The following is a 72089-nucleotide window of genomic DNA, read 5'->3' as shown; positions in this document are numbered from 1 at the left end:
TGCCTGGACTTGGCGGCGTAGCACGTCGTCTAGTCGTTTGGATCGTTTCTATGTGCCGAGCGCGCTAGCTTCTTACGTATCGCACTCTGATGTAGTAACATTACCATCATCGCCTGTTTATATATCAGACCACCGACCAGTGACGCTCGAGGCTCACTTTCCCTTTTCATCATCAGTGAAACCTTGGCTTCTTGACATCCGCATTCTGCACGACGCGCGTACACGCTCCAGTTTATCTATAATCTTGCGCGCCTCTCTTTTGGGATGTGGTCCGGAGGTGTGGGACGCGCTCAAGACGCAGTGGCGTTTACACTGCTCAGTAGCAGGGCGGGCCCTTAGACGCCGTACGTCCGAAGAACTAGCGGACACTGCCACAAAGCTGCGTATTGCTCTTCGGGTTGATCGAATAACTCCCTTGATGCGCGCATGGCAGCGAGAGTTAAGGGGTCGTTTTCAACGCCTCATTGCAGCTTCGTCATTGACGGCGGCTGCTTGGCGTTGCAGACGTAATCCTTGTGCTCATCCTGAGGTTCTACGATTTGCGAAAAGCTCGCTTCTCAACCCGTCGAGTCGACTAGGAACTCCGGCGGCCAGATTCTTACACACTGCCTTACCGCCGACACGTGATCAATCAGTTTTCCTAGCTCACTTTGCCAACATGGCTCGTACGACAATGTCATCACATAGCGGTACCACTGAGACAGCCACAATGTTAAGTAGGCTCCCTCAAATTTCATCTGAAGTAGCTGAACAACTGTGCACAAGTCCGTCAGCTGATGAAGTGAAAGAGGCACTGTCTTCCATGAAGCGTGGCTCGGCCCCCGGGCCGGATGGGTTGCCTGTTGAGTTTTATTTAACGTTTTGGGACGACATTGGTGCCCTTTTCACCTCTGTTATTTGCAGCTGCTTCGAGAATTTTGAATTTCCTGATAGCTTTCGCGATGGTCGAATTGTTTTAATACCTAAACATGGCCCATCGTCAGTTCGCCCAGAGGAGTGGCGACCAATAACGCTCCTCAACGTTGATTATAAAACTTTCGCAGCAGTTATCACTCGGCGTTTGAGAAGCCTGATGCCCTCCTTAATAGGTCATCATCAGGCATGCTCTATTCCTGGAAGAGAAATCCACAGTCTCTCCTTTGTTACGCGCGATATAGTTGCGTACACGTTAGCAAGATCAGCTCGGGGACTGTTGGTTTCACTTGACCAGGAAAAGGCATTCGATTGCCTCGAACATAGCTTTATATTTAGCGTAATGGCAGCATTTGGCTTCTCACAAATTTTCGTCGAGCTTCTCAGAAACGCATACCGAAATATACGCAGCACGTTATTTCTTGATGGTTTAGAGAGTGCGCCATTCCCGGTTACCCGTGGTGTTCGCCAGGGGTGTCCTCTATCCCCTGCGCTTTTTGTATTCAGCCTCGAACCATTCCTTCAATCGCTAATCGCTGATCTTTACGTTAGAGGCCTTCCTCTTCCAGGTAGTGGTACCGTGACAGTGACAGCATTTGCTGATGACATCACGTTGTATTTGAAGAATGAGGACAGTTTGTCCCGTAGCCTACAACTTTTTACTACGTATGGCACGATTTCAGGTGCTGCGTTAAATTTTTGCAAATGTCGATATTTATTCATTGGTTCACCAGAATCAAGTCTAAGTTCCTTTTTGGGTCTTCAAAAAAGTGACTCTATTCGCATTTTGGGGCTTGATTATACTTGCTACGGCATATCAGCCTCCTTGTGGAATTCAGTAGTCGAAGATGTAAAACGACACGTCCGGGAAGCACAAGAGTGTGATTTACCGATGCTCGAAAGAAGGTATTTAGCACAGACGGTGTTTTGCGGCCGTGCATGGTATATATCTCATGTCTTACAGCCCCCATTACAAATCACCAGGTCGTTGCAATCCCTCATTGGCTCTTTTTTCTGGTCGGGTGGAACAGAGCTGGTTTGCCGAGCAGCTCTTGGGCAACCGAGAAACTGCGGTGGATTCGCATTCCCATCCGTCTCTGTTCGCTGCCGGCTACTTGCCCTACGATTCTTACTTCAGTTGTTGCATGGTGATCAGTGCCCGCGCGTGATCTCGCCTACTATTTCTTAGGCACCAAGTTACGCTATTTACTACCAGATGCACGGCTTAATTCTGCACCGCAAACACTTCACGTACCTGCATTTTACTCAACGGCAGTAGCATTTTATCGACACGCGCAGCAGGTTTGTCCCGATGTGGACATTCTTGAAAGCCGCATTGTAGATACAACGTCGGCTATTCTGCTTCCTCTGGTTCCTTCAGCCCGTCTAGCACGATCGAGACATGTCTCGTGGAGCGCGATATCGGCCTTGTTTTTGCCTGGTCACCTCGGTGACTTCATGTGGCGTCTTGGATGGAGAGTACTCCCAACACGGGACAGACTGGAGAGGTGGGGCATAGTCCCATCTTCCACTTGTCCTAACTGCCCGTTACAGGAGTCTAACCAGCATATGCTGCAGCAATGTGTCATTGCAAATGTGTTTTGGAAGTCAGTTAACACTAGTTTTCGCGGCCTAGGTGTTAATTGCTTTGTAACATCTGGTCGCTGCCCGCGTAGTCACTTTGCACGCCTTCTAATATCTGCGGGAGCTTTTTGTTTATGGGGTAATAGGTGCGAAGCTGTTGCGGCAGATCATCGTCGTCGTGCTCTTTTTTCAATACTGGAACGCCTCTACTCTAAACTCATATCGTTTCTGTCGGAGGAATTGTTCTTCCTTGGGGAGGAAGAACTTCTGCGACAATGGTCGTGCCGCTTTCTGTCCGTAGTTGACAGACGCGTTCAATTAGTTTTCCACCTGGCCTGGTTCCTATAGCCAGGTCACCTGTCAATGTCTGATTGGTGCATGTAATCACTATGTGCTTACTATTTTTATGTGTTTGTGTGTGTTCAATATGGGTGTGAGCTCTCCTATATATGCACTTCATTCTAACGCTGTAAGTTATGTAACCTTTATGAATATTGATACCTGTTGTACATATTTTCTAACATCTTCACCAAGTCTTGTAAATTCTGTACATATATCATCATGTACATTGTCCATATTGTGATTAGTGCATTTACGTAGTATATGTACAGTTATTAGTACAACGGACTATGGACATCCTGCGGACTTGGACACTTTAGTTTCAATGTGTAGTGTATGTTGTGCTTTGTCTTTTGTTTGTTATTGTGCCTGTTATACAGACGCTTGTCTCTTAGGTTTGTTGCGTCCCATGAAAGAATAAACTTTTTCTAAACAGGAGCTTCACCCCTAAAAGAAAGGTGAAAAGCCAGTAGTGCTCTGAGGGGCGGTATTATATGCGTAGAAGACGAAGGGTAGAATGGAATCTCAATTTGCGTGATCGGTGGCGACGTACTTGGAGAGCATGTCGCCGAGCGTACGGTTGAAGCGTTCGGTGAGGCCATTCGTCTGCGGGTGGTAAGCAGCAGTTTTGCGGTGAACAACGTTGCACTCTTTGAGAATGGCTTCAAGGACTTCAGACACGAAGACACGGCCTCGGTCACTGAGCAGTTCCTTGGGTGGACCGTGTCGCAGAATGAATCGTTGGAGCAGAAAGGAGGCCACATCGCTCGCTGTAGCCGCGGGAAGAGCGGCCATTTCGGCGTATCGCGTGAGGTGGTCCACAGCAACAATGGCCCAGCGGTTACCAGTTGACGTTAGTGGAAGTGGCCCATACAAATCAATGCCAACGCGCCCAAACGGCCTGGCAGGGCAAGGTAGAGGTTGCAGACCTACCGGCGACAGTTGCGTTGAAGTTTTGCGGCGCTGACGTTCTATGCAGGAGTGAACGAATGCACGTAGCGGTACATGCCGCGCCAAAAGTACCGTTGGCGAATGCGGTGGTAAGTCTTCGATACCCCGGAGTGTGCACATTGCGCATCAGAATGAAAGAATTCGCATATGTCAGAGCGCAGACTGCGAGGTATGACTAGTAGCCACTGGCGGCTGTCACCGTTGTAATTGCGTCGGTGGAGGAGGTCGTCGCGAACGGCAAATTGGTGGGCTTGACGACGCAACGCGCAAGTGGATGGAGTGAATGGATCAGTCAGGAAGTCTATCAGTGAGGCAATCCATTGATCCTTGCGCTGTTCAGTAGCAATGGCATGAATGCTAATCGAAGAAATGGCAAGGTGAGACACTGAGTTACTGGCATTGTCGTCAGGCAAGGGAGAGCGTGACAGGGCGTTGGCGTCAGCATGTTACCTTCCATTGCGGTACAGCACGCGGATGTCATAGTCTTGCAGGCGAAGTGCCCACCGGGCGAGACGGCCTGAAGGATCTTTCAATGACGACAACCAGCATAGAGCGTGGTGGTCGGTGACGACATCAAATGGGCGACCATACAAATAAGGTCGGAACTTCGCAAGGGCCCAGACGATTGCCAAACATTCTTTCTCGGTGACTGTGTAATTAGTCTCGGCTTTGGTAAGCGTACGGCTAGCGTACGCCACGACATATTCCGGGAACCCTGGCTTGCGCTGCGCGAGGACAGCGCCGAGGCCGACACTACTGGCATCCGTGTGTACCTCTGCAGGGGCCGTAGGGTCGTAGTGGCGGAGTATGGGAGGCGACGTCAACAAACGACGAAGTGTTCTGAAAGCGTCGTCGCACAGTGATGACCACGAACGGAGAGGCCCGTTACTTTTGAGAAGCTTCGTCAGCGGCGATATGATAGTCGCGATGTTTCGAATGAAGCGTCGAAAGTAGGAACACAGTCCTACGAAACTGCGCAGTTCCTTGACGGATGTCGGCTTGGGGAACTCGGTCACGGCCCGAAGCTTGGCTGGATCAGGGAGAATTCCGTCCTTGGACACGACGTAGCCGAGTATTGTCAGCTGCCGAGCTGCAAATTGGCAATTTTTTAGGTTAAGTTGCAGACTGGCGTTGCTCAGACGCGTTAAAGCATGCCAAAGGCGTTGAAGATGCGTCGAGAAGTCAGGAGCGAAAACGACGACGTCATCGAGGTAGCACAGGCACGTATGTCAATTCAGGTCACGCAGAACTGTATCCATCATGCGCTCAAAGGTGGCGGGCGCATTGCACAGCCCAAATGGCATAACGTTGAACTCGTACAAGCCGTCGGGGGTGACAAAAGCGGTATTCAGTCGAGCGTCCTCAGCCATAGGTCATTGCCAGTACCCTGAGCGCAAATCGAGGGATGAAAAGAATTCTGCTCCTTGCAGGCTGTCAATCGCGTCATCTACCCGCGGTAGTGGATACACGTCCTTACGTGTGATCTTGTTGTGGCGTCGGTAGTCCACACAGAACCGCACAGAACCGTCCTTCTTCGTGACGAGAACGACAAGAGATGTCCAAGGGCTGCTAGAGGGGCGAATAACATCGCGGCGAAGCATGTCGTCGACTTGCTCGTTGATTACATGGCGTTCTGTGGGAGATACGCGATATGGACGTTGCCGCAGCGGTGGCTGTGCGCCTGTGTCGATGCGATGCGTAACAGTGGATGTGCGGCCGAGAGAAGGTTGAGCGACATCGAAAGAAGAGCGGAATTTTTCCAACAGGCCCAAAAGCTGGGAACGCTGGCCCTGCGTTAAGGTCGTCGGGTATGCAGGGACCGAATATATCATCGAATGATGAAGCAGATGTCGAAACAGCACCAAGCGTACAGGAACTTGAGCAGTGCATGTCATCGGGTTGATCCATAACTTGCGCGTCTTCGATGGGTTCCACGCTGCCGAGACATTCTCCTCGCACCAACATAACGCTGTACGGAGATGAGTTCACAACAAAAACAGTGGTGCTGCCGTGAGTGAGTTGCACGGTCGCGAAAGGAACCAGCAAGCTTTTTCTTATGAAAACACGATGAGATGGCGAGAGGAGCGCAGCGGTGTCAGAAAGGCTTGCGCAGTAGAGCGACACCGCAACGGACGAGTTTGCAGGCACTTGAGTGTCGTCTCTGACGAGTAACTTGCTTGCAGCGGATGGACTGTCGGCCGGCGTCAAAGAAGAGAATGGCGTGAGTTCTATTTCTGCTGGTGCGCAATGAATGACGGCGTCGTGGCGGGAGAGAAAATCCCATCCTAGGATGACGTTGTGAGAGCATGAAGAAATTATGATGAATTCGACCGCATACATCACGTCCTGAATCATAAGGCGGGCTGTACACATCGCCATAGGGTGAGTACTTTGGGCGCTGGCTGTACGGAGGGAGAGCCCACAAAGCGGCGTGGTCACTTTGCGCAGTAATCGGCTAAGTTTTTCGTCCATCACGGATACGGCGGCTCCAGTATCTACAAGGGCAGGTGCACGAACGCCATCCACATGCACGTCTATCACGTTCGTCGGGCTTTCCTGAGGGCTTCCGCAGTTCGACAGCGTCGCAGCCCTTGCCTCGTGGACTGCGACGACTAGTTTTTCTGGTCGCCCTCGAGTGGACGTGGCCGAATTGGCGACAGTGAGCGACGTCGTGGAGATGGTGAACGGTGGGTAGACGGAACGGGCCGGGACGACGGTGACATACGCGGCGGTTGGTCATAAGAGCGGCTTGACTGGCTGGGAAAGTTGGAGGCGACCTGCGGTTGCTGCACACGATTGCAATAGCGTGCTACATGACCGACGCAACCACAAGCAAAGCAGATGGGGCGATTGTCAACAGTGCGCCATTGGTTTGCGGGTCGCATTCATGTCGCAGAACGCAATTGGCGAGCCGGCTGCTGATATGAGTGCATGGTAGGCGGCACTCGGGGCACGTGGGTGACGCCGGCGTATGTAGGCGAGACAGTTTCTCCAACGGCCTGGGGCCTCGCGACGGTTTCAGTGTATTTTAGGGGAACAGTTGCAGGAATCGGTGGGGGCGGCCTGGCAACAACTTAGGCGTAGCTGAGTGGCACAGATGCAGGAGGCGGCTGGTGGTATTCAGGGATGACCTCCGCGATTTCCTGCTGAATAGCTCCGCGGAGCGGAGGTAGAAGTGTACTTGATGGCTGTTGAGCATGTTGTGGGGAAGCAAAAGCCAGTAGAGAGACCTGGCAGGCAACTTCCTCACGCACGAACGACTTGATTTCGGTGAGCAAGGTTGCGTGGTCAGGAACTGCTGACAAGGCCGAGAGGTCAGCATCACTTGGTGACGGTCGACGGGTCATCAAGCGCTGCCGCCGCAGCTCGTCGTAACTTTGGCATAACATGATGACTTCTGCCACAGTGCGGGGGTTCTTTGCCAGGAGCAAAGTGAAGGCATCGTCGGCGATGCCTTTTAGAACATGCGTGATTTTGTCAGCCTCTGACATGTTCAGGCCGACTTTCTTGCACTAGTCAAGGATGTCCTCGATATAATTTGGGAAGGACTCGCCGGTCTGCTGGGCTCGTTCACGTAAACGCTGTTCAGCTTGCAGCTTACGAACGGCCTGGCGGCCGAAAACGTCGACGACAGCGGTTTTAAAAGCGGACCATTTCGGGAAACCAGATGCGTGGTTGTTGTACCACATGCCGGCCACACCCGCGAGATAGAAAAACAGGTTGCCGAGTTTACCTGCCTCGTCCCAATGGTTGGACACGCTCACGCGTTCGTACATGGCCAGCATGTCCTCGACGTCGGTGCCATCCGCTCCGGTGAAGACACGAGGGTCGCGGATGCGGGGGGCACCGGGACATGGCATCGGCGTAAGAAGAAGCGTTTGCTGGGCGGCGTCTTGGTGCATGGTTGGAGGCACGGTACGGGATCGAAGCTCCAAGGGCGTCGAATGCAGACCGAAGGTGTTTGAAGGGCACAGCACTCTCAGCACTCTCCACCAAATTGTTAAGCGGTTTATTGGCGGACACTCAGCGATGATTCACGACAGCGACAGTAAATGCGGGGATCGACTCTCTGCGCGAGCTGCTCTTCTTCTTATGAAAAGGACGACCCACTAGAAGGCGCTGAAGAGGACGACCCACTGTTCAAAGGCTTTACCACACAGCACATGCTTTTTCAAAGATAAGAATAGGCTCTCTCGATATCGCATTCACCGAGCTTCTGCTGCTGTTGAAGGGCGGCGTGTTCGACAAAGCCCATGGGAGCCAGACACTGTTGTCTTCCAGGACCATCTGAATCACTGACGGTCAAGCAGATTAACCTACAGTGGAGCCAGCCGAAACCGCCTTAAGACGCCTCGGTAGACGGACAACTTGTAAGGTAGTCACACCAAGCACTGCGTGACATTGGCAGCCACGGCAGCATCGAGACAACACCTAAATTAGCACTAGCTTTTTTCGCAGGTTAGTATCGTTGAATTTTTTTATTTCCCTTCATTTGCATTCTTCTTGATGCTGCTGCAGCTACCAAAAAGTCATGGAGTCGGACTTTTTTACTTTGTGCAGTGACACTACTTTTACTTTTCATACCAGAAATTGTTCGGGAACTTCTTTGACAACGCTCAAAACAAAGGGGGAGGCGTATTGCTAAGCTTTGTGTGGTGCGTCTTGTAGGAGACTGAAACCTCTACGGCAACAACCAAGTGAAAGTGATTATTCTGACCAGCAAGACATTTGCATAATGCTCAAGAACATAAGTTCTAAGCCTGACCAATTGTTGCCAGTGAAGGAAGTAGTGGAGGCCATAAAGGATTCCTTGCAATTTCCGTGAGAGCAGTATGATGAACAGCGAAAAAAAAACGATAAACACGAGCGGGAAACAACAGAACTCACACGCCGCATTGAAATACTCGAGCAAAACCAAAACGATGTCAATAAGCTCCAAGCTGATTTCGATACCTGCGAATGGAAAAGCCGTCACCTTAATCTGGAATTTTATGGCATTAAACGGACAGAAAAAGAAAACTAGATTGACTAGCTAAACGAACTCGCCGCGCAGCTTGAGCTTCCAAAGCTATCGGCTAACAACGTGGTCGTGATTCACCGCCTACCGTCTCAAAAAGATGAAATCCCCGTATTATCAGTCACTTTGCCAAGCAGACTCATAGGAATCGGTTGAGGTTGAACGGAAAGAAACTGAGTGACAGGAATGATGTGGTCCTAATTAAGGAAAATATGATCAAACGAACACCTGATCTTTTGTTTGAAACAAAAAACTGCGCCAAGGGGGCAATGTACAAGTACGGGTGGCCTAACATCGGTCGGGTACCTGTTCGCAAAGTGGACGGTAAACAGGTGGTGGTGATTCCCACCGCAGATGATCCGCATAAACTAGGCTAAGAGCCCTGTAATTTGCTATTGCTATGGCAGACACAAACGTTGACAGCTACGTGTTGCCCCAAGTATGTGAGCAATACATCGGGAAACGGTTCCAAAATCATTTTACCTAAATATCCTGACTGTTATAAATAAGAAGCGTGATCTTTGCTTCTTAAATCCCACTTTTCACTTGATGAAATAATAATAACAGAAACCTGGCGTACGAATGATGTTGATGTTTCACGCATTCCATTCTATAATACAATTCCTTTAAATTGTTCCTATTCACGCGGGAGCGGTGTATACATCTTCATTAAGGAAGCATTTACTCGTGAATTACTATCTGAACTTTTTGTCACTACAAATGACTTTGAAATGACGTCAAATAAAGTGCAAAACAGGGTATTATCTGTCTGCTACCATCCTTCAAGTGATGCTATGGCTCTATTTCTTAGTTATCTTGAATGAATGGCAGAGTTCGTAAACGGAAATCACTTTGATGTTGTGTTTAGTGCTGACGTTAGGGTGTTCGAATGAAAAATGACTTTCTAAAGGAAAAGCTAGATTTTCCACTTACAGCAAACGGCCTAGTTAATGTACTTATTTACCAACTGGAATAACTGAAACTTCCTTATCATTAATTGATATCTTTTTAACAAATCTAATTTATGCAAATGTGAAAGCAGGTGTTTTCACGTATGGTATAAATAATCACCAACCTATACTTTTTTTCTCGCAACATATAGATACGTACTGAGAGGCAGAAATTGAAAGATTTTGTCCAGAAAATAGGAGTAGAAAGTTCATCTAGATTTCGTAGTCAAATAGGACATATTTCTTGGGAAGAAGTGTTAAGGTGTTGTGACGCAAATAGAGCCCATGAAATCTTTCTTTTTATTTATAAACCCATACATGCAACTAATTTTCCAGCCACTTGCATCAAGCAAGGGCGCAATATTTGAAAGCCCTGAATAAGCTCCGAGCTTTGTTCTAGAAACGAGGGGGAAAACAACGTATACCAATGATTTCTTCAAACTAAAGACTATGAGCTATTTCGCCAATTCAAATCATGCCGTAATTGCTTGCATAAAAATATACAAAAAGCTAGGCGTAGCTACTTTGTAAACTTTTTCAGCTCCTCAGCTGAATGCTGTGAGCTTATGTGGGAAAGACCAAAATTTGTCTTAAGAGTAAATGCCACTCCTGAAAGAATTACGAAATTAGAGATAAATGGTCAACAGCTCTCCGCTACTGTGCTTGCAAACGCTTTTTATAAGCATTTTGTTCGCTTCGTGAACATTCCTGTTGGGCAATACAATGTAAATGGCCTTCCTGACATTGCGAACACAGTTTTTATCCCTATAAATAAGCTTGAAGTAATTTATATAACTCGTCACCTAAATACCAGTAACGCGAAATGTATAGACCGCTTCCTGATTAAACCTATGAAGCATGTATTTGAACTATTAGCTTCTCCTCTTACTTACATTTACAGCTTTTGTCTGAATCAAGCTGTCTTTCCCTGCGGAATGCAAGCTGCGAGTGTGACGTGTTAGGTAAAAAATGTAATGAAATAGACATGAGTAACTAACGCCTTAGAGCTTTGCTTCTGGTATTTTCAAAATTACTTTAAAATATGTCATGAACTAATTCACTGAATTTGGAGGAGAACATACCTTCATAATACCGTTTCAATTTGGTTTCCGCAAAAGGTCTCAGTACTGAACGAGCGTTATTGGCTCAAAAACACCTAAAATTTACAGCACCTAATGAAAGTAAATTAGTCCTAGGAATTTTTGTCGACTTCACTAAAGCATTTGATATTATAAATCATACCCCTTTATTTGAGAAACTGTCACGCTATGGCTACCATGGCAAAGCGGCACGCCTCAAAAAATCTTATCTACAAAATTTCCTCCAGCTAGTCGACATAAATGTGGATCTCTCTAGTTCCTTCGTCGTGTCTTCAGGTGTGCCACAGGACGTATCTTAGGCCCAGCACTTTTTAATCTGTATAATAATAACAATGCTGTTACGGATGAGACGCGACGCCGTATCGACGAGGCTGTGGATGAGATGTACTTAAAACCAATAGAAATGGCGTGACAGGTTCACCAGCGATCAAGCGGAGACCACCATTCGTCCTCTTCGTCAGGCACACACGCGCATCGTCCCACAAAACGTGAACATGCATGTAGCATAATCCCCGGCGGCAGAAGCGCCGTCTCGGCGCATTTAGATGTCAACGTCGACGGGAGAGTGGTATGGCTTCAAGCGTGTCCCAGGTACGATATCGGTGGTCTTTGAGGCAGTTGAAGGCGATGGGGCAGCAGGGGCAATTTAATATGTCACAGGAGTAATTTCACGAAAGACTCCATATAGACCTGTGTAGCGGGAAAGAAGTTTTTCTGACAAGCCGATTTGACCCGTTGGGGACCACAGCAGCACCAATAAACTGGGAAAGAATTGCACGTCGTGGTGCCATTGATCGTAAAAACGCCGCTGGTTCTCTTGAGAGGCCAGGAAGCGAGTGCGGGCGATTTCGCGTGCGTGTGCAGCCTGAGTGATAGCGTAAAGGGCATATTCGCTTGTCGGTGTCGCGGCAGACGGAATGACTGTATCTAAGGGTAATGCAGGTTCTCGGCCGAACAACAGAAAAAATGGGGAGTAAGCGGCAGTGTCATGGCGAGAAGAATTATAGGCAAATGAGGCGTACGGCAACGCGAGACTCCAGTTGGTATGGTTGGTAGAAACATACTTAACGAGCATGTCTAGCAGAGTTTGATTTAGACGCTTCGTGAGTTCATTGGTTTGTGGGTGGTATCGCGTAGTCAGCTTGTGTTTCGTTTAACAGGACTGCAAGATGTCGGCTATCACGTATGACAAAAAGGTGCGGCCACGGTCTGTAAGCAGCTGCCGTGGGGCTCTGTGTTGCAAAATCACGTCCTTGAGGAGGAAGTCAACGACATCTGTGGCGCAACTTGTTGGAAGAGCTCGTGTGATGGCATAGCGCGTGGCTTAATCGGTGGCCACGGCTATCCACATGTTACCCGCGGAAGACAAGGGGAAAACGCCAGGTAGGTCCAATCCAACGCGGAAGAACAGTTCTGATGGAATGTCAAGTGGTTGAAGGCATCCGGCGGGAAGTGTCGATGGTGTTTTGCGGCGGTGGCATTTCTCACAAGCCGCAACGTATGTTCTGACTGAGCGTGCAAGCCCTGGCCAAAAGAAGCGTCGGCGTATTCGGTCGTAAGCGCGAGACACACCAAGGTGACCAGCGGTCGGAAGGTCATGAAGATCATGCAGAATTTCCTAGCGAAGGTGTTTCAGAATGACAAGCAGCAGGGCCGATACATCCGGCTCAAAACTTTGGCGGTATAATACACCATCCTGGAGCAAGAATGAGCGATGGGACTGATTGGAAGATGGTGATTCGAGGCGCTCAATGATAGCACGCAAGGACGCATCATAGCACTGCTCGTCACCGATGCATGTTTTTGCAAAATGAAACAGACGCAAGGCTCGGTGTCGGTGTCAGGCATAGAGCTCGACTATGCAACCGGGTAGTGGGACAGGCAGTCTGCGTCCTGATGTATGCGTCCGGACTTGTACGTCCCTGTATAGGTATACTCTTTCAGTCGCAGAGCCCAGCGCCCGAGCCGGCCAGTAGGATCCTTCAGTGACGAAAGCCAACATATCGCATGGTGGTCCGTTAATACAGAGGAACTCGTGCCATATAAATATGGGCGGAACTTCATGACTGCCCAAACAAGAGCAAGATATTCACGCTCTATTATTGAATAGTTGCACTCGGCAGCTGTGAGAAGGCAGCTAGCGTATGCGATGACTCGGTCGTATTCCCACTGGCGTTGAGCTGGGACGGCTCCAATCCCGTGACCACTCGCATTGGTTCTGACTTCTGTCTGAGTATACGGGTCAAAGTAGGCCAATATAGGTGGAGTCGTGAGGAGGAGTATGTGTTGAGAAAAAGCGGCTGCTTGAGCGGAACCCTACGTAAAAGTCGCGTCTTTCTTCAGAAGGTCGGTGAGTGGTCGAGCGATCTTTGCGAAATCTTTGACGAACCTTCTAAAATAGGAACAAGGTCCCACAAAGCTGCGGATGTCCTTGACAGACTGCGGTACTGGAAAGCTCGTTACAGCATGAATTTTATCTTATTCAGGCTGCACCTGATCCGTCCACAAGGTGGCCCAACACCGTAATCTGCTGGTGGTTGAAGTGACATTTTGATGAATTTAGTTGAAGGCCAGCAGTGCGGAAGATGTCTAGAACCACTGACAAACGCTGGACGCGTGCCTCAACTGTAGATGAATATACAAGGACATTATCTATGTGACACAGGCATGTTGACCACTGGAACCTTTGCAATAGCGAGTCCATCATACGCTCAAACATGGCTGTGGCATTGCATAGCCCAAACGGCATCACATTCAATTGGTATGGGACGTAGGGAGTTACAAACGCAGTCTTTTCTTGATCTTACTCGTCCACCGCAATTTCCCGATAGCCAGAGCGTAGATCAATTGAAAAAAACTATCGCGTGCCGTGGAGACAATCGAAGGAGTCATCAATTCGGGGCAAAAAATAAGTCCTTTTTTGTGATTCCATTAAGATGGCGATAATCAACGCAGAAGCGCCACGTGTCATCTTTCTTTTTAGCGATCACAACAGAAGATGTCCAAGTGTTTGAGGAGGGTTTAATTAATTATGCCTTTGGCTAGCATCTTGTTGACTTCTTATAGAATTACCTTACGCTCCGTGGCAGACACCCGGTATGGTCGGCGATAAATGGTAGGAAAATCAGCTGTCTTATGGGGGTGCTTCAATAGAGACGTCTGACCGAGTGGACTTCTGTCGATGTAAAATATGTCGCGGTAGGAAGCTGGAAGGCAGAATAGGGCGTCGGACTGCTCAGATTTGAGTTTCGCGTCGATCATGGGGCGCAAGGCCGCATCGAGGAATGTGGCATCTTGCGGGTGACATAGAAGATCGGAGCATGCGTCTGCCGCAAAAGCGTTGACGTGGGCATTTATTAAGGGTCGAAGCGTGGCGACTGATATTCCGTGTGGTAGTACTTGCTGTGTGAAACCGAAATTGATAATGGGCAATCATGTTCGGTTAGAGGCTATGGTTACAACAGAGTGTGGCACAGTGATGTCGCTCAACAGGAGAACATCAGGAACAAGCTTGACGACATAATCATCGTCAAAAACGACTGAAATTGTTGCCAATTCAATGAATTTGACGATTTTTGGCGGTATCCGACTAAAGTCTGTGGTACAGAGGCTTTTCGGCAGCTCGGGGTGAGAATCTGGAAAGAGTAAGCTTTAAACAGAGAGTGCCGGCGGAACAGTCAATAAGCGCAGAATGCGTCGATAAGAAGTCCATCCCAAGATGAGGTCATGAGGGCATTTGTCGAGCACGGTAAATAAAACAGAAACATGGCTGCCGGTAAGGCTTATACGTGCGGTACACATTCGAATGACGGTCACAGTTCCATCATCGGTGACAGGGACGGCTTGTGTTTCGGCAGGCGTGAGTACTTTTTTGAGGCGGTGAGAGAGATGAGCACTCAATATTGGCAACTGCGCTCCAGTTTCAACTAAAGCCGTCAAAGAAAGACCGTACACACGCACTGCTTCTGGCAAGATCTTATTAGTAGGGAGCGTCAGGGGAGGATTCGGGTCACTCGCACTTCATGCATTACTGCCTCCGGGAGCTGCATAATCTAGTTTTCCATCCGGGAAGATCCATAGTTAGTCGGTGATGGATAACGGCGGGGTTGGAGCGACGGAGAACGGTGGTCTTGCGGTGACGGTGAACGAGCGGTAGAGCGGCTGTTAGGTGCGTCGGAAGCAGAACACTCACGGCTGGGCAAATACCAATGGGGGTCCGCGTATGGCCGAGGAGTAGAAGAAAACTGGCTTCAAAGGTGGGGCGTCAAAGTGCTCCGACAGAAGGGGGAGACATGGCCAACTCGGTGACAGCGGAAGCAAATTGACTTGTCGTCTGCCGTTTTCCATTCCGCTGGATTGCAGGATCGTGGAAGAAAATATGAGTCATGGCGTAGTGCATTTATTGTCATCAGTCTGAAGGTGGGTCGGGAGAACGAGCAGCCCACAAGAAAACCGAGGTTTACAATTTCTTGCCTCACGACGGCTTGAATAACAGAGACCATCGGAGGCGTTTGTGTGGCGCCATGGTCGAATGGAAGTTAAGAAAATGGCGCCAGACTTGACTCCTCAAGCTCGCATCGAACTATACGTGTCATGTTCTCCTGCATAGAATATGCAGCAGTGAGATCGGTGTAGGTAGATGTAACAGCCGTGTTTGGTAGCCGCGTAAATTGAGGCAGGGCACGGCAGCCTTTGGCCCCTTCGAAGCGGCGGCATTATTTATTATTCGCTTGGATGGTCGTGATGTTAGTGTACACGAGCAAGTTGAGGGGGTCGTCTGCGTTGCCCTTGAGTATGTGACCCACCTTGTCACTCTCTGTCATTTACTCGTCCAATTTCCGGCACAACACAAGCACGTTCTTTATGTACAAGACATACGACTGAGTTGAGGACTGCACACGAGTGGCGAATTCTTTTCGCGCTTCATTTGGCGACCGGACGGGTCCCCAAAGATGTCGCGTTGTCACTCCTTGACAATATCCCAGCTGGTGATCTTGATCTCATGGGCGTCGAACCAAACACGTGGGGTGCCGTCCGAGTAAAAGATTACGTTGGCGACAATCATGGTAAGGTCCCGTCAATGTGTCTTGCTAACACGCTCGTACATACTGAGCCAGTAGTCAACGTCAAGTCCAGGTTCTGCTAATATGCACCGGGATCATGCAGGTAGGGCATCGTCAGGTGTGTAGAGGCTGGAGCTACAGATGGAGTCGCTGACGGGTTGTTTTCATTGGTAGCCATGGCCAGGGGCTGAACGGTGCAGGCACTGCAAGGCTTCGCGGTGAGGACGGGGAATGTTCCACCTCCACCGAATATGTTACGGACAAGACGCGACACCATATCGACGAGGCTGTTGACGAGATATATTTAAAACCAGTAGTAATAGCGTCACCGGTTCACCAGTGACCTAGTGAAGACCACCCTTAATTCTCTTCGTCAGGTACACATTCGCATTGTGCCACAAAATGTCAACATGCGTGTAGCTATATTAACATAATCTTTCAGGCAAATTATAAAATTTACATTAATGATACTAGCATATTTTAGGGGCGAATCTCCTTAAAGCGGCCCCCGGTCGTCCCTCATCGGAGTACGTAGCATGTCTTACGCTTTGACCTGCAAGGTGGTGCCGGTGGGAGATTTCTCCTGTGCGTTCTTGAACAATAAAAAATTCGCAGCGTGGGCGTTACCTAAAAGCTGAATCCTCTGGTCTCTCATTCTCCATTAGCAGCCATTGGCATATACATTCAGCACTACCTGACAGAAAACGGTCGCTACGTTTTACTCGCGGGGCGTAACCTCCTTTGTTTTAGAAAGGTTTAGCAAGCGTTTGGCCGTAGTGCCATGAGTACAGTGAACTAGTATATACCATAAACTCGAGTTGGCTGAAGGTGAGAAGTAGACACGAAGCACAACACGTAAGAAAGTGTGTGTGCGCCACCTCTCGTTTACTCCTTGGAATGTCAGCAGGATGGCAGTGCTTCTATATGCGGAAAATATCATGAAAAGATGCGAGATGTTGGTACCTGGAGTGTTGACAAGATGGACGAATGGACACTCAAACAGATGCATAGACGGACGCACGATGGCTGCACGGACAGATGGACGCATGAACAGACGCAGGGGCGGATGCATGGATGAACGCAGGGGCGGACGAACGGATGGAAATTCGAGCGCACGAACTGACGCACGCGTAGACGGGCAGATGGACGCATGGACGGTCACACAGACAGGCGCATGGACGGACGGAAGCAAAAAGGAATGGGTGGACGGATGCTTCACCCCATTCTCCATCATTCACTCCATGGATATTCTGCCTTTTTTAATAGGGAATCCGGTTGATGAATTGATAGATGAAGCCAATTTAACCGTACCAGTTAGACGAATGGGCACAATAAAACAGTTTCACACCAAATACAAATAAAACAAAACATATGTCATTTTTTAGTAAAAAACAAAACAGTTACGGGCAATGAATTTAAAAGACTAATCTCCTCACCCATCACCCTCATACCCAGTTTTAAAACATTAGGCGTCGTCTTTCAGAAAACATTATGCTGGGATGGACATGTTGATTGCCTAGTAAGAAAGCTGTCTCAAGTGATTGATATTGTTTACCGCAATCATTGTACACTGCTAAGAATCTTATGATGCTGGTTTTCAACAGTTAGTTTTAGTCCAGACCTAATTACTGCCATTTTGTTTGGGACACCGCTACTCAAGAAAATCTACAGAGCACACGTTCTACAAAAAAGTTTTTACGCACAAAAAAGTTTTTATGCCCGTAAACGACAGTAACTACTACACCTTACTGTTGAGTGAAGATGCCTTTGTAGAAACTATAAGTTAGACTGATGGGTCACCTATATGCTCCCTAAGTGATCCCGAAGCAGCACTAAATAAATTTTGTTTCTAATTTTTGAGGGTCGTCTCGACTAATACACGTACTGTAAAATGTAGGAACAAATGCTAAGCCCCTTCTGCTAAGCCCCTTCTGCTTAGCAGAAGCTAAATAAATGCTAAGCCCCTTCTGCTTTATCGTTCAGGTGTCGGCTGCGTGGATCTACCTACAACCGATGCTGAACATCTGCGTGGATTACAGTGGCAGCGTCAACGTTTCACCGAACACACGTATCTTCACTTTATGTGAAGTCATTCTGCCGAACGCACTGGAATCTGCGCATGCTCCTTGCTGGATAACATCTCATCACGTAGACAAGCCTGCTGCTATAAGAACACCAACACCACAAGCAGCGACCAGTGTGCATGGCAGCAGTGCACCAGGCGCTTCCAGCAAAATGCTAAGCCCCTTCTGCTTTATCGTTCAGGTCAGTAGATACTTGCCTACCCATTGCTTCAGAAGCGATGACCGCTTTTCGCTGCTGCTGCCATGCCCACTGATTATTCAAAAATTTGTTATAGATATTTACACATTTAAAGCTAGCCTTTTGTCATGTGGTGACGTTGAACCTAACCCTGGCCCGACAGAAAAGGAATCGTTGATGCAGTTACTTTCAGGTCAATCTAACATTTTAGCTAAACAGGGCCAAATGAAACCAACATTATCAAATTAAACGACCGTATTGGAAATTCGGAACATCAACTAGCCTTATTACTTTCACACAAAAATGAAGTACACGAAATGAAAAAAGCAGTTGCTAAACTTAAAAAAAGCTGTTGGTCGTGCAGCACAAAAGAAATGAAGAACTTGAAAGTAGGAGCAGGAGAAATAATCTAGAGGCCGTCTCTGAAACTACTGAAAGTCTAACAACTACTATCAAAGAAAACTTGTTGTTACAAAAACTTGGAATTACTGTAAATGGCATAGAGCGATGCCACAGACTGGGTAAAAGAACCGCTAGAAATCGTCCTGTGTTAATAAGGTTGTTGACTATCGCGAGAAAACGTCAATACTTAAAGCATGTATCAAGCTAAAGGGATCTCCTGTTTTGGTCACTGAGGGCTTTTCTGTCGGTATTAGAGAAACCAGGAACAAATTGTGGCAAACGGCAACGCATGAAAAGGCAAATGGTTCAAAAGCAAAGCTGGTATAAGATAAGCTGTATGTACACGACATTTTGTATGGTTGGGATGAAACCAACAATAAAAGGTATAAAATTTCAAAGCGTAAGAAATGACACCAGAAAGCAAGTACCCGTAATCTATCTATACTTAATGTAAATCGCCGTAGCATTGTTAATAAACCTGTCCTGCTTGAAGCCCTGTTTCTTACTCATGAACCAGACACTGCTGTGCTTACAGAGACTTGGTTAACCGATGAGGTATCCGAAAGCGAATTTGTTCCGAAAAACTACGTCTGCTTTCGTAAAGACCGGGACAGGAGAGCTGGCGGGGTTGCTATATTATTTAGAGCATATTCACAACTCGTTAGAATGCCTAATATTCCAGGTGTTGAAAGCATTTTTGCACTACATATATAAATAAAATGCGATACATTCTCGGAGCTATTTATAGGCCTCCTGACTCCTATGTCTCGGTTCTAGAAATTCTTGATGATTACATGTGCTCTTATATAAAACCAAATGGCAGGTTAATTCTCGCGGGTGATTTCAATTTTCCGAGTATAAGTTGGAATACTTTTTCCACACAGTCTTCAGATCTAAGTGACATTAAAATACTAGGCATGATTTTTAATTATGATTTGCTACAAATTGTATCTCAACCTACTAGAATTCAAAGTGCAATTTCAATCCTACATATCTTCTTTGTTAGCAGTACTGTAAAAAATCATGTATTGTTTGACGTTGTACCAGGAATATCTGATCATGAAGTGGTCATATTAACCTTAACTGATGCTTCGTATGTTGATTCCACTGTCAAGCGCTAGTACCCGAACTTTTCTCGCGCTGATGCTGAGTCAATGTTAGATTTTCCGGACCTCTCCTTCAATACTTTCTCAGAAAACACCAGCAATATAAACGATCTATGGCTAACTTTCAAAGACATTGTTCAGGAATGTATAGCACGCTATGTATCACTAATAACTAAAAAATCAGCTAGTAAAAATGCTTGGATCACTCGACAAACTCTCCAGCTACAACGAAAACTTAGGAGACTAAAAAAGCAAAAGGCCAGAAATTCGGTTTGTCCTCTACTTGACGAAGCCATTGCTACATTAGCAACAAAACTAAAACTACAAACTCAGGAGGACAAGGCAAGGTACTATGGTATATCACTTTCTTCCTTTATTAAGACGTCTCCAGAAAAGTTTTGGAGGTCTATTAAACCGAGTTCATGTGGCACTACTTCATTTTCGCTTAACGGAAAAGTCATAAGTGATGACACAGCGGCGTTCAATGCCTTTATCATTTTAAATCTGTATTTACAACAGATAATAGTTTCCTTCCAGTTCTTAGTATGTCTTTTCCACCAATGCCGGATGTAAAAATTTCCGAGCAGGGCATTTTTAACCTTCTGCTTATATAGATGCTAAAAAAATCTCCTGGCCTGGACGATATCCCAAACGCCTTCTTAAAAAGATATGCAGAGACGCGTGCAAAGTATTTGCTCATATTATTTAAAAAATCTCTGATTGACGGCGCATTGCTGGAGGACTGGAATGATGGTATGTGGGGTTTAACGTCCCAAAACCACCATTTGATTATGAGAGACGCCGCAGTGGAGGGCTCCGGAAATTTGGACCACCTGGGGTTCTTTAACGCCGGAGGACTGGAAAACCGCCAGAATCAAACCACTGTTTAAATCTGGTGATAAATCGAACATTGCAAATTATCGGCCTATTTCGTTGACATCTACTTCATGCAAAATCTTCGAGCACATAATTTATAAGCACATAGTAGATTTCCTTGAAAAGCATGAAGTCCTAACAGATGCAAAACACGGCTTCAGACGTGGGTATTCTACTAACACACAATTACTTGGAATTACACATGACTTCGCGGAGGCTATAAACAAAGGAAAACAAACAGACGCTATCTTTATCGATTTTAGTAAGGCGTTTGATAAAGTGTCTCATAATAAATTACTTCACAAGTTGGGCCTTATTGTAACAAATCATACGATATTAGCACGGATTAAAGCTTATTTGACAAACCGGTATCAATACGTTTCCCTAAATAGCAGCTGCTCCAACCGAGTTGAAGTTGCTTCTGGCGTACCTCAGGGGTCCGTGCTTGGGCCTTTGTTATTTTTTAATTTTTATAAATGACATCACCACCAACAATAATGTTAAGATTAAACTCTATGCAGACGAGCGCGTGATTTATGAAACAGTCAATTCAATTCAGGACCAGATTAGGTTAAATGAAAACTTCCAAAAATCATTTCGTGGTGCGAACAGTGGAAGATGACTAAAAATTACGACAAAACGGTCTTTATGCGAATAACCCACAAAAAAGCCACTTTTATTTCACTACGGAGCTAATGGAATAGGCCTCTCGGAGGTTGCTGAATATAGATACCTGGGTTTATGGTTCACAAATAATCTATCATGGTTTTGGGACGTTAAACCCCACATATCAATTAATCAATAATCTATCATGGTCAAAACGTATAGATGTCATCACAAATAAAGCGTTACGTAAATTATTCTTCTTGCGACGATCGTTAAAATTAGCAACTCCTTCTGTACGCTTCCTTGCATACCAGTCAATTATATGTCCCATGCTTGAATATGCCGTGCCAATTTGAGACCCTTACACTAAAACAAACATCAGCAAATTAGAAAGAATACAGAAAAAAGTAGTGCAATGTATTTATAATTCTTATCGTCGTTCGTCAGTTACTGAGGTCATCAAACGAAGTGGGCTCCCCACAGCTACGAAGAGAAATAAAATTTGTAGACTGAAACTTTTGTACCAATTAGTTAAAGGACATTACAACATAGATACCTCCCACATTATCACTTTTTCTGAGAGTTATGCTACCAGGCAAAGACACCCTTTAATGATAGCTCCTTTATTTCCACGAAATAATATCTTTCAGTACTCTTTCTTCTGTAGAACTATTGCTGATTGGAACAACATAACTAATAACATTGTACCACAAGAATCACTTCCATTGTTTGAAAAATGCTTGGAGTAGTTCTTTAGTACCATTGATTATATCTTTTGTTGCATTTGTTCTTTTTTGTGTGTCACTTGTAGAATTCAATTATCAGTTAACCGGAATCTTTTTTCCAGCGATGTATCCTCTGTATATTCTATATACCCTACTTGGCATTTCACTAATTACTTCGAATTTTGTTTCGCATTCCTATTTGTGTTGCTTTAACTGTATGCATTATATAGTCCGCGTGATGCATTTTCTGCGTGTATATTATTTTGCCCTTTCAGAATATTCTGTACCTCCGTCTCACACCTGCTATAGTCTCTGTTCGAGACTGCAGTATCAATAAATAAATATAACTACCCGCACAATCCGTGGATGACAGATGGTCTTCTAAGAAGCCTAAGGAGAATGGAAAACTTGTACAAAAAACTAAGCGTCAGCACTTCAACACTGCACTTCCTAAACAATATAAAGGTTATTGTAAATAATTTGATGTGTTGTCTAAATAGCCAAAACATGTACTACTAAGGTAAATTTTTACAGAATAATATCAGAACCAAGAAGCAGTGGCTGCTTGTGACCTTTTTGTTAAATAGATCATTCGGTGACACAATTAGTACCAAAATAATTATAAGGGTCGTAGTCTTTTGGAGCCCAATGAGATTGCGAATGCTTTCTCAGACAACTACTGTTCTGTTGAATAAAATAACTATGCACATGTCCAGTTTAGTAGCACTTAACGTCACATGCCACAATAATTATTTCTATCACCCGTTGCGCAGAATGAAGTGTTTTCCACGATTAAGAATCCTAAAATACCGGGCCTGGTTTAGATAGCATCTCCGTGATACTTTAAAAACTAGTTGCACGTTTCATCTCGGACAGGCTGTGTAACATTAAAACCTGGTGCTTAAAAAAGGCTTATTTCCTTCTTTCTTGAAAAATGATAAGATTGTTCCTATCGTAAAATTGGTGACAAACAAATTATTACTAACGATTGCTTAATTGTTATTCGTCACTGCTTTAGTAAACTCATAGAGAAATTATTTCTCAAGCGTCCTAGTAATTGCCTAAGTTCCGCTTGTTGAAGAATAACCGAATCGGTTTCCTCCCAAAAAGTTCTACTAATCTTGCTGTGTTGTCTATAATTAACTACAATAAAAAATTGCATCGATTCAGCAGGATCAATTTTTTTAGACTACAATAAAGCTATTGACATGAATAACTATCACGTGCTGTTTGATAAACTTGAGTGTTATGGCATGACTGGTCCTACGCTAACGTTTCTATAAAAAAACTATGTACTTGATAGGCAATATACAGTACACGTAGTGGACGCACATTTGGCAACTAAATGCATTAACCAGGATGTACCACAGGGCTTAGTTTTAGGTCTTCTGCTTCTCATTTCATGTATGAATGATCTTGCAGATTTTCTTAACCCCTCCAATCACTATCATTGCCTCTTATACGCTGATGACACTACCATATCTTCATCCAATAAATCAATTACTGTTCTTACTTTTAGGCTGAATGCTGCAGTGATTAACGTTATGAATTGGTGTAGCAATAACTACATAGATTTAAATCCTTTAAAACAAATTATATGGTGTTCAGGTCTGCCTGAAACCCCTCATGATGATTCCCGAACTAAAACTTGGGTCTTACTCTAAACCTACTTCTTGCGGGGATGTCACTTTTCCAGGCCCTTACCTCTTGACCCTAATCTGTACCCTAACCTCTAATTTCGCTGTCACGTCCACTATCTCGAGCACAGGACTTTCTTTGGTATTCTGGCGTTAATCAAAGATAGCCTCTATTTTTAAAATGCGAAGCATTTCTTTGTGATCTTCGGCGACTTCAAGCGTATCTATCTATCTATCTATCTATCTATCTATCTATCTATCTATCTATCTATCTATCTATCTATCCGCCTACGACTTTTAGCTCTCCAGGGTGTTTCAATAATGGTATCAATACCAAACTTGGTATGGAATAATATGACTATGTAGAGAATATATTCGACTGTCCATGAGATGGAAATCATTACATGCATGTTATAGATGTAATGATTTGCATTTCATAGTTCGGCAGGTCTTGCAGTGATTTCGCTCACATGGCATGTTGCAAAACTTGTACGGCATGGCATGATAGCATGCAAACACAAGCGACAGACCCTAACATGATAATCATGAGATGCGTATCAACATATTTGCAGAGCGTAAGACTGCGAGTAGTTTCGACGAAACCACAGAAGTAGTCCTGTTTTTGTCTCTTCTTCGGTAGTTGCGTCGTAGCTACTCGTAGTCTTGCGCTGTGCAAATATGCTGATTCCCTATCACCAACTAGCCAAAGCACCTGTCTTATCATGAGATGCGTGTCATGTAACAACATGAATACATGCCACGCTCATGATACGCTGGCGGCAGTTTCGCTAGCTTCACTTATACCAAATTCGATACTATGAGACGTGAATGGATGTCGAAGGTATGATACTGGTGCAAACATGGGCTGCACCTCATGTACAGCGTGCCAACATGCTACGCTCATGATGCGCTCGAGGCCGTTTTGCTAGCTTCATATTAGCCAAATTTGGTATTTCGTGACACCAATGGATGACGAAGGTAGTGACTGATGCAAACATGATAATTATTAGATGGTTGCCATGTGATAACATGGCTACATGCCACAGTCAAGGCGCCAATACATTTCTACGTGACATGGTGCGCGTGCCTGCCGGCGTTCAATTCATCGCGTCACGCCGGAGTTGCAATGTCAGGTGCAAGTCCTGCCATATACTTGCAGGCGCGTGCCATGCTACGTTCCTTTGACACCTGCGCGTTGCAGTAGGTCAGGTGTCCCTACGTCACAAAAAGAGGGGGACGTAGTGTTGTCTGGATAACGCATCATTGCGAAATGCAGCATGTCGCATTTCACGCTGGTTGTCGTCTGGTCGCGCCGATGGACGTTGGTGGCGCCTGACGTGAGACTATAGAGTGTTCGCGTTTTGCTAACGTTCGTCGCTGTGCCCAGCGCGCGCGCGTGCGTCAACGCAACATTGGAGTATATTGGGTCCTTCATGATGCACTCGCAGCCGCTTTCCTAGCTCCACATATAATAAATATGGTGTTACGTGACGTCAATAAATGATGAAATATATGACTGGTGCAAACATGATAATCATGACACGTGTGTCATGCAAGAACATGAAAATATACCGCGTTCATAGCTTTTTCAAGGCCGTTTCGCCAGCTTCACATATAATTAACTTGGTATCACTTGACATGAATAGAGGACCAAGGTAAACGAAATATCCAGACATATTTATTATGGCACGTATATCGTGTACAGCATAATTTACCTCCACCTCGTAACATTGTGGTGTTTTAAAATGACATATAAACATTCCTCATGCGTGCTTAGTATATTAACAATTCCCACTGTAGGGGGAAGACGCCGAATGGGAGGCTGCGTTCGTACGGCTCCTGTGGACGCGCAACTAATCTGTGTTTCTAGAGTTGTTTTGTCAAGTGTTCATAAACTGTTGCTCGCATCTGTTCCGAGAAGTCATGAGGATCCTACCGATACCATACTTGACCAGAGTGGGTACCATTTGTTAAGTTGGGAACAAGTTCTGTTCCTGTAGAGCGGTGCCCTCTTTAACCCTGATGAGTGGCTTGTGAGACCGCGTTTCGCTGGGATTATTCTCGGTTGCGGACGGCTCTTCGGAGGCTCGGTGCACTGAATTATTCGCTCACGATGGAGTATGAAATGCACGGAGAGGATATTTTAGAAGAAGAGTTCACTCAAGATAAAGGTTGGCAGTCCGCTGGGGCCAGAAGAGCTGGCGCCTTCACAAGCAGTGCTGACTCTAGCGCGCCATCGTCGCAGCCGGGCGCATGCCACGGCGAATCAAGTGGCGCTGCGCTGGAGTCCAAAGGACTACGGGCAGGGAACATGCTCTCAGTTCCTCAAGATGACATCAAGATTGTGATCCCGCCAAGAGGAGAGCTCAATATCTCAAAAATTGGCGCAGCTACAGTGGCAGACGCAATATCAGTTGCCGCTGGCATAAGCTAGAAAGATTTTTACCAGGATACTCTATGCTCGAATCTGCAGCAAAATATCAAGATTGCCAGTACTCCCAAATGCGAAAATTCGGGCCGATACGTTCAGATGAAGCAAATACTCATTTCGGGCAAACTGCACGAGCTAAGTGCCTACTAGACTGCTCCACACTTCACGTACAAAGGGGTGATTCGCAACGTCCCCCTTCAAGGCGGGCCTGACGTCATCAATGCCAAGATTGTCAACACCAATAATCCACTCACCTTAGCAGCCAAGAGAATAGCCCGAACCGGCACGGTCATCGTCACTTTCGAAGGGTATCGTTTAGCGAACTTTGTCAGGTATAGACCAGTGCTGATGCAGTGCTCACCCTACCGCGAGCAAAGCGACGTGTGTTATGCGTATGGCCATCTTGGTCATTTCGCTGACGTGTGCCCCACTCTCGGTGACACGATTTTCCTGGGCTGTGGCGCCGCAAGCCCCGACAAACAACATGTGTGTACTCCCAAGTGCAAACTCTGCGGTGGCAGCATCTCACGGCTAGCAAACACTGTGCTCAAAGGTTCAAGATCCCGTACATTTATTTCAGAAGTACTGCCAGCCTCACACATGAGGCCTTAGGCAGGGGTAGGTGATACAAAAAAGGAAACATATGAAGATACAACAGGAAAGAAAACACGTCACGTAGAGCCACATCATCAAGAGCTAGTGCATCAAAATAAAACGCTAGTACTTACACAATTGTAGTGGTTTACGCGTACACGTACAAAAAAAACTATGATAACAAACATCTGTACACTCAGAACTAAAAAACAAACATCATATAACAGTTCAAAAATCGGCGACATTTCAAAAATACAACGCATTGATAAGAAAAAAGTGATAGAAAGTGGAACATAGATGGAAGCCTGTTCAGGATGCGCGGTGGAATAATAGAGGGCGAAGCGCAAAGAAACATCAAATTCAAGTGGGTTGCTTGTGTTTAAGTTTTTCCACGAACGACTGAACGGTCTCACAGTTCACCAGATCGGCAGAAAGAGCATTCCAATCAGTGACAGTGCGCGGAAAAAATGAGTTTTTAAAGGCTTTAGTTTGAAAGGAATATTCCTTCAGTTTTTTGGATGCTCGGAACGAGTTGGTCAGCGGTGAACCGTTTTTATGTACGCGTGCTTGTCTATGCGTAGCTTGTCGTGGTAAAGCAGAAACATGTACTTTAATCGATCGTGTTGCCGTCTTGCCTGCAATGTATCCAAGTCAGCTTTTTTTAACAGTTCACTGGGTGACGTAAGAGCACAGTAACGATTATATACAAATCGGATTGCTTTTCTTTGAATCATTTCAACTGTTTTAATATTTACTTGGCTATGAGGGTCCCCAACCACAGATGAATACTCGAGGATCGGACGGATAAAAGTTTTATATGCAATTAATTTTAAGTTTGGAGTAGATTCGCGCAAAGAACGTCTTAGAAATGCTAGTTTCTGTAAAGCTTTCTTTTCAATGTAGGCAACATGGTCATTCCACTTAAAATCTGAACTTAATACAACCCCCAAATGTTTATAAGTTTTAACAAACGATAGTTTTTGACCATTGATGGAATACGAGTGTTTAAAAAAAAAGCCGCTTGCGCGTAACGGTCATAGCAACCGTTTTCTTTTCATTATTCTTCATTTGCCACACTGCACACCAAGAAGATATTTTTGTTAACGCTGCGTTTAAAAGAACCTGGTCGTCTGCACCACGTATTTCCTGATAAAGAATGCAATCATCTGCAAATAACTTGATAGAAACCGGGATGTCATTGGCGATGTCGTCTATAAAAACTAAAAAAAGAAGTGGCCCAAGCACAGAGCTCTGAGGGATTCCCGATTTCACCGGTCGTGAATCAGACTGGACGTTATCTATATAAACTATTTGATTTCGACAAGAAAGGTAGGCCTCAATCCATGAAGTTAATGTGCTGTTCTTTAGTATAGGTTTAAGTTTTGCGAGAAGTTTTGGATGCGACACGCGATCAAATGCTTGCGCCGTCGCCGCCGTAAGAGTGCCAGAATGGCTCGTGCTGCGTCACCGTCTCCACAACGTCACCTCGACACAGCGGACGAGTTCCAGTCTTCGTCACCCACCAAGGATGCTCAGCGCAGAGGACGCCCCCGCTCCAGGGGACGCTCGGGAAGCCGCTCCGGATCCAAGGGCCGCGGTGCGTTTAGGGGATGTTCCGGCTCGCGCTCCAGGTCGACACTACGGGCCCAAGGAATTTCCACTTCACAGCTTCGCCCCACCTCAAGGCCGGGGCACGTTTCGACAAGGCTGACCAGGTCCCGCTCCCGCACGCTCACCACCTCTAACAGCAAGAAGCCAATGCTCTTCTGGGCCAACAATGTCCGAGGAGGACGTGAGTCTTCTAGAGGCGATGAATCGAATCGCGGTTCTCCTCATGCGAGCGAGCTCGACGAGATGTGACGGACTAACGAGCAGCTGAGGAAAGAAAAGCACAGCTTAAGCAAGAGATGAGCAAGCTAGCTGCGGGGATGGCGTAGATCAGAAAGCTCGCGTCCTCACCCCCTTCGGCGTGGCCCGCCTCAGCCCCGGTCACTATGAATACGTCTGAGGCACTTCACAAGTCTAGCGGAACCCAGCGCCGAGTGGTTCACAAGAAGAATAGGCGGTAAACTTGCTGCGGTAACTCAAGGATTTCGTCTTCAACATGCACGCTACCTTAGCGAACATTCTAGAAGCCGTGGCACAACCAAAGATAGGATTAGGAGCACTGAATAAACACATAAGCAAGTTAGAAGAGGTCTATGCCAGGGGAGACCCCGGTACGAGTCTTTCGCACGTCCCAGCAAAACGCAGTGTACCAATGCCAGCGTCTGAGGATGCGATATTTTGGGCCGCTATAGCTGCTGAACCATTCTCTCAGCTTTAACATGGATAGTGTAGACGAGAACTTCAAAATCTGGCAATATACCTGTGGCGGGTTTACTCACAAAAAGCCCATTCTACAGCAATATTTAGGAACTCTCGATGTTAAGACTCAAATCATCGCTGTTCAGGAAGTTGCGTCTGGTAACCCCATCAAACTCTAGGGTTACCTAGTAGCGTCATCACACTCAGGAGGTAGGGGAGTTGCCACACCTATCAGTGAAAGGTATAATTACCTATCGCGTGACCTCAGTGCAGATACCGATGGCATTGAGTGTGTAATGAATGAAATTATAATTAACTTGCCCATAAAGGGCCTTCGAAGAAACAGCCTTTTTTATTCTCAACGTATACTGCAGTCCCAGTTATCGCAAGGCGAGAGCGATCTCTCTCCTCAAAAGGGCTGTGAGCATGGCCAGTGGTTAACCCGTTGTCGTCGGGGATTTCAACGCTCCACACAGCGTTTCCGGATACATGTATGATACCCCCAAGGGACGCGAGCTATGGCAGACTGCGACAGAAGCCGACTTGACGCTTATCACTGACAAGAATTTTGCCACTAGGACAGGTAACTCCACATGCCGGGATACCACCCCGGACCTCTCTTTTGTGAAGAACATAGATGGCATCAAGTAGGTCAACACAACTCTAGGCCTCGGAAGTAACCATTACGTCATTGAGGTATCCTTCGCGATTGTCAACTTTAGGACGAAAAAATTCTACGTGGCCGACTGGGACGTTTTCCAAAAGTCAGAGCTCAGAGAGCCACGACGGTCGGTCGGGACAGATTTTGAAGGATGGTTCAAAGGAATCAGAGATGACGCCATGTCAGCGACCAAGCAGGTCGTCACTGACCTCGACATTGAAAACATGGACAGCAGGTCGGCCTACCTACTGGAAGCCACGCAAGCCCCACTCACGAGGTGGAAGGGGCAGAAGCATAACAGGAGGCTCCGCTAGAAGGTTTCCGAGGTTAACAGGGCGATGGAGGACGACTATGTAAACCCTGTGTAAAGAGCAATAGCGTGAGCTCTGCGAGAGCATCGAGAGTCAGCTCAGATCTGGGAAGAGCTTTGGTCTTCTCCAACACCTCCTCGATCAGGGCAGCACCAGGTCCAGCCAGAGGCGATCCCTCATGCGAGCCATTTATCTTGCTACTGACTTTACTCCAGACGAATTGGTTGTCAACAAGCTTATCGACAAGTATGTGCGAGTCACGGATAGCTCTTCACGCACACAGTTTCGGGATTACGCGGCGTGTGAAGTGCCGGAGATTGACCAGGACTATACTGTGGCTGAGATCCAACAGGCTCTTATTTCTTTAAATGCCAAATCCACTCCTGGCCCTGATGGCATATATAATACGATGCTCACGAACATTGATGATGACTCCCTCGAATTTCTTACCGAAAAGATTAATGGAAGTGGCGCAGCGGGGAGGTCCCCGGACAGTGGAAGACGGCCTACACGGTACTAATCCCGAAACCTGGTAAAGCAACAGGAATGAATATTCTAAGACCGATTACCTTAACTTCCTGTTTTAGTAAGGTTGCAGAGCATGCCCTTCTGAACCGACTCAAGGTGCACCTTGAGACCAATGACATGTACGTCCATAATATCACTGGTTTCAGAGCTGGCCTTGCGACACAGGATGCCATGAAGCTGATAAAGCATCAGATTATCAACCGGAACAGAAAAAAATTCTAGAGCCATCCTTGAATTAGACCTGGAGAAGGCTTTCGATAACAGTTCTCATGAATTCATTCTCAAATCTTCTGCGAGCCTAGTGCTAGGGAAGGGGTTCTACAACTTCGTGAGATCTTTTCTTTGCCCAAACCTTTCTTTACCAAGCTCAAGATCGAAGGGTACTTCTGGCAAGAGATCAACCTCAGTTCAAGCGGCACGCCATAGGGTTCAGTTATTTCACCAACACTATTTAACATCATGACGATCGGGCTATCCAAGAAACTCGCGAAGGTTTAAGGAATCAATCATACCATCTATGCAGAATATATACCCATCTGGGGCACCGGCGAAAGCGATGGTCAAGTTGAGGAAGCCATGTGGTGCGCCATCGACGTGAACGAACGTTTCATTCATCCCCCTGGTCTCAGGTGCGCCCCATAGAAATCTGAACGTCTGCGCTACAAGAAAAAACACCGGGGCGGCGCCCATTGTGACTGAAAACGTGCGTCTCAAAGTGAAATACGGCTTTTCACTGGTGACTGCTCCCCAGCGCCTACAGTGGATTCGCTCCGGATATTGGGAATGTATATTGAGTCTAACGGCGCTAACGGAGCTGCACTCAGACAGATAACTACGAAGCCAGAAAGTGCTCTCGGCCTCATGCGGAGAATCACCATTAGACACCGGGGAATCAGGAAGACCATTTCATCCGCATCATACAAGCGTTTATGCTCTGCCACATTTTGTACTCGGTGGCCATGCATAAGAGAGGAATAAGCTCGATTTTCTCATAAGAAAGGTCTTCAAGCTCGCGCTCGGCTTGCCTGTATGCACTCGCACTGAAAACCTTTTCAAGCTTGGTGTTCACAATACACTCGAAGAGTTAATCGAGGCACAAGAGCGCTCACAGCTGCTCAGGCTCTCCGGAACCAAGTCAGGCCGCAAGATACTCGACAATTTAGGCCTCATCTCTATTGACCAGTGCCCCGATTTCATGCTAAATCTCAGAGACATGAGGTCTCAACTGCGCATCGCACCCATTACCCGCAATATGCACCCTGCGCACAATGTCGGTCGGCGTAGGGCCAGGGGTAGAGCTCTGCTCAAGCACGTCCGTAGCAACCCCACTGATGCAAGCTTTGTGGATGCTGCGCCTTGCATCCTACAAGAGGCATTTGCTGTTTCCTTCGTCCACTCAAATTCCAGGCTCACTTGCTCCACCACGGTACGCACATCGAATCCTGTGATAGCCGAACAAGTTGCAATCGCGCCGGCTATGCTAGATAGTTGCAGAGAGTCAATATGCAGCGACTGCAAGGCAGCTATCAAAGCCCACGAAACCGAGATGGTAGCCCCTGAGGCCCTCCGCATTCTCCAAAGCGTCATGAATGTCATGCGCCGTACTCTCACTTAGTTTCCCGCTCACCTGGGGTCGATTGAGAACTCTACCTCTAACCCTAACGAGGGCACACCCGAGGCCACGCGAGGGCTCACTGACCGCGCAACCTCCGCAGTCCTTCTGGCTCACTGGAAACCCTTACGTACGTTCAACGAAATAACAAAGCACTCCTATTTGTCAGGAAGGGTATTTCCCCTCCCAGGCCCTCCCTTGTGCAGGGCGCAGGCAGTTATCCGTTGTATCAATAACAGACCCTTTGTTATTCAAGACTGCAATTTCTCAGCAATGCTTGTAACTATACGCAGTTTTCATTATCTATCTTTGTCTTGTATGTGCTTGAATTCTTATACATTTTTAGTTGACTTATGTTGCCTTCCTGATTTGCGCATCTGATACTTGTTTCTTTATTTTGTCTTTTTTTCTTGTGTGTTATATATGTTGTACCCACCCCCTCTGTAATGCCCTACGGGCCCTGAGGGTATTCTAATAAATAAATAAATACTATTGCAAGCCAGTGTGTAACCTAAACCTGTGATTTTTTATGCCATGTACCCTTAACGATTTCGAAGTGCAAATTGTGCACCTGTGGATTGTTAGAAACATTCAACCATGTGTTGTGAGAATGTGTAGCCATCGACTCCGCCCTCAACGAGGACAGGAGGGCTGCGCTCTTACGCAGCCTCGAACTTGAGGATCAAACCGTGGTCCTCCTGAGTGCCCGTGAATGGGCCGAAAAGCTCGACTTGACGGTCCTTACATGGGTTTGCCGGGTGGCATGGCGTCTTCCCTGCATCTTCTCAGGACCAAAATAAAGTTTTAATCAATCAAATAATCAATCAATCAATTCCCAATGTATGTGGTACCTGCCAATTTTTTCTTGCCAGGCCTCTGCTCGCTTTGCATATAGCTTTCATTCATGGTCACATTACTACGGTGTCGCTTTATGGAGAAACACGTACGCATGTCACTTGTCATCAATTCAACAAATCCGAAATCGGCCAATACGCATCACATATTCTACGTTCACACTAAATTCGCTCGCCTCGGTATACTACTCCGCTCATAAAATATTTTCACAGTTCTTTGCTCCAATTAAGCTTTGTCGTCTTATTCTACCAGCTTCTTCATAAAAACTTCCCGCTTGCGTTCAAGTCACGTGATTTTTTGCACAATAAAAACGTGACAACCTTTGCAGCAATATAAAAGTGTTTTGTTACCCACAGTTCACAGTAAATATAGCAAAAAATATTTGCGTTCACAGAAATTTCACTTTAGAATAATTTGCCAACAGACATCAAATCTCGTGTTTCCTTGGCAACCTTCAAAAAGGACCTCAAACATCACTACATGATTAAAAGGTTGGGGCACACCTGCAACAAGCAACGGTTGCGCCACCATTTGCTACTGATTGCAATCAGTCGCAGAAGCAACTGCTTTGGCTGGTCGCTTCCTCACCGAATTCTCGGTCGCGCCAGTGCAGTCGAAAAACTGCTGGAACCAATCAGCGATGCTCCGAAGTGACACAAGCATTTCTTCAAATGCGGGCCTATTTTCTGCTTTTTTGTTTTTTGTTTCATTGTGCCGGTCTTCTGTATCCAGATACAAACAAGTGCGTTCCTCTGGGTCTGTGGCACTATGGCCACCATGGGGCACTTGGCTTGGAGGTGGCGGGGCACAGCAGCTCGAGCAAGGTGTCGAATTTACGTGGCACCAAGCTGCTAAACACCGTCAAAATAAAACAGGCAGATTCCACGGATGGTGGGAATCAAAGATATGTGAAGCACGAATGATAAATGTTGATACGTCAATTTAAAATCAGCAGAACGTTACGTGGTGGAGGTAAATGATGCCGTACATGACTTCCGTGTCACGATTATTATGCTTGGATATGTCGTTTTCCTTCGTCTTCAATTCACCTCACGTGATACGAAATTTATATGTGGAGCTAGGAAAACGGCCTCGAGCACACTATGAGCGTGGTATGCTGTCGTGTTCATACAGGACACGCGTGTCAGGATTATCATGTTTGCACCAGTGTTATATTTTGTCATCCATTGACGTCACGTTACATCAAACTTTGTATATGTGGAGCTAGCAAACCGGCCGCGAGCGCAGCATGAAGGGCCCATTATAATCCAATGTAGCGGTAACGCGCGCGCACGCTGGGCATGCGACGCTACGTTAGCGAAACATGGGCACTCTATAGTCTGACGCCAGGCGTGACAAGCGTCTGTCGGTACAACCTGACAGCAACCAGCGCGAAATGCGACATGCTGCATTTCACGCCGATGCGTTACTAAGACAACATAGCGTCTGCCTTTGTGACGCAGGAACGCCGGACGCACCGAAACACACATGCGTCAAAGCAACGCAGCGCGGCGCACCCCTGCGAGTATATGGCAAGACCGGTGTGACGCGACGAAATGAACTTCGGCGAGCACGCGCACCGTGTTACGTCGAAATACATTCGCGTCTTGACTGTGGCATGTCGTCATGTTCTCACTTGACACACATCTTGTGATTATCATGATTGCGACAGTCACGTACCTTCGTCATCCATTCATGGCGCGTAATGCCGAGTTTGGTACATGTTAAGCTGGCGAAACGGCCGCGATCGCATCATGAGCGTAGCAAATAATCACGTTGTTACCTGAGACGCATCTCATAATTATCATTCTTGCATCAGTATTATACCTTCGTCATCCATTCACGTAGTTTGGTACCGAATTCGGTATATGTGACGCTTTCGGAACACCCAGGAGCGCATCATGAGCGTGCAACGTAATCATGTCGTTACATGACACGCGTATCACGATTTTTATGTCAAGGTCTGTCGCTTGTGTTCGCCATGCGATCATGTCATACCATTCATCACATGTATGTCATGATTGTCATGTTATGACCGGTCCGATATGTGCTCCATACATTTATGTTATGCCATACCAAGTTTGGTATCAATACCGCTAATGAAACGGTAAGAAGAGCTAAAAGTAGTAGGTGGATAGATAGATAGATAGATAGATAGATAGATAAATAGATAGATAGATAGATAGATAGATAGATAGACAGATAGATAGATAGACAGATAGATAGATAGATAGATAGATAGATAGATAGATAGATAGATAGATAGATAGATAGATAGATAGATAGATAGATAGATAGATAGATAGATAGATAGATAGATACTGCATTCAGTGCCAGAAGGTAACCGCGACAACGTCTTATTTAGAAAACAGTCACCCGCTGAGGGCAGAAGTACTAATATACCTCCTTCCATCTAAAACAGAATGCCGGAGAAAGGAGTGGAGATTACTTTTATAGTGCACAAAACCTACGAACAGTTGAAAGTTGTAAGATTGCTGGTTTTCCAGCCAAGTAAGGTAACACTACACCATAAAATGATAGCGGGAATACCCCATCACCAAATGAGAGAACAAGAACTGACAGAGGTTAATCTTCATCATACGAACAGTCTTCAACAGTTAAGGCGAGCAAGCAACTGACACGCAACAAGGGCATATGGAAGAGCTGTCACACAAGGTAGTCAGCAGTGAAATGACGCAGGTTGAAATCGGTGTTGGCGCCAGAGGTAGGCCTGGTAGGCTGACTCCCCCCCCTCCCCCCAACAATATAGTCTGCCCCCCGTTGCCCCTCTAAAAGGAAACATAGTCATAAAACTGTGCCCAAGTTCCCCACTTTCCCCCTGAAAAAACTTGCTCATCGTAGGTGCACCCCAGGTAAAACAATCCTACCACCCACCCTGGTTAAAGTACGGGAAGAACTACATAAAACCTAAAGCACAAATTACCACACTGTGGCTTCTTGCTTTGTGAGCAAATGAAGCTGGCAAGAAGTGTGTGGAACACCAGATAAAAAGTCGACAATCACCGCCGGCCAGTAACTGCTTTTAGAATAGCACGAAATACTGAAGGAGCATGCTAAGATGATTCCCACAAACGAATATATTATAACGCAACTAGAGGCTGTGTGGTCCTTTCTGAGAACACCACAACAAATAAAAAATCCTTCCATTCATGTCAGAAGTTCATGCACAACATTGAAAAGTCATGAAGACATACCTCAATGCCATTCAGGCCCGAGATTGTTAAAAGGAACACACAAATTCCAAAGTCACTGATAGATAACAAAGCCATTATGTATTCATATTTGGCTCTTATGCACTGACGGAAGATACTTGAACCTGAGTTCTTAATATTGGCTTCATTACAACTCTAACATACCCTCGAAAATACTGACTGCAGTTGGACGAGACATGATGGTAGACTACATTGCGACATAATGAACGTCCAGCACCAACTATCATCTAATGCTAGAATGGGTACCACAAATAATCTTGAATACCTACTGCCATTTGCTGCAACTCAACATTCCAACCATAATATGCGCCTCCCAGACAACATAAGACTGTTCTGACGACCTGCCCTCTCTCGCGGTGACGTGAAACATGGCCATGTACACACACTCATCTTTACGTGGTTAAACTGCTCTTGCTTGCCGGTTTAAAGACACTGACTTATCAAATATTTCTCACTATACTAAGCTCGCCCCCTTCATCGTTGTTGGGAGTGTGTTCAAATAACACTGCTGGGGCTGCATGCCGACGGTGTTCTTCGGATAAATGAGCATGGTACGCGTGATCATTATTGACCACATTTCACTTCTGAGCTATCTGTTATATTCCCGTTCACATGTATATGTAGTGGTCTCGCGTAATGAAAGTTATAAAAGGCAAAAGTATCAGTAAAATGGGCTTGTGTACTTTGAAATGTCTTTAATATTTTGATCATTTACACTGTGTGAGAAAGAAAACACCATAATGTTGTTTTATTGACACTGTGTATATTATAGAGAAATATTTCTGTTGTGTTTCTGCTATTTTTCTACATGCAATGAGTTGATAAAACCAAACTTGCTTGAGCTAAACTGGGGCTTGGAAGCTGATCAGATGACCATCAACATGTTTTCTTGCATATTCTCTATCAGACTCAGCTCACACGTTCTTCAAATATATGGCCTTTGTTATAATCAAATCCTGTGCCTTGCTGAAAATAACTTTTTTAATATGACCAGTGCCATCACTAGCTGTCCCCTTACTTTATTTGTTTTCGAATGTGTGTTAGATTCAGGCCAATGCAGCAATATTTGCTGCATTGACACACTGTCAGCGAGAAATTCAGCTAATTGCACTAAAGTTGCCGGGAGTCTTAATATATTACTGCAATGTGCTGGAGTTAACTCAAAACAAAACAATTTATGCATCAGATACATAGCAATCATGGCAACAGTGATGTCGAAACGAGTTCGTAATAGTAGATTTTCACATAAACAAGTAGCTAAAGAACTACTAAATGTCAATATCTGGAGATGCAGTAAGCTTTTTGGTGTTCAGACTGGCATATCAAAGTGGGGATAATGAATAATGAGTCACGGAGCACAAGCCTCCCAAGTTGTCTTGTGATGATGTTTCGCAAGTAAGTGGAACTCGTTGAGATTGTACAGTCAACATGAAAAACACTGATGCATCAGATTTCTCGCAATTACACTGCAGAATAAACAAATCTTTTATTCTTCTCTACAACTTGTTTTGTTTTTGGTTTTGGTGGTCCATTTTTGCGTATCGCCATGTGAATATATGTATATGTTCTGTCATTTAGAATAAACTTCAGCTGTAAGTCGGCGCATGTGTTTGTGTGGCTCTTTGGCTTTCTTATCTTCTTTGTTGTACTGTTACAATATCGAATCCATCCGAACTTACTCTGTCAGTCCCACTCAAACTTCATGGCTCCTATAGTTGTATTACTCTAAGTCGGCGCATGTGTTTGTGTGGCTCTTTGGTTTTGTTATCTTCTTTGTTGTACTGTTATAATATCGAATCCATCCGAACTTACTCTGTCAGTCCCACTCAAACTTCATGGCTCCTATAGTTGTATTACTCAACCATGTCAGGGTTACGACCAAGCATACGTCTCGAAATGTTGGGAGGACCGTTCGACATATGGCAGGGTTTACAGCATTCATTTGATTGGTTACGTGAACAGTGCTTTTTGGTGTTCAGGGGCATATCCACCACATTATTCTTTATATTTGCAAATGTGGCTTTATATTCAGTGCTTAAATGATGTGAATGAGTTAGAAAAAACAATTAGGCAGAATTTACGACCATGAGCTTGTACAATTAAAACAAAGCTCAAGATGCAAGACACTGCCGGTTTTTTTCCAACTGATCAATAATTGAGGTATTTAGAATAGTGTCCGCACCTTCATTAGGCGAGATATGGTAGCAAGAATCACGCTCAAAGCAAACACGAGGTTACACTCTTTTTCATAGCACTTGAGGATAAGTACCAGGCAATAAGAAATTGAAATAATTTCTCATATGTTTTCACACTCAAAAGCTAGCACATTTGCAAACCAATGCAAAGCTTAGATTCACTGAATATCATATTGACATTACAGCTGTTAATCAATTGTTTCAGCCATCATAACTGAGATGTCAGAAGCCCAATGGGGCTTTTTTCACACATAAGTTATTATTTGAAGACATAGCGAGTCTATAAAACACAGACACTTTTTTTCATACACTTGAGGATAAGTACCAGGCAATAAGAAATTGAAATTAATTTCTCAATATTTATTTTGATACTCACAAGCTAGCACATTTGCAAACCAATGCAAAGCTTAGATTCACTGAATAATATAATGACATTACAGCTGTTAATCAATTGTTTCAGCCATCATAACTGAGATGTCACAAGCTCAATGGGGCTTTTTTCACACATAAGTTATTTGAAGACATAGCGAGTCTATAAAACACAGGAGAACATTTTTAATGCACCTGAACAATTGATGCTGGTAAAGGCTTTATTCACTAGATTGACCTAAAACCAGTTAACATGCAATTTTAATTATGCCCGTGGGGGGAATGTTTAGTGATGTTATGTAAGTGGCATATTCTTGCTGTTTGAGACCATTTGTGCACTGTTGATGACTTCTTCATAGGTAGTAAATGATCTGTTTTCTTGTCGTATAACTTCAGTAAAGATTGCTTGAGAGGAAGGTTCTTTAAACATGGCAGCATGACACAGATGAGTGGTTGTGAGCCTTTGTTTTTCCATTGAAATGCATGTACAGGAGTCAAGCTCACTGCTACCATGTATGCCTTTCAATGCGGTGTCAAAGGGATGTACTTTGAAGATTTATTATGTCATGTAGACGAGATGTATAGTCCCAAGCAGGAATGTCTTCTTCGAGTTGATCAGATTAAAAGAACAAGGTCACTGCGCAGACCTACAGTCACGGCTACAAGAAGTTTTACAGTGTTGCAACACATGTCTGCCTTAAATGTCACGCACATACGTTCATTAATTTCATTGATAATTGAGAGGTAGGGTGTGTGAAATATTGTCAGTCAAGAACGGCTTTTTCTATCTGTTGAGACCAAGGACGGCATCAGTTGATGCAGCCTGCAGCTACAAATTCAGGAGCAAAAGTGGGCAACCTAATCATGTCTGGAGCAAGGACATATTCCGCCTAACGCTTAACCAATAAAAAAAGCCAAGAATTTTGTCTTAGGCAAGGCGGAAGTATAGTCAATGGCACAATATTATTCTAAAAAATGTCACTGATTCATGTAGTACGACATGCAGACATCTCCGCAAGTGTCGCAATGTGACTGAATCTTGAAGTTCTGCAAAACAATTGACACAGGTGATACACTCACGTGACGCTATACATTTTATGTTATCTACCTGGAGAAACTTTTGGATTTCTCACGTACGTGGGTGTTATGGACTATTTAGTTGTGTCAATATTCCTATTTCTGCTCGCAAGTGGGCATAAATTTTCAGTGTTTAGGTCACAACATCTGTTGAAGTAAATGTCTCCTGCTACAAGCGAAGAACTCTACACCACTGAGTCTAGCAGCGTCGAAGCTTATAATTCAAGCAGAAGGCGGAATTCAATGTCATGTAAAGAACGTGCCACTTTTCGAGGTCTATTTCTTGGACAGCTGAGCATGTTGAATGGGCTATGTACCTGGGCATCAAGGACAATGTTGTCAGCTTCCAAGTTATGTGACTAATGTATATTACCTGATTTCGGATATGTCGAACATCTGCTGCAGTTCTAGAAAATATGGATGCCATGACTGTATCTGAGAGAGTGTAGCGCGTACATATACAAGATGAATTCACTAATTTTATGACAAAGAACCCACTTAATTTCTTTCATGTAATTATGAAATAACATGAGCACTGACCATTTATGGCCGCTTGCAAGCACAATTAGGCATATTTTGACAGGGTTGCGACGTGGATGAAGAGTCAAGACAGCAGGTCAAATAATAAACTGTTTATTTGGGCTGATTTTGTGGCCAGTCAGATTACGGCAAGGCATTGGCACTTATAGCGGTGAATAGAGCTTCGGCCGTCGATCAACTCACAAGCGGTGAAGGGAGTCGGCATTTATACAAGTGCCGCCAAATATTTTAGCGTTATCGCTAGCAGCCCCCTAGGTTCCAGAATAATCTGTATTGTTCACGTAGGGGACTTTATTTTAATGAAATGATCTACTACAGTACCGCAGCTTCTCGAACACTGAAGGCGTGGTGTGCGCTGAAATTAACGCGCAGTGTAACAGGGCGACAAAGCAACTTGAGCAAAGAAACCTGGCGTTGCCCCCCCCCTCTCAAAAAAGGTGCCACCCAGATGCCTTAGCAGAAGATGGAAGTACAAAAATAATGCAAGAAAGCACAACCAATCAATTACGATACAGCAGTAACAAAAACAAAATACTCTCAGTTTTTCAACGCCCATAAAAAAGCTTCAAGCACGCGACATAGACAACTTCAGGTCGCGATGGACGTCATTAAAAATTTGTGATGCTGTCAGGGACAACCTCATAAATGAGTTGACCAAGACGTCTAATCACCATCTATGACTCAAAGTACCGTCACAGATGTTTTTCACTGAGTCAACGTTGGCCTATCGGCGTCCAACCCAAACACTTTCACTGGGCTGGCATTCGATGAAGCGTCGTCGAAGATTGTATTCGCGGCTGTCAATTGTTTGTTAGTTCTTGATATGGAGGCAGGCGAGTTGCCGGGCTTCTTTGATGTGTTGAAAGTAAACAGTCACTCCGATGTTTTGTTTATCTGATGGTAGGTAACAAGGCGTCGAGCGTCGTGACCAGGCTTCTTTCATACACCTACTTGTATGGCGTTAATTGCGTTGTATCTTGCTAGGCAGCATTGTATGCCAAGGTCACGTACAGAAGAAGCGCATCCCACGTCTTGTGTTCGACATCATCGTACATGGTCAGCATATTAGCGATGATCTTATTAAGACGTTCGGTGTGGCCGTTGGTCTACGAATGGTACGCGGTAGTTCAGCGGTGACTTTTCTGGCTGTACCTCAGGATGGCCTGAGATAGTCCGCCGTAAAGGCCGTACCTCTGTCAGTTAGAGGGCCTGTGGATCTCCGTAACACAGGACAGTGTTCTCCACAAAGAACCTTGCTACCTCAGAGGCAATGCCTTTAAGCAGAGCCTTTGTCTGGGCGTAGCACATGAGATAGTCGATTGCTAAGTGGATCGAATCGTTCCCAGAATTTGGTGTAGGGAACGCCCCCGGTGAGTCCTTGCGGATTTGTTGGAACGGCCAGCGAGATGGCTCAATAGGATGAAGAGCTCCTGCTTGTCTAGGCGGTAGTGTCGTTCATCGCTGACAGTCACGACAGGTCCTAACGTAACGACAGATGTCTTTGGGAAGTCTTTGCCAGTAGTACTTGTATTCTTGCACGCGTATGCGAAACACCGAGGTGTCTAGCTGTCGGGTCGTCGTGTAGGGCCTCAAGCACTTCTGGTTTCACCGCTGAAAGAACCACGAGAAGGTGCTCAGCTCGAAAAGGTGAGAAGTTCTTCTTTATGAGAACTTCGTTTCGCAAGAAGAACGACTCGAGTCCTCTCTTGAAAACATTCAGAACAGTCATGCTGTTATTCTCGAGGTATTCCACAAGGCTTCTTAGAGTTTCGGGTCAGCTCGCTGTTGCTCGGCGAATTCATCGGCAGTTATTGTTCCTATCAAGCTGTCCTCATGCAGGCTGTCGGATAGAGGTGGTTAAACAGGGGCACAAGACAAGCAGTCGACGTAAGAGTGTTTTCTTCCAGTCCTGTAAACGACGGTCACCTCGAATTCTGAAAGTCTAAGGCTCTATCGTGCGAGGTGACGCCATAGGTCTTTCAGGTTACCTAGTCAGCTCAAGGTGTGGTAACAGCTTGGTAACAGAGCTCACAGCTTTGAAAGGCAAGCCGTAGGAGTAGGGAAGAAACTTTGACGCTGTCAAGATGATATCAACGCACTCTGTTTCTGTAGTGAAACTTATGGGTGACGCCCACGTACACTTTGACGGCTGAATGATGTCGTTGCGTAGCATTTCGCGGACTTGTTTCTGCAGGGCATCAGGTTCGCGCTATGAGGCTCGGAACAGGCTTTGTCGAACTCGTGGGGCACTTTTCTCTATTATAAGGCGATGTTTCGCGACTGGAGTCTGCCCAATTTGCGATGACGACAGGAAGCACTCCTTGAATAGCAGAAGAAGAGACTTGAGCTGGTCTTGCTTTCACTTCGAAAGGCTCAGGTTGACATAAAAATCTGGTTCGGAACCAGGATTCGTCAAAACAGCATCGGCGGCGTAGAAAAAAGCGAATGAATTTCTGGCCTTCATGAATTCGTTGATGTAGGCGACCATCGCAACACGGTTGAGGTGAGTGCATTTGTAGTTGAAGTTTGTCAGCACCACTTTTGCTTTGCCCTCACGCAGCTCAGCTATTCCTCGTGCGACGCAACTCAGGCAAGTTTGAAGAAGGTGCTCATTGCCCTCGACAACGCCTTCAAGGTTTTCGGCCTTTTCTGTGCCAAGGAAAATGACAACGCTGGAGAAAGACGCACGGTGACCATTTCCACTAGCAGATTCAATGCGCGATTTCTTGAAGTAATAGGGGTCATCCGCGTGTTTTCTGAGGTGAGTTGGTTGACTCAGACCTCAGACTGACGACATCGTCATGTTGACTTGAAAAGTTCTTCTCAAGTATTCCAGCTATCGAGCAATTTGTAAGATTACAAAGTTGGCAGGAAAAGTCTGGTTGTAAGCCCATGTGCTCAGATTTGAGTGCACGTTAAAGAACCCCAGGTGGTCGAAATTTCCGCAGCCCTCTACTACGGCGTCTCTCATAATCATATGGTGGTGTCGGGACGTTAAACCTCACATATCAATCAATCAATCAAGAATAAGTCTGGTTATTGATGGTGAGTCTTGCTGTGCACTTAAGTCGGCTTTATTAGGTAACCTCCAGCAGTCCAGAGTTTTGGGATTTGCCATGCAGTCCTCAGTTTTTCCAGCTTCATCGTGAAAAAGAAAATGACGGCGTAATAGTCGGCTTCAATATCGACGAGAGCAATGGTGAAGTGGTCGTCGAATATTGCGTCGAGGTCACTGGTTCATCGTTGTGCGTTGCGGGTGGGCCGTGGCTTCATATCATGGCTACGTCTGTTTGCTCCACTCTTTTCACGTTGCCTCGTGATGTCTTGTTCAGGCTTCGAAAGTTCGACGAGGAGACCTTTTTGTCTTGCGGTGGGTGCTTTAGATTTCGTGACGGCGTCGTTGGCGGCAGAGGATCTCCGGTAGTTCGTCGTACAGCAGCCGGTCCTCCATCGATTGCTGTGCTAAGTTTTCCAAGTAGGGGCTTAGAGAGCGACTCCGAGCAGGGCCGGTGTGCTGCCCGTGGTGTAGTGAGGCGTAGCGGCCTGGCAACGGTGAACGATAAGATTTTCGGGATGTCGATTGCTTTCCCGCGAGGTAGTGAGCGATGTCATGCGGTCGTTTACCCCATTCTGGACACGGCTTATTGACGTAGAAGCCCCGTATACACATCTCTCAGTACAGGCAACGGCGGTAGGTGTGCCCGGCCTCACCGCAGTGGTAGCAGAAGGGCCTGTTGTCAGATGCACGCCCAACGTCAGTTTTCTTCGACGCGCTGGGCTGTCTCGTAGGCGAATCGTAGGACGTTGGCCGTGGTGGTGACAGCGGTGGCGTCTGGCAACGGAAATGCGACGGGGCGGTGTCTTGGAGTGGGCGTAGAGGAAGGGCGTGACGGCGGGCTGCAGCACATAGCTCACGAATTGCAGCTGCGGCTTGGAGGCTGAGTGACGCGCAGCGCTTGCTGGATCTCTGAGCGTACTACGTCCGCGATAGACACCACGTGAGGCTGCGCTGAAAGAAGCAATTTTTGCAGCTTTTCTTGCACGATCGCTTTGATCGTGTCACGCAAGCCGGTGGTTCATAGCGCTTAGATTTCGGCGTAGCTTGTAGACGAGAATCTATGGTTACATTGCCGCGTCCGCATCCCGAGCGCCTTTTCTCTCGTACACGTTTCCAAAATGAATTCAGAGACCGTATTTGGCAGGTTCCGGATCAGCGCTACGAAAGTTCTTGCTTGAATTGCTCACATGATCAGACAGACCTTCTTCTTCTCGTACGTGTTGCCCCGCCGCGGTGGTCTAGTGGCTAAGGTACTCGGCTGCTGACCTGCAGGTTGCTGGTTCAAATCCCGGTGGTGGCGGCTGCATTTCCGATGGAAGCGGAAACGTTGTAGGCCCGTGTACTCAAATTTGGTTGCACGTTAAAGAACCTTAGGTGGTCGAACTTTTCGGAGCCCTCCACTACGGCGTCTCTCATAATAATATGGTGGTTTTGGTGCGTTAAGCACTATATATTAATCAATCAATCCTAGTACATGTCGGGGTCAGCGTGGCGGAAGAGTTTAATCAAATCTTCCGTGAATAGCGCAAAGTTTTCACTTGGCATCTGCATACGAGTCTTGAGGAGACCTGCAGCCTTCTCCTTGCGTGCCACACTTGCGAAAATGATGAGGAACCTATCGCCAAAGACGTCCCACCTTGTGAGGCTTCGCTCTTGATTCTGGAACCAGATCCGAGCAGCAATATTCAAGGCGAATTACAATTGTCGGAGCTTGTCCTTGTTGGTCCCGTCATTGAATACGACGACGTGGTTGAACCTCTCAGTCCAGCTTTCCACGTCTTCCGTTGGCGGAGCGTGGAAAGTTGGCTGCTGTTTGGGTGGCCGCAGCAGGAGTAGTGCAGGTATGGCAGGCACTGTCATTATCGCTCTTGTCGGGTTAAAGCCCGTCCTATGGTGGCAAACCTTTTTTCCTGCGGCTAATCGCTGCTCGTGGCCTGCATTGGTGTCTTCCTCCCATTGTGGGCTGGGTTAACAGCTTTCTGGAGGCGTCCAGTCCATGACATAAGCAGCACCTTCACCTGATGTCACGGGGTCGTTACGTGGACGAAGGGACCTAACAGCGCGTCGAATAATCAACTGTTTATTTGGGCTGAACTTGTGGCCACGTAAAAGAAAAGTCAGATTACAGCTAGACATTGACACTGATAGCAGCGAGGAAAGAGTCGGCCGCCAATCAACTGACATTAGGAGAAGTGGGTCGGCAATTATACACGTGCCTTTGAGTATTCTAGCGTTATCGCTAGTGGCCACGTAGGTTCCAAAATAATCGGCAATATACAACAAGTGGGCGTTTTCTTAGCGAAATGTAGTACAGGCCGGAACTTCTCAAACACTGCAGGCGCGGTTGTGGTGAGAATTACGTGCAGTGTAACGGGGCGATCAAAGGACTTGAGGAAAGAAACGTTGCAATATTGACAGAACTAGGCAGTCTTTCACATCCACGTGTAAAGGAAATTGAAAAGCTTTCTCAGATAGACAACATAAGGTTTGTCACATGACCTGGGTGTAGGTACCACCCTTGTCGATATCTTCGCAGCGCTTTGAGATTCTGTCACATTGTGACGATGCTGGATATGTTTTCAGGCTCAACCACAAAATTCAGCGACATTTTTGAAGATCTAGGGCTTCTGTATCTGCCAAAAAATGCTCTACTGCTTCTCAGATAGTGGGCATAAGTTTTCAGGACATGTTAAGGAACTGAGTGGCCGCCTTATGTACTCCTTTGAAGAGTCGGTGAGGGACACTCAGCACAAAATTGCATTCAAGATGTACGGCGATGCATAGTGGAACAGTCATTTGATGTTGAGGGAGTGGCACATATTGTCGCACAAGCATCTGTCCACCCCCTAAAGCCGTTATGGGAGTTTTTGGTCTAACGAAGCTCAATGTGTAGCAGATTCGTGTATCAACACCAGGAATTGGAGGAAAAGCAGAATGGCGTGGCGCCGTGGTGCAAAATGATAGTATAGTAGCTGACAAAATAGGACGAAGGAGCTCGCATGACTTATTGGGATCTGGTATTCGGAGATGGGAAGCTCTTAACACCTCTAAATCTGCCAAGGTAGAGTTAAATACTGAATGCTGAGATGACAGGCATAGAAAGGTGAGCTTTTGGACATCGAATGCACTCCTCTTTATGCTGACAAATGTGCCTTGTTCGGGTGTTGGATGGCAGAAAGAAGATGTGGACTGTGCCGTTCTGACAAACTGTTCGTGACGAGTACTTTGTTTTGAAAATCATGACAGAATGCAAGGCTGAAACGTTGAAATGTCTGTCTGCCATTTCTCATTCTGAATGGCATATGTAGAAAACCAGAGACGATGAACAGTGTCACTATCAGCTTATTATTAGAAACATACGCGTCTGCTGGAAGGATTGGATAGTTGGAATTCACGAGGACCATTCGAGAGAAAATTGGTTATCATACATTAGTGACATCATATACAAATGCGAGGTGTTGGGTGTATTGGTCAGGCGCGGTTACTTCGTTGAAACTGCTAGGCTCGGTTGACTGTTGCTGCTATGACGTGAGCATCCTGATTTAGACTTCAGCATCACTAGGAGAACACAGTAACACCAACACACAGCACACACTGAGCTGAGTGAAGTCAACAAAATCTATAAATCTATACGTAATTTGATATGGCTGCCTCACAATTTATATTGAATTGCAGCCTAAAACTCAAATGAGATAGTCTTTCGCATTTATTTCATGTACTACATCAATTCCGTGGTTGAGTGAATTGCCATATGAAAAATGAATCCATATTTGTTTCTTTGTCATCTGAGCCTCATGGCTCTTTCACAATATCCATCCCATACTGATGTGGTGGCTCTGTGGTTAAATAGACGAAACTGTGATGATGTAGTAGGCAGCAGTATCCTTGCAACGAGAAAAAACTGGTATGGTGCTGTGCCTTAAAAAACAAGTCATAATCTGACCGATCACTTTGCACCGATGCCGAATCTACATTAGCGCATAAGCTCTCAAAACGTTGAAAATTGCCGCCTGTGTTGTGCTGACTCTTCCTTAGTCCTGGTTTTTTGTGCGATGTTTTGCTTAAATGCTTGCTGGTAACGTATTCTGGTGCTTTTCCAGACTGTATACATGTAGTCGTGTTAGCACTAAGCTTTTATCAGACCGGCGTAGGTGAACTGTTACGGGTTTGGGCATTTATTACTAAACCATGCACGTGCATACGCCTAGTTATTGTTGTTTACAAGCTGCCGAATTGTGTTCACTTGGTCTGGTGTATGTCTCATTCAGAGCGAGGTATCTGAGATTAAAAGTACACACACACATGTGACCATGCTGGGTCAGCTTTTCTCTGGGCGTACCCAGCCACCAGTGTTTATTTCTGGGTAAAGTGTTGAATCCACGGTGTGCAAGAATCGATATTAGTGTATAAAACTGTATGACTTGAACCCAAGCTTATGGCAACGCTTCGCACCTTATCCTACCACTTAGGAGACCAGCAAGATTGCGTTTCTTTGCCCCGCCGCGGTGGTCTAGTGGCTAAGGTACTCGGCTGCTGACCCGCAGGTCGCAGGTTCAAATCCCGGCTGCGGCGGCTGCATTTTCGATGGAGGCGGAAGTGTTGCAGGCCCGTGTGCTCAGATTTGGGTGCACGTTAAAGAACCCCAGGTGGTCGAAATTTCCGGAGCCCTCTACTACGGCGTCTCTCATAATCATATGGTAGTTTTGGGACGTTAAACCCCACAAATCAAGATTGCGTTTCTTCGTCTTTTTACGGCCGTCATTCTCGCTTTGTAAGTTCTCGTCATTCTCGCACATAAAAATGTGGCTTTTCTCACCTGTCGAGATCGAGACTACTGCAGCTGCATATTGTCCAGAACTTCAGCATGGTGAAAAAAAGAATATATGCTGCAATCGGGTCAGCTGATGCTTGTTTTCACGATTTTGCCAAGATCACATGAACTTTCTAATGATTCTTTGTATTGGCGTCTTTCGATTGTGATCAAGCCCCTCTGGTTGTGCTTGGCGCACAATCACGATGGCGTTTAAGGAAGAAGGAAGCAAAATCGTGGCCCTATAGAGCAGAAAATCACGTTGCGCAGATCATCCCACCACTGTGATAGGTGTCCGTTTAACACGCAACACAAGCTTAGCACCATCGTAAAATGAATTTCGTTTGTTTTGTTGGCTAGACAGTGCGGTTGTGCTCTAAGAAAGCTATAAATTTTGTGCTACTTTAATAAAATAATTTTCTTGCACGAGTACTTTCAGCCAACCACCGCGTCGGTAGTGATACCAACTCGCCTAGCTGAGCTACAGTGGGTTTGACATTTGTTATAGTTCACTACACCATCACTGCCTTTCTGAGCGTAAACTGCACTTTTGTTGAAGAGCCTTGAAAAAATTTCCATCTTGTTGTGAATGAATACTTCCCTGGCCACATTTCGACCTATTTAAGCAAGGCTTCCTCACCAAGACCTGGCAACCCTGATTTCGTCCTCCGGGTGTTCCGGGCAGAGAACTTCACGTGCCTTAGTGTCACGAGCAAGAACCCGCAGGAGAAAAGAAGGCGAGGAAGAATGAACAAGAGTCAAAATGGCACGAGCACGTGCACCATTCAGCGAGGCCCGAGGCGGGTGACTCCAGCCGAGATCAGCGCGCGAGCAGCGACGAGCTGGCATTGTCGACGTGGATTTCGCAAGAGAAGGATGCATCGCGAGCAAACACATTGACCACGGCAGCGGCAGGACAGCGACTTGGCAACATGTGAGGTGGGCGTCCCGAGAAGACGGAGACCTCGGCATGCTTCAAGGGAAGCTACTTGGAATGCAGCCACTGCGCATAGCAAGCGTCGACGTTCCTGGCGAGAACCCCCTTGGAAGTTCGCCACTGAAGACAGTCCCCGGATGGCCACGTCACCGTGCAGCACCGGTTATATACCGTGAACAGCCAATAGGCCCATGCATCGAGACATTTCTACGTCACCCACATGAGGCGACGACGCCAGCAGGTGACCACGTCGGCTGCGAGAAGGACGACGACTTTCCTCGAAAGTATCGATATCCCCGACGACGACAAGACCAATCTGGACATTGACGAGCAGCGATTCAGTTACGACAAAGTGACGAAAAGCACCATGAGAAGCATTCAGGCTGCAGAGATGTCTGGTAATAGTTTGAAAAGATTAGGCTGTACAGGGATTCGTTTATATAATAGTAGTGATTAAGATTGTAATTATTTCTATTTGTTTGCTGCATTTCGATATATTTGTATATAGAGGTTGTGCCATGCGCGTGTTAATAAAAGGTGGTGTGTTTTTAGAAGAGTCATGTCTCAGTCTATCGCCCGCAGCAGCTCCGGTAATCCATGACAGTTGGCAAGCCTGCCACGATTTTATCTGGCCCAGTCAATGAATATCGGTCTTTGCGGGGATGGATTGGGACAAAATAAATATTGGCAGATCCCATGTACAGTGTGAATCAATGATATGCGAAGGACGAATGAGAAATGTTGATATGTCACTTTAAAATCAGCACCACGTTACGAGACGGAGGTGAATGATGCCGTACATAACATCCATGTCATGGTTATTGTGTTTGCATGTGTCGTTTACCTTCGTCATCTGTTCACGTCACGTGATACCAAATTTAGTATATGTGGAGCTAGTGAAACAGCCGCGAGCATGCTATGAGCGTGGTATGCTGTCATGTTCCTACATGACATGCGTGTCAGGATTATAAGTTAGCACCAGTCATATATTTGGTTATTCATTGACGTCATGTAACACCAAATTTTGTATATGTGGAGCTGGCAAAATGGCCGTGAAAGCATCAAGAAGGCCCCCATATACTCCAATGTATAGCATTGACGTGCGCGCACGCTGGGCACATCGACGCTACGTTGGCAAAACGAGAGCACTCTATAGTAAGACGCCGGGCGCGACCAGCGTCTGTCGGCGCGGCCTGACGGCAACTGGCGCAACATGCAACAGGCTGCATTTCGCACCAATGCGTTACCCGGACAACACTGTGTTTCCTCTTTTTGTGACGAAGGGACGCTGTACGCGCTGAAACGCGCATGCATCGAAGCAACGCAGCACGGCGCACGCCTACGAGTATATATGGCAGGACCGTTGCCTGGCGTGGCAACGCCGGCTTGACGCGACAAAATGAACGCCGTCGAGCACGCGCACCATGTCACGTTGAAATGTATTGGCACCTTGACTGTAGCATGTAGTCATGTTCTCACTATACACGCATCTCATGATTATCATGTTTCCACCATAACCTTTTCATTTATTGTCGTCACGTAATACCAAATTTGGCATGTGAAACTAGCAAAACGGCCGCGAGTGCATCATAAGTGTGGCATGTAGTCATATGTAGTCGTATAGTTACATGACACTGCCATGATTATCATGTTTGCACCAGTATCAAACCTTTGTGATCCATTCACGTCTTGAAGTACCAAAGTTGGTATAAGTGAAGCTAGCGTAATGGCCACCAGCGCATCATGAGCGTAGCATGTAGTCATGTTGTTAAATGACACGCATCTCATGATTATCATGTTTGCACCAGTCACATACTTTCGTCATCTATTCACATACTGCAACACTAAATTTGGTATAGGTGAAGCTAGCGAAACGGCCACCAGCGCATCACGAGCGCGGCATGTAGTCATGTTGTTAAATGACACGCATGTCACGATTTTCATGCGAGGGTGTGTCGCTCGTGTTCGCCATGCAATCATGCCACACCATACCAGTTTTGCAACAAGCCAAGTGAAAGAAGCCATCGCAAAAGCTGCAAGACCGTGAAATGCAAATCATAACGTTAATGACATACATGTCACGATTTTAATGCTATGACTAGTCAATTATGTTTTTCATAGGGTCATGTTATGCCATACCATGTTTGGTAGACAGAGCTACTTAAACAAGCAGCAACATTTCCACGGGTTCTTCTCTAGTCTCTCTCCGTGTACCACACAGCTACATGAAAAAGACTTGCATTATAAAAGGAGTCCCAAGATAGTACTCGGACGAAGAGCTGTTAACCTACCTGAGACCTCAGAGAGCATACAACGCAAGAAGAATCATACGACGGGTCCAAACCTCATCCTCCGAGTGGGAAACAAAGCGCTCTGACTCGGTGGTTCTCAGATTCGCTCCCAATTAGGAACGCCCAGAGAAGATCAACCTCGGCTTCACCATACACGAGCTTGTAGGCTACGCGAAGACGCCGCCACGCTGTTTTAAACGTCAGCGTTTTAGGCATGTTGCCAAGCACTGTCGTGGGGAACAGAGGTGTAAGCGCTGTGCAGGGCCTCATGACTGTAAGACGCGTAAGGTAAAAAACTTGTGTGTGCAAACTGTGGCGGCGACCACCGAGCTAGCTACGGCGGATGTCCAGCACAACAGCTGCACAACGAAGAAATAAGAAGTTATCCTCGGCCCGAAGACTGTGAAGGAACCATCGCTCACAAAGACGTCCGGCGCGCCACAACATGGTGGTTTGGACGATGAGTATGCAGGAAATTTTCTGCGCCTAAATCCGACAAGAGCTAGTACTAAATCAACCCAAGTGCTCAACGCTGGTGAGAAATGTATCACGAACGACTCCGCCAAGCGCACCAATGCTGATGCACTCAGCTCACATCAAGTACCACCTGGAAGCAAACAGCAAGTAAACCTCAAGCCCGTTACTCATGCTCTGTTCAACACACTACGTTTACACGTCGCTAAGATGCCTGCGATTGCAACGAACGACATGATGAAAGCAGTCCTGGCTCTAGAGCCAGTGTTACTTTGCTCTGCTTCCACATACACACAGTAGAATAATGACAATGTTTCGCCCACCTGGTCTAATCCATCCTTTAAAAGTGCCCCTAATAATGCAACGGAACTGCGCCGGTCTTCCAAAACGTCTGTGCGAACTCAACTTTTTCCTGCGCGACATTCGAGTGCCAATTATAGCCCTCTCAGAAGCCTGTCTCCCGAATGCAAGGACTCGCCCAGGGTACACCCGATACGGCAACCCGAGCATAACGTCATTTGCAAATCGAAGCGCAACAATATATATAAGGCGGGAAATACCTCACGTCGCCTTACCAGTGCAAGACCTCTGTTCCAACTCACTGGAAGTCGCTGCTGTGCAAGTGTGCCTGGGAAACCGAAAACTGATTGCGGTATTGAAATACATAGGGCCACAAAAGAAGGTTTCCATGAAGGCTTTTCTAATTTCTAAAGAACCTTTGCACTCAATGTCCCGCTTTTCGAATAATCTGCGGTGATTTCAACGCGCACCATCCACTCTGGGGAGATAAGAATGTAGATTTTCGAGGCAAGGAACTTCTAGCAGCAGCGGATGCTGCCGACTTATCAGTGGTGAACGATAGCAAACCTACAATTTTCAGGCCACCCGAGTCATAGAGTGCAATAGACCTTGTACTTCACTCCACGGACCTTCTGGTATCATCAACCACGGCTTCAGACAGGATGAGCCGCGACTATTTCCCCATCTACACCACTATCCTGGGATTTCGAGCTGCTGGTTGACAATGCTACAAGTAACACGCTGGGACACCTACTGAGAAGCGTTGGACATATCCACTGGTGAGCGGTTCGCAGATACGTTGCAAAGCAAGCAAGCGGCAACTTCGTTGCCGAAACTGCCCGACCACTTTCCTGCTCCTGACTTGAAATTGAAGAACCTCTGCGCAGCACGTAGGGGAGCGGAGCAGAAACTAATGAGAACAAAAGGAAATCCGTGTGCGTTAACCGAATATAACAGGATAAACGCTGCGATCCGTCGACATACAAAAAAATTAAGACGAATTCAATGGGATGCTTTCTGTGAGAGCTTACCAACTTCTACGCCCTTGACAAGAATAAGGGCAGTATTAAATAGTCTTTCTGGTAAGATCTACTCACGCAGGCCATTCGAAGCACTCACTTTGAAACAAGGGAAAGATTTGCAAAACCTTGCAGAGGATTTTGCAGACGTGTACACATCCGGCAGATTAGCAGGAGCGGAGATTCCTCTGTCACTCCCAGTTTTTTCACACGATGGATACGCCATTCACATTTCGAGAGCGGGACATGGCACATAGCAAACTAAGAGGACGCTGTGCCGTGGGTCCCGATTTGATCAGCAATGAAATGCTGACAAATCTGCCATATGAGCGAAAAAGGGCCCTTTTGGGCATATTTAATCATGTCTGGACCACGGGAGATATACCAGTTGTTTGGAAGGCAGCATGGGTGGTGCCAGTCCTAAAGTTCAGAAAGGATCCTGTGAGCCTCGCATCTTATCGACCGGTATGTCTTACATCATGCGTATCTTATTTTATGGAAAGAGTGTTATTTATTATTTATTTATTTATTTACAGTACCTTACGGAGCCCTCGAGGGACATTGTGTAAGGGGGGTGGTACAGATAATATGTTAGAAATATATATACATATATATCTACACATACATAGACAAATATTGAATATAATAGAAAATGCAGTTAAACCTATGAACATGTAAGCAAAAGACATACTGGAAAAGTGAGTTACAGTATGTGAAGTTGAATACAAAAAATATTGTGACAGTACCTACAACCTAGCAATAGTGTAAAAACATCGGCAACACTCCTATAAACACTGATGATTACGAAGATGCGATAGAGCAGTTTTCGGTGCATAAGTATTTTTTAAGAGTATGATAGAACTTTGTGTGGTCTTGTTCTGATGCACGATCATCTGGCAAATCATTCCATAAACGAATAGCTCGTGGAAGAGCCGACTGGTTCAAAGCGTTAGTATTGCCGTAGATGCGTGATAAGCTAAAGGTGTTATGTAGTCTGCTCGAAGTTCGATGTGCTAGATTAAGGTGAACAGATGGCATCATGCTGGTGTGCATGAGTTTGTGAAAGAGCGATAAAAGTGCGATGTCGTGGTGAATTTTCAGTTGCTCGAGTGCAAGGCTATGTTTAATCCGTGTTACGCTGGACAGGTAGCTGTGATTACGCGCTCTAAATCGACTAGCTTCGTTCTGTGTACATTCTAACTTATCTATCAGGTATTGTTGATATGGTGACTAAATGGAGGATGCGAACTCCAGTTGAGTACGGATTAGAGCAAGATAAGCCAGTTTGCGCACATCGGAGGGAGCACTGTATAGATTGCGGCGCAGAAAACCTAATGATCTCGATGTGGTGGCACAGATAGAAGTGATATGTGTGGACCACGAAAGTGTAGAAGTTAAGTTTATGCCTAACTATTTGTAATGATCAGTGCGTTCTACAATACTATTATCATTTATGTATTGGCTAATAAAGTTATCACGTTTGCGACTAAAGGTGCTTTGTTTGCATTTGGAAACATTAAGTGTCATCTGCCATGTTTTGCACCACTCATTAATATGCTCGAGGTCTTTTTGAAGAACTAGATGATCGCTAATGTTGCGGATGGGACAATAGATAATGCTGTCATCGGCAAATATACGCATACATGAGGATAAGTTGTCAGGCAGGTCGCTAATGTAGATGAGTAAAAGTAAGGGACCAAGAACACTGCCCTGTGGTACCCCAGAGGAAACGTAACAAAGTGATGAAGAGCGATTGTTGGCGATAGTGACTGTTGGCGGTTAGTTAGGAAGTTTCTGAGCCATGTTAGCGTGAGTGAATCAAGTTTTAGTGATGACAGTTTTAATATCAAGCGACAATGAGCAACACGATCGAATGCTTTTGCAAAATCAAGAAATTAACAATCTGTCTGCAGATTACTGCTCATGTTAGAATGTAGGTCTGTGGTGAAGAGTTGAGTCTCGCAAGAACGACCCTTTCGGAACCCGTGCTGGTTAGAGAAAAAAAATTGTTACATTCTAGATGCACATAAATGTTAGAAGCTATGATACGCTCAAGCATCTTGCAAAATATGCACGTCAAGGAGATGGGGCGATAATTTCCGGGTGAACCTTCACTACCACTTTTATAGACTGGCACTACCTTCGCTATCTTCCAGTCAGAAGGCAACATTCCTGCAGTAGCGACTGCCGAAAAATGTTAAACAGGATAGTGCCAGACACATAAACAGTGTTCTTTATATTTTGGAATTGATATCGTCAATACCAGAAGATGGTGACATCTTCAGATTCTCAATAATTTTAACTATGCCTTCAATTGAGATATCTATAGGTCACATGATTGAGTAATCGCGTTCAACAATTTCTGGAAGATGATCATGCTCGCTAGTAAACACGGATGAAAAGAATGAATTAAAGACATGAAGACAATAAGTGTCGGCAAAATGAGTGTTATTTGCATCGTGTAATGAAATGAAGTTATCGTCACGATCAGGACTTATTACTTTCCAGAATTTTTTCGGATTAGATTTTAGGAGTGAAGGCGAATTCTGGAAATAGTATTTATTTTTCGCAGTTGTAATTTCGTGGCGATATTTCTTTAGGCATTTCTTGTACCTATCCCAAGACGTGTGTCAACGCGAATATTTTGCACACCGATAAAGCCGCTTCTTTTTGTTTCTAAGGCCCGTATTCCCAAACGTTTCTTCACTCAAGGGCTCCCCTCGGCTTGACGAAGTCAAGGCGGAGGGTTCTCCTCCACTCAAGCAGCCGCTGCATTTCATGAACGCTCCTCTACACTTCCTTCGCCAAAGAAGGCCTCGGGAGTGCTCCATTCACTTGAGTGAACTGCGTGGGCCGAGAAATGCACCTGATAACTAGAGTATTCGCAATTGCGGTTAAGAATTGCCTACCTTTGTATAGTAAATGAACGCTTTTCTTACGCATTATTTTTTTATAAATTGACATTACAGCAAAATACATGCATTTAGAGCGGTAGTACGGTTTCCGCAAGCCTTGAGCCGGTAGAGTTAGCGAAACCCCCGCTTCAAGTCTGGCAACAGTTGCGTCCAGGCAGCAGCTGATGGCGTTTCGTCTGCTGCTGAACGTTTCTACGTGCTTAGTTTTATTTTGTCTCGTGTGCGTCTAATAATTGCAGTTTATATTTACGGTAGTATCTGAGTTGGTGTTTGAGACCCTGCTTTCACCGGGGTGACTAACGAAATACGCGAGTGATGGCAAAAAGCAGAACATATGGTTTGTTACTTTGTTTACTTTCGCTTTGCTGAGAGCCTTCTGATCACTAGTGTAGCCACCGAACGTGTCACGCGGTGGAGTGAGTAATTTCTACTTTATATCACATTGCAATTGTGCGCTTTTAGAATTCACCTCCGACAAAAATTACTTGCACATGAATTCGTTTTCGCTTTGGGAGTAGGTGAACAGTTCCTGATTTCAGGGGACTGTGCTATGTTCATTTTTCTCATTTACTCCAAATTTCAACGAGGCACTTTCGAAGTTTTTCTGCATCTAATAAAAATTTTGGAAGACAATGTTAGCAACTTCTATTCGAGGTTACACCAGTGTAGCGTTGATTTGATTAACATGTGGGATTTAACTTCCCATAACAACCATTTGATTAAGAGAGACGCAGGGTAGCGTTAAAAAGTAGGTATGGTACACTCATGGCTGAGCATTTGAATTAGACTGCTATGCTAATTAAGAAAAGTGATCGCGTGCCTTTCTTCAACTAATGACGAAAACATCATTTTAAAGTTGTTTTTTTTCTTCAATTAGTAGCATATATAGTCGGCTAACAATGTATGTTTGTGTTTTTTTGTTTCAATTTTAACATTTCGATCTTCCAAGGATGCCTGAGTAAGCAGTTATGTTTCTCATCTTCTTTTCGCCCTGCATTTGTGGATGCTCTAATATAACAGATTCGAAAAGACGTAACCTTTAAATCTCTAAAGCTTCCGTCTCCAAGTTCACACAGCGGCCCCGTCCTAAAATGTTTGTCCTGTCTTCTTTACCTGCAAGCTCAGAAGCACATTGGTTAATTTAGGAATAACATTTGCATTTATGTTTTGGCTTTTATTTGTAGAATATGATTGCCGGGAATAGCTCTTGAAAATGACCGTGTTTTCTGTGCTTCATTCTATAGGCTCGGCAGTACATAATTTATAGATGTTTTATTCTTTTGTAAATGATAAAATTGGAGGCGGTTTTTACTTTGGTGCTGTTCTGTCTTGAAAATGACCCTGGTGGCTCACTGAATCTTGGAGAAAGTGTCGTCAAGACGCAGAATATTTTACTTTGCTGATTTAACGAAGATCAGTGCAACAAAGTGGTAAAAAGCGCTCGAGAGTTTTGGAGACATCGTGGATATATCTCGTCAAACCCCTGTAAATAAAATATCCCCTACTTTTGCAACATTATAATGTCTACACGCTGGAACCACGCCATCTCAGTTTCATGGAAGGAAAGTGGTGCTGGTGTATATAAAACAAGCTTGATTTTTGTAGAACTGCTCTCCGGTAGAATTGGAGAAGAGGGTTTTGTGATTCTGTCTCATCCTGAAAAGACAAACAGAACGATAACTATGTCTTCAAAAATAAACAAAGTAGAAATTATGAATGGCGAAATAAGCCTTTATTATGAATACTTATGAATGCTTTCTTGAGCTTATGAATGCTTTCTTGTTCTCGAATTACTTCTCTGTGGAGATGTTCAAACCGATCCTGGTCCTAAAACCCAAGATTTATTGTTACAAACTTTGGAAGGACAAGAGGTTCTGCGATGATGATGATGATGATGTGTGGCGCTTTGTGGCGCAAGGGCCAATTGATGGCCAAAGAGCGCCATTTCGATGAGTAGAGATGCGGACAATGATATGTTGCGTGGCTGTATAGGGGCCTTAAAATTCCTCGCGATAATGCCGGTAAAAACATAAGTATTAATATTGCTACGATACTGAGGATGCGCGTGGAAGAAAAAAAAACGAGGTTGGCACGAGCGGTGATCGGCCAGATCCCTGGACTCTCGCATTGATTATCTCCTGTAAATAAAGGCATCCATCACACCGTAACAAGATTGGTGGAAGGTGCGGGGTACAGCGGAGCGATCCAAGGCCAACGATCACGGAAGCGCTACCCCAAGAACTACGCCGAAGCCGCCGACTGGCTGGTCTACCACCGCTCTCTATGGAACCGATTGCTGACGGCGACACCACGCACTCTTCGTCTGGCGCTGCGTGGCCCCGGCACATGGTACCACGAAGCTTCTCAGGGAGGGTCGGAGAAGACGTCGACGAATGGCTGAAACACTTAAACCGTGTGAGTAAATACAACTGTTGGGATGCGGCCTCCCGGTTGTCCAACGTCGGATTGTTTCTTCAAGGGACGGCGTTGGTGTGGTTTGAAAACCACGAAGAAACAATAATGACCTGGGAAGCGTTTGAGAAAGAAATAGCGAGCTGCTTCGGGGACCCATTGATGAAGAAGAAGCGCGCTCAGCAAACTTTGATGCAGCGTGCTCAAGTCCCCGGTGAAACATGCACAACTTACATTGAAGAGATCCTGAAATAGTGCAAGTCTGTAGACCCACGCATGAAAGAAGACGACAAGGTAGGGCATCTTCTCAAAGGGGTTGCTGAGGATGTCTACAATTTCCTCATCGGCAAGGACACCTTGGCGTCTGTAGCGGACGTAATACAACACTGCCGCACGTTTGAGACACTGAAGGCTAGGCGCATCACTCCCAAATTTGGTAGACTTGCCAACGTCACCACCGTTGCAAGTGTCGACGTCCCTCCAACATCCCCCTGTGATCTTGCCTCAATGATCAGGCAAATCGTACGCGAAGAACTTGGACGACGTGATGCTGTCAACCCGCCGAGAGCACCTGCTATCAACACCTCCCCGCCATACGACGCAATGTGTGCTGCCGTTGATGCCACGCTATATGATGTGCCCCAATCAAGAGCACCAGAGCCCCCAACCGACAACTTACATCATCGCCGTGGTTTCCAGAACGCCTCCCGCCAACCACCTACAATGGTGTCTTCGTGGGACGATCATGGGCACATGGCGCCTCGTGGAAGGTTTGGCGACGTGCGTGAGGCCCCTGTGTGCTATAACTGCGGTTTCCGTGGACATGTGGCTCGATTCTGTGGTCAAAGGCGTCGCCCCCAGCAACGCTACTACGAGGGACTATCACCTTCTTCTCGACAAAACCGCTGGCGCGGTGGTATGCGTTCAATGCGGGACGCGTACGTTGGGGACGGTTTCCAGCAAACGACCCACAGTGATACACATGTAGGACGCAATTTCCACCGGAATTTACGCAACAACTCACCTTCCTCCGTGCGAAGCTTGACGCCCCCCACAACACGCCGGTTCCGTTCCCCATCTCCTGGTCGACGCGTCACCTCCCCGCCTCCGGGAAACTAGGTGGTGCGGCCAATGGAGGTGAGGTCGCCGAACATTTGTCACTACATCCGCCTATGCCTCCACCCGTTTTTATGACTTAAAATAGGGTCCCCGTGCTTATTGATGGACTTCCTACGATGGCTTTGATAGATACTGGAGCAGCTGTTTCAGTGATGAGTCTTAACTTCAAATTGCGGCTAGGACATAAAGTGATGTTTCGCTGGGACAGTTGTGCATCATTTCGTGCAGTGAGCGGGGAGACATTGTGCCCGATCGGTGTGTGTGTTGTTAGTGTCACTTTGGGTGATAAGGTCTTCGAGACTGAATTCGCCGTCCTGACCAGCTCCACCCATGACATCATCTTGGGCATCGATTTTCTACGCGAGTGCGGGGCTACTGTAGATTGCGGTGCTGGCGAGATTATGCTATCGGCATTTACTGACGATCCTAGGTGCTGTCAAGGATCTATCACCGTCATTGAGGATGTTGTCTTGCCGCCCAACTCGATGAAGACCGTACGCGTTGACGCCTCTGCCTCGGACGCCGGAAAGTTTGATGTTCTTGTGGAGCCCATTCCTCTTAATTGCGCCAAGAAAAATGTGCTCATTCCACATTGTGTTCTGTCGATCAGTGATGGGCGATCGGCCTTATGGGTGTCGAACTATTCAAATGAACCTGTTATGCTACCCGGCGGAATGCGACTCGCCCGCTTCGAACAAAATGTGACTAGTTTCATTGCATCTTTAAGTGACGAGAGAGTAGATCCTATTTGTGCAACGTACCATACAGAAGCCAACTTTCTGAGTATGGTAAACAAGTCGCTAACATCAGAAAAACGTCAAGCTTTGGTCGAAGTCCTTGAGAAGCACGCTACTATATTTGACTTTGCGCAGAAAGAAGAGCAAATAAGTGTACCCGAGTGGCGTACTCGCCATGGGATTGACACAGGATCCGCTCACCCTATCCGGCAGAAACCATACCGTGTCTCATCTGCGGAGCGCAAGGTCATTACTCAACAGGTAGAAGAGATGTTAAAGAAAAGGGTTATTCAAGAGTCGTGTAGCCCTTGGGCTGCCCCTGTGATTCTTGTCCGAAAGAAGGATGGTACATGGCGATTCTGCGTGGATTACAGACGGCTCAACTCTGTTACTAAAAAGGATGTCTACCCGCTTCCCAGGATTGATGATGTCATCGATTGTTTACATTCGGCATCGTACTTCTCATCCGTGGATTTGAGATCTGGTTATTGGCAAATACCCATGCACCCGAATGACAAAGAGAAAACGGCCTTCATAACCCCAGATGGTCTATTTGAATTCAATGTAATGCCGTTTGGCCTATGCAACGCTCCAGCCACGTTTGAGCGCTTCATGGACTCTGTGTTACGTGGACTAAAGTGGGAAGTTTGTCTTTGCTACCTGGATGACATTATAATATTTGGCCGTACATTCGATGAACACAACCATCGTCTAGACATTGTTCTCACCTGCCTTGAGAGAGCTAAGCTCACCCTGAACTCTAAGAAGTGTCACTTTGGCAGCCGCGAGACTCTCGTTCTCGGTCACCTGGTGGACAAGCATGGCGTTCGACCCGACCCCCAGAAAGTCGCAGCAGTCAGCAGCTTCAAACAACCTCAGTCGGTACGAGAGTTGCGAAGCTTTTTGGGCCTATGCTCGTACTTCCGTCGCTTCGTGCCCAGGTTCGCCGACCTCGCTTACCCTTTGACGTCCCTACTCAACAAGAACGCTCCTTTTCGGTGGTCAGCGGAATGCGAGTCGTCTTTTTCGCAACTCAAGTTTGCTCTTACGTCAGGGCCCGTACTTCGCCATTATGACCCATCTGCTGCCACAGAAGTTCATACCGACGCCAGTGGTGTAGGTATTGGCGCCGTATTGGTCCAACGCCATGGAGCTGCTGAACACGTCGTTGCCTATGCCAGTCGCTGTTTAAGTAAGCCGGAGCGAAACTATACTGTCACAGAGCAGGAATGTCTCGCGGTCATATTCGCCGTGCACAAGTTTCGCCCTTATATCTATGGACGCCGATTCTCGATTGTCACGGACCACCATTCTTTATGTTGGCTCACTGGACTACGGGACCCATCTGGTCGTCTTGCTCGTTGGGCATTACGATTGCAAGAACACGACTTTGAAGTCTGCTACAAGAGCGGTCGTCATGCCGACGCTGATTGCCTTTCACGACTTCCCCTTCCGACAACCGAGTGTGACGCTGACAACTTTGATGAATATTTGGCTGTAGTGGATACTCCGTTCCCCGACCTAACACCTTTTCGAGCAGAGCAACGCAATGACAACAGTCTCGCTTCTTTCTTTATTTCCGGAACGAACGGTCAACGTGGTTTCGTCGTAAAGGATGGCGTTCTCTACAAAAAGAATTATTCCGGCGTAGGCCCTCGCCTACTTCTAGTTGTGCCTACAAGTCTTCGACAACACGTACTTAGAGCAATGCACGACGACCCAACATCTGGCCATATGGGTTTTTCTAGGACATTTTATCGCACGCAAGAACGCTTCTTCTGGCCGAAGATGCGTAAAAGTGTGACTGCATACGTTGCGATCTGTGAGCAATGTCAACGCCACAAGCGTCCTACAACTCCGCCAGCCGGACTACTTCATCCCATAGCACCCCCGAGTTCACCATTTGACGTCGTAGGTGTCGACCTGCTCGGCCCTTTTCCGCGATCAACGAACGGCAACCGATGGATTATTGTGGGCGTTGACCACCTCACACGTTACGCCGAAACTGCGGCGATTCCTGCGGCAACGGCCACTCAAGTTTCACAGTTCATGCTGTCACACGTTATATTACGCCATGGATCCCCCCGTGTCATCATCAGTGATCGCGGGCGGCAATTTGTTGCCGATGTAGTTGAAGACCTCCTTCGTCTTGCTTCGTGCCATTTTCGTCACACTACCCCGTATCACCCACAGGCTAATGGTTTGACGGAACGAACAAATAGGACTCTCGTCAACATGATTTCCATGTATGTTGATTCTGGACACAAAACATGGGACGCGATTTTGCCATTTATAACTTTCGCCTACAACACTGCACAGCACGAAACAACGAGATACAGTCCATTTTATCTGCTCTACGCACGCCAACCCCGCACAGCTCTTGACACTATTCTTCCTTTTTCCGAGACTGATCAACCTACTCTCGCCGAAACCATTTGCCGCGCAGAAGAGGCCCGGCGCATCGCCTGTCTTCGAACTTTCGTCTCACAGAAACGCTCCAAAAACCGTTACGACAGAAGTCACCGGCACGTATGGTTTGAGAAAGGGGATTTGGTGTGGCTTTGGACGCCGCTTCGCAAGCGCGGCCTCTGCCAAAAGTTTCTGGCCAACTACACCGGTCCGTTTGTTGTCTTGGAACGTCTAAGCGATGTCACGTACGTGATATCTCAGCTGTTGTCAACTGGCCGCCGCTCAAGCAAGACCAACGTCGTTCATGTTGCCCGTTTAAAACGCTATCATCATCGCAACGAAGCCTAACTCGCCGGTGGGCATCGTCTGCAAAGGGGGAATTGCTACGATACTGAGGATGCGCGTGGAAGAAAAAAAAAAACGAGGTTGGCACGAGCGGTGATCGGCCAGATCCCTGGACTCTCGCATTGATCATCTCCTGTAAATAAAGGCATCCGTCGCACCGTAACAATATCATGACAATGGCGTGATATGCATATAAAAAGGGTGACAAAAGTTTTCATAATAAAAACATGTAAAAATATTTGGCACTAGCACAAGTGCCTCATCAGCGCCCTTGTGTCGAAGGGCTGCGAGGCAAGTGCTTTTAAATGTAGTGCCTGCAGCAGCAACCTCTCTTGAGAGGTCACGCTACGCAATGCCTGAGTATATTACATGGTAAAAATCGACATCTCTTAAAAAATCTAGCAATCATTTATGGGTGAAAAGTGGTTCCCTACCGACAAACATTGCGGGGTTTAATGGTATATGTTGTCGGTAGGGTAATGGAAAGTGTTCTTAGAGTTTTTTTGGGCGTCTCTCGTAATCATGTAGTGGTTTTGGGACGTTAAACCGCACATATCAGAGTTTCTAATTGATTACATTGGATTAAAACGTGAAGAACTGTTAATGTCTCACCACATTTGTCACACAATGGTGGATCGCCACCGGACAAAAGATGTTTGTGTGTCGTGTATGTATGTCCTATCCTGAGTCTTGTTAGTGTTACCTCTGTTTGACGTGATTTTGATATTGGTGGCCAATGGCCAAGGTGTGGCTTGATAACGTGTAGCTTGTTTTGTGTGTGTCTATCCCACTTGCTCTGCCAGTAGTCCCTGAGCTTTCGTTTGAGAGACGGCTTAAGATCAAGGGGCGGGATCAATATGGGTGTAGTGTCACTGATTTCGTGGACGGATGCAGCAAGCTGATCCGCCATCACGTTGCCTTGAATCTCAAGGTGCCGTGGCACCCAGCACACTACAACATGTTGGTTGAGTGTGTAGAGTGTGCATAAAATGGAGTAAAGTGAGACGAGGACAAGGTTTTTTTTTGTTTTTTAAGACTGTGCAGAGCCGTTACCACACTGAGGGAGTCTGTATAAATTACTGCTTTTTGTATTTGTAATTGTTTGATGTGTTTAGCTGCCAAAAGTATCACATAAGCTTCCGCTGTGAAGATACTTGTGCCTGGATGTAGAGAGCCAGCATCCGAAAAGGAAGGGCCAACAGCAGCGTAGGAGACAGAGAACTTAGACTTGGAGGCATCTGTGAAGAACTCAGGACGTGTGTATTTGTGTTGAAAGTCCAGGAAGTGGTTTCGAATATGGGCAATAGGTGCATGTTTTGTAACTTCTAGGAAAGACACATCGCAGTCTATAATCTGCCACTGCCACGGTGGCGGGTATGCTACAGGAGCCATTAAACTGTGTTCAAGTCACACTCCAGTGTCCTCAGCAAGATCGTTCAGGCGAACTCAGAAGGGCTGCCTCATCGAAGGCCTGTTTTGAAACAGAATGGAGCTCGACAAATCAATAATAGTAGAGTATGGGGGGTGCTTCTTGTATGCTTTCACCTTAAGAAAATAAACAAAGGACATGTAAGTTCTCTGAAGATGAAGCGACCGCTCATTTGACTCAACGTAAAGGCTTTCTACAGGGCTGGTGCGAAAAGCACCCGTAGAAAGGCGGATGCCCAAATGGTGCACGGGGTCCAGCATCTCCAAAGCACTTTGAGTCGCAGACTGATAGACAACTGCCCCATAATCTAAGCGGGTGCGAATGAGGCTTCTATACAAATTCATGAGACATTGCCTGTAGACCTCACGTAGTTCGTGACAACACTTTTAAAACATTTTGTTTTTAAATACTTGATGTGCGGTACGAAGGTCAACTTGTTGTACAAGATTAGGCCTAAGGATTTATGCTCCGCATTTACAGACGGACGTTGACCGTTCAGTTCAATGTCGGTTTCTGAGTGCATGGCTCTCTTTCGGGAGAACAAGACACACGTGCTTTTTTGTGAGTTCAGTCGGAAACCGTTTTCTTCTGCCCATTTGGTGACCTTGTTTAAGCCTAACTGAACCTAACGCTCACACATTGCCAAGTTGCATGACTTGAAGCCAAGCTGAACGTCGTCGACATATGTACAATAGAACATGTTGCGGGGGATTGACAGGTGCAAGGAATTCATTTTGATAATAAAAAATGCACAACAAAGTACACCACCTTGCGGCACGTCTGTTTCTTGGACAAATGTTTGGGAGAGAACACTGCCCACACGGACACAGAATGTCCGATTGGACAAGTAACACTCGATTATGGAAAACATTCTACCGCGCACGCCTAGATGGGACAGGCCTCTTAAAATTCCAAAGCACCATGTTGTATCATAAGCCTTTTCGATATCGAGAAACACAGAGAGAAAATATTGTTTATGGATGAAAGCGTCTCTGATCTGTGCCTCGATACGAACAAGGTGGTCTGTGGTGGATCTACTCTCTCGAAACCCGCACTGAAATGGGTCTAGCAAATTGTTTGTTTCAAGGAAGTGTACAAGTCGGCAGTTTATCATTTTTTCGAAGACTTTGCAGAAGCAGCTTGTAAGGGCAATAGGCCTATAACTCGAAGCTAAAGAAGGGTCCTTGCCCTCTTTCAAAATGGGAATAATGATAGCCCCTTTCCAGGAGGTAGGGATAGTGCCAGAAAACCAAATAGCATTGTACAAACAAAGTAAGGTTTTTCGCGTTTCGATTGGTAGGTTTTTTAACATTTCATACATCATACGGTCAGAACCTGGTGCAGAAGTACTGCAGGAGTTTAGAGATGTTTGGAGCTCAGCTAGACTGAAAGCTTGGTTATATGCATCGTTTGTAGAGCAGTTGTGTTCGAGTTTCTGCTTTTCTATTCTTGTTCTGTATTTTTGGAAAGTGTGAGTATAGTGGGACGGGCTGGACACCCGTTCGAAGTGTGCACCGAGAAAGTTTGCCTGATCTTCCAAGGTATCATCCTGAGTGTTTACGAGTGGAAGTGTGTGTACTTGTTTTCCGGCTATCCTACCAACCATGTTCCAGACTTTAGCCTCCTGTGTGTATGAATTGATCTTTGACAAAAACTTCTGCCAGCTTTCTTTTCTGGCCTGCCGACGCGTTCTCCTGCCTTGAGACTTTATTTTCCTGAAGGAGTCGAGACTTTCGGCTGTCGGTGAGTTCCGAAGCAACCTCCACGCCTTATTCTGCTCCTTTCGTGCATTACGACTCTCAGTGTTCCACCATGAGACGTGTCGCTTGCCGGGCTGTCCAGATGTTTGTGGGGTGCATTTGGCTGCTGCGTTAATAAGGAGAGCTGGGAAGTACTGCACAGCTTCATCTATGCTTAGCCTACATATGTCAGTCCAACATAACTGAGCATTGTTATGAAACTGTTCCCAGTCGCCTTTGTGTATAAGCCATTTGGGAACTCGTGGAGGACTTTCGTATGATGTTTGTGTACTCAAAACGACAGCAAAATGGTCACTTCTGTAGGGATTATTTAGAACTTTCCATTGGAGTAATGGTACAAGTGAAGGAGATGCGATGCTGAGATCTATGGAAGAGTAGGTTTTGTTGGCAAGGTTATAATATTGTCACGTTACTCTCGACAAACCTCATAAAAATGGGCTCGTTTAGTCGACTACTCAAGCAGCGGCTCAGAGAGATCGTCTTTGTCTTCTTTCATTCTTGGATCTCACCCAAGCAAACCATGTGGCAATAGTCCCCCCCCCCTTGAAAGCATCGACTCGATGCTCGTAAATAAAAAAAATGACGGTATACACACGCAGATATAAAGAACCAAAAGAGGGAGAGTGTCACTACTCGCAGCGCAAATGAGGAAGTTTCGCCAACGCTTCCGCCGAGCGCAAAAAGAAAAGGCAGAAAAACACAGGAGAACACAAACAGCAGCAGCAACTCAATGTCACGGCATGTCGTAGCACGTGAAACCACAAGGGCTACTGTGTGAAGTAGGGCTTCAGCCGAACGACATGCATGGTTTCGGGCCGAAGCTGTCGACGAGAAGACGCTGCGCCGTCCGGAAATACCTCGTAGGTAAGATCTGTGATTCGTCTAAGAACCTTGTACGGTCCAAAATAATGGCTTAGGAGTTTTTCGGATAAGCTTGGTCGCCGGACAGGGATCCAAACCAACACTCGGTCCCCAGGGTGGTAGGTGACATTTCGATGGCGGAGGTTGTAACGTCGTGCGTCTGCATCTTGTTGGTGACTGGTGTTTATGCGAGCTAGCTGATGTGCTTCTTCGGCGTATTGAGTGTATTGCTCAGCATCTTGAGCAAGTTCATTGCTTTGGTCGCACGGAAGCATAGCATCGAGCATAGTTCGCACGTTGCGTCCGTAAACAAGTCGGAAAGGCGGAAATCGCGTTGTTTCTTGCGTTGCCGTATTATAGGCAAACGTGATGTATGGAAGAATTTTGTCCCAGGTTTTATGTTGTACGTCCACGTACATTGACAGCATGGCCGCTATGGTCTTGTTAGGCCTCTCTGTCAGTCCAATGGATTGCGGATGATAAGCCGTTGTTTTTCGATGACTTGTGCAGCTCAGTTTAAAAATGTCCTCCATCATTCGTGCTGTAAACGACGTCCCTCTGTCCGTAATCACGCATGACGGGGCACCATGCCGTAGGACGATTTGGTGCACAAAGAACTGCGCGACTTCAGAGGCCGTGCCACGAGGTAACGCTTTTGTTTCAGCATAACGCGTAAGATAATCTGCCGCAACTATAATCCATTTGTTGCCAGAGGACGACAAAGGAAAGGGTCCGAGAAGGTCCATTCCCACGAAGTCAAACGGTGTCCGTGGTGGTGCGATCGGCTGGAGCAGGCCCGCGGGTCTCACAGGCGGAGTCTTGCGGCGCTGGCCCTCACGGCAGCCTTTCACATATCGATGTACACTAGTTGATAGTCGCGGCCAGTAATACTGTTGGCGTACTCGGGCGAGAGTTCGCGAATAGCCCAAATGTCCTGACGTGGGCTCGTCGTGGCACGCCAGGAGGATCTCATCACGCATGTCGTTAGGAACAACGAGTAGGAAGGCTTTGTCGCTACCACGGGCGTTTTTCTTGTAAACAATGCCTCTTCTTAGACAAAAAGAGGACAGTTCGCGAGCAATGTGTTGAGGGACCTGAGAGAGGTGCGGCCTTCCAGGGAATCAATGACTGGGCATAATTCATCGTCTGCCCGCTGCTTTGACATAAATTCGGAGTCACTAACTGCTCCGAGAAAGGCATCTTCATCTTCGGAGCCCCTGACAGCGTTCCCCACAAGTGCTCGAGAAAGCGCGTCGGCGTCTTCGTGTTTGCGCCCTGACCTGTACACAATCGTAATATCAAACTCCTGCAAACGCAAACTCCACCGTGCGAGACGGCCGGATGGATCTCTGAGATTTGCCAGCCAGCAGAGCGATTGGTGGTCAGTCACCACTTTGAAGGGACGACCGTACAGGTAAGGCCGAAATTTGGTCGTCGCCCACACGACTGCGAGGCATTTTTTTTCTGACGTAGAATAGTTGGTCTCAGCTCGAGAAAGACTACGACTGGCGTGAGCTATCACATGCTCAACGCTGCCGTGTCGTTGTACAAGGACAGCGCCAAGTCCGACGTTGCTGGCATCTGTATGAATTTCTGTAGCAGCGTCCTCATCAAAATTGGCAAGAACAGAGGCTGTTTGCATTCTCTGTCGTAACTCTGTGAACGCTGTATCTTGTTCTGCGCCCCAAGTAAAGGGTACGTTGTCTCGGGTGAGTCACGTAAGAGGTTCAGCTATCTTAGAGAAGTTGGCGATAAATCGGCGATAATACGCGCACAAGCCGAGGAAACGGCGTACTGCTCTTTTATCTGATGGGACAGGGAAGGTGGCGACAGCAGCAGTTTTGTCTGGATCAGGTCGCACTCCATCTGCACTAATGACATCTCCCACAAATTTCAGCTCTTCATAGCCGAAATGGCATTTTTGGGGTTTCAGCGTAAGTTCAGCTGTGCGAACGGCTTCCAGAACCTTTCTCAGACGCTTCAGATGTTCTTCAAAGCTCTCGGAAAAGACGACCACATCATCGAGGTAGACAAGGCAGCTTTGCCACTTCAAGCTAGCGAGAACTGTGTCCATCATCCTCTGAAAAGTGGCTGGTGCAGAACAGAGGCCGAAGAGAAGAACTCGGAATTCGTAAAGTCTGTCTGGAGTCACAAACGCGGTTTTTCTCGATCTCGTTCATCCACTTCAATTTGCCAATAGCCACTCTTTAGATCGATGGACGAAAAATACGTCGCACGTCGTAACCTGTAGAGGGAGTCGTCGACCCGTGGAAGCGGGTAGACGTCCTTTTTTGTGAGGCTATTAAGCTTCCTGTAGTCAATACAGAATCGCAGCGTTTCGTCTTTTTTCTTTACTAGAACGACTGGCGAGGACCAAGCACTGCTGGATGGTTGAATAATCCCGTCATCGAGCATCTCTTTTACTTGTGTCTGAATAGCCTCGCGTTCTTTGGCAGAAACGCGATAAGGCTGCAGCGAGATGGGGCGGACGTCATCGTCGGTAATAATTCGACGCTTCGTGAGGTGTGTTTGACGGACTTTAGAAGAAGAGGTGAAGCAAGATCTAAACTCCCTTAAAAGGTCGTGAAGTGCAGCCTTTCTCTCGTCTGACAGCGTCGAATTAATGTCGATGTGGTCTAGAAATTCCTCATCGTTATGCGTTTCCTCGGACGCGAATCACTCCGTGACGTCGGCAACAGGTTCTCCATAAGCTAGGGTGGTTCCACGGAAAAGATGCCGGTGCTCGTAATTGAAGTTCGTAGCTAGTATCGTTGACTGTCCGTCACGGACGCGCACAACACTTCGGGCGGCGCATACACCTTGGAGCAGCAGAAGTGAAAAGTTGCTTTCAGCCACCACGTCGCCGTCTTGGAAGTCTTCACAAGTGACTTCGATGGGAACAGTTGCTCGAGGTGGCAGCGTCACACTGTCGTCAGCAACACGTAGCGCAAGTCTACGGCAGTTATCAGCGTCTCTCACACATGTCCCGTTTATTCGGGAGGCAATCGCCGGGCTAATTCCAAGGGTCGAAGTATCGGCCCCCCCGAACCGCACCACGAAAGCGTGGACAATTTAGAAGTGGTCCCTTTTGGCGCGCCAGCGGACGCCGGCTGTGGTCCAAAGAACAAGTCAGAGCCGAGAGTTGATAAACAGAACAAAAATTATATTCTCAAAATTGGCAGATCGAAAACAATACCCAAGAATGCACACTCCAAAATAGTTGCATACAATATTGTCACCAATCAAACAGTGTACTACACAGAACAATTAGCCCCACTCGAACAACGGACACAGACAACAATACACACTACAATGCAGTCGCATGCATTGAACAACCAAGACACTCAAAGACTAAAGGGATAGAAAACCTATTCAGTCCAAAGTTCTTGGAACCAAAGTCTAGATGATACTCTTCCGAGAATCACTCACTCAAAGTCCAGCGTTGTTGTCGTTCCGCTGCGCCCTGAAGTTTCTCTTCCAGGAAACCTCGCGTCTTCAATTGGCCACTTTCCAAACTTCAACGTCTTCGCCGGAACACGTCGGCTTCACACCCGCAGCTGTTGCCACGGGTCTTTGCTCGATAGCGGTAAACACACGCTCTTGCCTGTAGCCCGAGCCTTCACCCCTCAGGTGGAAATCCTCTTCATCTCCGGCTTCGTCCCTACGGACCAAAACCTTCGCCGACTACACGGCGGAATCCCTACGCGCTCTGGCGTTAACTTCCGTCTCCTCCTGATTTCTCGTCTCGGCCGCTCGATTAAATACCTTCCGCGCCACCTTCCAGAAAGTTATCCTCATTTCGTCGGCGCGATGCGCAACGAAGGCCGGGGAGAGGTGCGAGACGGTTCGACTGCCCTCCGCGTCGGATGACTCATCTCGGCGTGGCCACGCCTCCTTCGTTCTAGAAAAATCGTGGGCTTGCTCGGCCGCCGTTGTGGGGTGAGGAGGTTCGTCGATGAAGCCACGCTTCTGCGGGGAGAGCGCGCGCCCGGGGAGCCTTGGCCGTTTGTTTTCTTTTTCTTTCCTTTTTTTTCTTTTGACTTCGCGGCATTTCTCCCGCCCGTTATCGCAAGAATTTGGCGTCATGCCCTCTTTTAGCGCTCGTTCTGTGACACTGCCCCCCACTTTAAGAATATTATCTCATAATATTCAAAACCCCACAGACGAGCGCGAACAGTCACCACACACTCTCACAGACTGTAACACCATCAGTCGCTCATGACACTTCACATTCACAATAGATCACTTAATACAATTGTACATTGTAATTCAATTAAACAACACGTGAAGACACAACCACAAGCACATGAGTACAACACTCCACCACACATTCCCAACAATACAAATGTACAAAGTTCTCTCATTACAACAATGGTACAATACTATACATCACATCACAGCACAACACTTCGACACTTGTGACACAGGATACCACAACATCAACACAACATATGGCACTCAACACTGCCAACCACATTCTGCTTTGACCTCAGCACTTATCCTGCGTACTTCGAGCAGCGCTTGCGCCCCCTTTTGCGGTGCTCGCTCGATCTCTTCTTGTGCTTCCACGTTCTTTTTCGGAAAGCCCTTTCCAACGACGATATCTGAGGCGTTGTCTCAGCCATCGTTGTCTCTTCCGACGCCGTTAACGCGTCATTACATTCGACGGGTCCTGGCTGTTTATTTACCCGCTTGATCATGCCTCTACATTTTGCCCGGCTGGCCAACTCCGTCTCCTTTACACTGTCAGTCGGTTGAGGTCGTGCCGACGTAAGTCCGGTTGCTCGGCCCGTGAACTTATTCGACACGATCGTCTTCTCATTCGCTGTCTCTTGCGCCGCAGCTTCCCCTTGGGCTCTAGTGAGATCCGTCACGGGATGCTCCTCCATTGTATCTCGCGGCCGCTGGGTTGGCGAGGGCTCTATCTTCGGGTCTTCTCCCAAACATTCTGGATCACTTGGCCCTCGCGC

The sequence above is a fragment of the Rhipicephalus microplus genome, chromosome 6, assembly GCF_043290135.1.
Source record: "Rhipicephalus microplus isolate Deutch F79 chromosome 6, USDA_Rmic, whole genome shotgun sequence".
Lineage (NCBI taxonomy): Eukaryota > Metazoa > Arthropoda > Arachnida > Ixodida > Ixodidae > Rhipicephalus > Rhipicephalus microplus.
Note: the sequence above shows the minus strand (reverse complement) of the source record.